This window comes from Mobula birostris, chromosome 28 (genome assembly GCF_030028105.1).
Source record: "Mobula birostris isolate sMobBir1 chromosome 28, sMobBir1.hap1, whole genome shotgun sequence".
NCBI lineage: Eukaryota > Metazoa > Chordata > Chondrichthyes > Myliobatiformes > Myliobatidae > Mobula > Mobula birostris.
In genome coordinates this window covers 36,701,269-36,764,360 of record NC_092397.1, presented here as the reverse complement: position 1 = coordinate 36,764,360, position 63,092 = coordinate 36,701,269, and the positions used below count along the sequence as shown (strand labels likewise).

General features: G+C 45.4%; 4 protein-coding genes, 1 long non-coding RNA gene and 1 other non-coding gene across 6 annotated transcripts; 4 read left to right on the top strand and 2 right to left on the bottom strand.

Moving 5' to 3' along the window:
* The first annotated feature begins 2,863 nt into the window (after positions 1–2,863).
* Positions 2,864–3,243, top strand: LOC140188950 (histone H2B-like). The gene has a single exon (XM_072245606.1). It carries the CDS (start codon positions 2,869–2,871, stop codon positions 3,241–3,243), a length of 375 nt encoding a protein of 124 aa, XP_072101707.1. The 5' UTR covers positions 2,864–2,868.
* Positions 3,244–3,326: 83 nt separating this feature from the next.
* LOC140189220 (histone H2B 1/2-like) lies at positions 3,327–12,754 on the top strand. The gene is made up of 2 exons (XM_072245909.1): positions 3,327–3,347; positions 12,288–12,754. Exons 1-2 carry the CDS (start codon positions 3,327–3,329, stop codon positions 12,741–12,743), a joined length of 477 nt encoding a protein of 158 aa, XP_072102010.1. The 3' UTR covers positions 12,744–12,754.
* An 808-nt stretch (positions 12,755–13,562) lies between these two features.
* On the top strand, positions 13,563–13,967 carry LOC140189219 (histone H2AX-like). The gene has a single exon (XM_072245908.1). It carries the CDS (start codon positions 13,584–13,586, stop codon positions 13,965–13,967), a length of 384 nt encoding a protein of 127 aa, XP_072102009.1. The 5' UTR covers positions 13,563–13,583.
* A 10,022-nt stretch (positions 13,968–23,989) lies between these two features.
* On the top strand, positions 23,990–24,671 carry LOC140189218 (histone H1-like). The gene has a single exon (XM_072245907.1). The coding sequence runs from the start codon at positions 24,021–24,023 to the stop codon at positions 24,669–24,671; it is 651 nt and encodes a 216-aa protein (XP_072102008.1). The 5' UTR covers positions 23,990–24,020.
* A 1,100-nt stretch (positions 24,672–25,771) lies between these two features.
* Positions 25,772–45,235, bottom strand: LOC140189058 (uncharacterized). The gene is made up of 3 exons (XR_011883438.1): positions 45,124–45,235; positions 32,088–32,187; positions 25,772–26,013 (listed from the first exon to the last, which is right to left on the bottom strand). It is a non-coding gene; the product is annotated as an uncharacterized lncRNA (long non-coding RNA).
* Positions 45,236–59,958: 14,723 nt separating this feature from the next.
* trnam-cau (transfer RNA methionine (anticodon CAU)) lies at positions 59,959–60,030 on the bottom strand. Its single transcript has one exon. It is a non-coding gene; the product is annotated as a tRNA-Met (tRNA).
* Positions 60,031–63,092: the final 3,062 nt, after the last annotated feature.

The following is a 63,092-nucleotide window of genomic DNA, read 5'->3' as shown; positions in this document are numbered from 1 at the left end:
CGGTTGAGGATGTGGCAGATGGAACAGAATGTGGGGAAATGTGTGATCACCCATTCCCAGGAACAAACTGTAAGAGTCATTTCCACACAGGGATGTTCAGAGGGACCTGGGCGTCCTTGTAAACAAATCACTTGAGTTAACATGCAGATACAACAAGTAATGAGAGTGCCTGTACTGTGCTGTACTATTCTATGTTCTATGTTCAAACAGTATTTTGTCCTGTGATCCATGGGGATTGTACAAGGGGGTACAGAGGTCTCACTGGGATTATACATGGCCCTGGTGAGAACACACCTTGAGTATCGTGTCCAGGTTTGGTCACACTTCCTCAGGAAGGATATCCCTGCAATAGAGGGAGTGCAGTGACTGTTCCCCACACTGACTGGGTTGGTTCCGGGGATGGAAGGTTGGTTATATGAGAGGAGAGTGAGTGGGCTGGGTCTGTATTCCCTGCTGTTCATGAGAAAACGAGGAAATCTGTTAGATTCTTTCAGGATATGACAGGCAATAGGCAAGGGGGATCTTTCCCCTGAATGAGAACTCCATAACTGAGGAAAATACCCTCAGAATGAGGCATAAATCACAAACACGAGAGAATCTGCTGATGCTGGAAATCAAACGCAACACACACAAAATGCTGGAAGAACTCAGCAGGACAGGCAGCCTCTATGAAAAAGAGTAAACAGTCGACACTTCGGGCCGAGACACTTCATCAGATCTCAGGGTGAAGATTCTCAGCCCGAAGCATCGACTCGTTACTCTTTCCCATAGGTGCTGCCTGGCCTGCTGACTTCCTCCAGCATTTTGTGTCTGTTGCTCAGAATGAGGTGACAAGCATTCAGGATGGAAATGAGATATTTTGTTAATCAGAGAACAAAGAACTTCTGTATTCCTTATATAAGTAATGTGGAGCCTCAGTTGCTGGGTTGAGTCAAAGCTGAGATCAACAGTCTCTGGGAGAGATTTAGTCACTAAGTGAGTCCATAAGACCATAAGATACGGGAGCAGAATTCGGCCATTTTGCCTGTTGAGCCTTCTCTGGCATTTCATCATCACTGATCAATTTTTCCTCTCAGCCCCAATCTCCTGCCTTCCATTGTATCCCTTCATGCCCTGACCAATCAAGAATCTATCAATCTCTGCCTATACCCAGTGATTTGGCCTCCACAGCTGCCTGCAGCAAAAAAATTCACAGATTCACCACTCTCTGGCTGAAGAAATTCCTCCTCATTTCCATTCTAAAAGGATGACCCTCTATTGTGAAGCTGTGTGGTCCAGTTTTAGACACACCCATCACAAGAAAAATCCTCTCCACATTCACTCAATCAAGTCCTTTCATTATTTGATAGGTTTCAATTTGGTAACCCTTCTTTCTTCGAAGTTCCAATGAATAGAGGCCCAGAGCCGTGAAACTCTCTTCATTAGGCAAGCCATTTAATCCTGAGTAAAATTCTCCATTTGTGATGTCATGTCAGCACAAAAAAATCTGGATTTCAGAGATGTTTGCATTTTGGAATTATGGACCAATCTGCACAGCCCTAATCACTAATTTGTACTGCAGTGAACACTGTTAATTTAACCCATGCAATCCCAGGCATACAGATGCAAAATAAAGACAATTCTAAACTGAAAGTAGGAAAGTTGAACCTTACTTGGAGGTAAAGCCTGATTACTAGGCCTCAGAACATTCTACTCCCCAAATGGTCAAAATAAAGCCAAGTAACAAGGTCTAAAATACCCACAACGTGCAGAGTTACATGCCTCTCATTACCTTGATCCATGGGATAAACACAAGCGGGCCTGATTAACCCTGGCTGGGTTGTCTGGGTGAGGATGTCTCATGATTAAAGACCCAAAACACTCAATGACCCCAGGTTGCATTACTGACGATGTGTCCCTTTGCAACACCCGGTTCATTAAGGCAAGTGGTGTCAGGCCACATTAATGAAGGGAATGGGCCAGATTGAAGTGGCTACACTACACTACCCTATCCACCATAGCCCCACCTATCTCTCCATACTAAACCCCCAGCATTATCTCTCCCAGCCCCACATATACATCCACCAGCCCTACCCTCAAACCTAATCCTGAGGTCCAAGGGGGCACACACCCCCACTAACCCTGGGCACACCCCCACAAACCCGATGACCAGTGTAAGGAGAAGGAAGATGCAATAAAGGCAAGTGTTGGACTTGGTTGATGAAGGCATGGGCCAGATCAAAGTGGCAGCGTTGTGTGACACTGAATCTAGAGTGACGAGATGAAGAAGCACAAGAGGGATGATTCTCCCACTGCCGGCTTAATCTGTTTGTTAATTTGATTTTGTTCTGATAGTCTTCTGTCTGTTTGAATATTTTGGTATAATTCATACTTAATTTCAGTGTTTCTTGTCAGTGTTGTGTCTCTGATGCAATGTGTCTGTGATGCTGCTACAAATACTTTGATCCTTTCACCTGTGCATAAATAAACTCGATTTAAACTTTACACTGAAATGTCCAAATCTCTCCTTCACTCTCCTGCAGCCCTATGTCATGAACTAAATGTCCTAGTGTTTAATTTTACAATATTTCATCTGATTTTATTTTCATTCGGCTTTTGAAATTTGCCTTTCCCTTTTCAATTTCAGCCCGCAGCCCGGCCTGTCTCTGCCCTTCAGTACTTCCTCCCGCATTAAACGACAGCGGTAAACCCCGCCCATTGGCGCCGCTTCCCATCCCCCAGCATTCCGATTGGTGATTTATTTCTCCAAACAGCCAATAGAAATGCTCAGCATTCCCATCCTCATTAACATACCGCTTTGGGCGCTGCCTATTTAATCCGCGCTCCGGACAGCTTCTGCTTATTATTGTGTTTGAAACCGACAAGGAAATGCCGGATCCAGCGAAACCCGCTCCCAAGAAGGGCGCCAAGAAAGCTTTGTCCAAACCAGCGAGCAAGACTGGCAAGAAGCGCAAGAGGTCGAGAAAGGAGACTTACGCCATCTACATCTACAAAGTGATGAAGCAGGTTCACCCCGACACCGGCATCTCCTCCAAGGCCATGAGCATCATGAATTCATTCGTCAACGATATTTTTGAGCGCATCGCGGGCGAGGCTTCCCGCCTGGCCCATTACAACAAGCGGTCAACCATCAGCTCCCGGGAGATCCAGACCGCCGTGCGCCTGCTGCTGCCCGGGGAGCTGGCCAAGCACGCCGTGTCCGAAGGGACAAAGGCGGTGACCAAGTACACCAGCTCCAAGTGAAGACAAGTTCACTGACAAAACAAACCGGAAAATCAAAGGCTCTTTTAAGAGCCACTCAACAGTTTCATTAAAAGAGTTACACGATGTTGAGACATGGAATTGAGGTAAATTTGGAATTTTTTGTTGAAATGCTCATTCAGAATCTTATCCCCGTTAATCAGAACTTGCTGTCCGCTGCTTAGTATAATCCCAATTTCTCTGTTAATTCCTGCCAACTGCCCAGACACGGAATCGTTACACACCCCTTTCCCTGTCGCTTCCTCTCGGTCATCAGATTTCTCTGACATGGACGCTAATATTTCTGGTTTAATTACCGTGGGTTCATTGAGCTTTGTCCCATTTTCGATACTTCTCTTAACCCCATTCCGACGCGAGAGCTGAACATTGTCACGGGTCGTTCCGAGTATTTGTTAAAGCTCCACTTTCTGACGGGCAACCCGTTGCTAAACTGACTTGAGTTTACACAATGACCGACCGCGAACAGCAGCTGAGAACCGGTTTTATTCCAATCGTTTATCAATTGAAAGATATCGGTGAACTAATTTCTCAGACACCATCGCAATATTAACTACGCTTTGTTTAAGTGTGTCGGACTCCAGTGACGGGGGTAAAGAGCCGACAAACAAGCCTGTTGCGGTTTAATTTCAGCAACAAAGGCTTTTTTGGCGGTGTATTGCAAATTTCAGTTTATTTCGGCGGTTAGACGGTATTTTCCGCGCTTCTACAGTTGCTGTCTCTTGATTGGTGAATAAGGCAGCTCTGTGATTGGAATATTTGCTCTTTCCAATCAGATCAGGCACTGGTTCACCAATCAGAAACGCCCCACTACATTCCGCACCCCCCCCGCCCCGCCTGCATCAGAAGGGCGATTTCCAGAAGCCTGATTTCTAATGGTCAAAACTTCAAGTTTATTTCTGATTTATCAAATCTATGTGATGTTATATGTATTCAGGAAACCTGATTGCTATCGCATTTAAATTCTTCCTTCCAGTGTTATATTGTAATTAAGCGTGATAGATTAGTTGGTAGAGGAGGTGGTGTTGCAAGTATTTTTTAAAGAGAGGGAGAGGGCATAAAGTTGTGGATGTAAATGGAATGTATGAGGCATTTGAAGACACATTTGATTCCACAGGTAGGGGCAATAAAGTGGTATATTATTATAACATCGACTGTACCTCTTCCTAGAGGTGCTGCCTGGCCTGCTGCGTTCACCAGCAACTTTTATGCGTGTTGCTTGAAATTCCAGCATCTGCAGATTTCCTCGTGTTTGTGTATTATTATAACCATTGTGGAAAGCTTCCGATTGATTTGTTGGAGAGCATACGTAGCTCTAGCTCACTATGGGTTGTATGATGTGGGGATTTTAACACATAGTTAGTTCACTGTGGGGTTGTTCTCAGATTGGTGATATTTTGTTTATAGAAGAGTTTCAGATATTTCATATCCTGTTAGTCTTTATGGTGGGAGAGGTACGAGATTTAATGTTCATAATAGTTCTGAAAATGCTGTAAATTTAACTTTAGTTTTGAATATTGGAGTGAGTAGTGCGATGTCATGGGAGATGAGGCATTGGGGAGTGATCATTTTCCTATGTTTATAAGCTTGAGTTTGGATTTACATAGGGGGCATGAGGCCACTTTTAGGAGGTGGAGCTCTGGTAAAGCAAATTGGGAGAAGTTTGAATGTTTTATGTGCTGAGCGTCTGTCTGGGCTGAATGGTGAGGATGATGTGGATTTCTGCAAAGAAACGTTGTCACATTATTCATCAAATAGTGGTGGAAGAGATTCAATTTAAAAAGTGCATTAGTGGGAGAAAAGCTGTACCGTGGTGGACGGAGGAGTGTGCAGAGGCAGTTACTGAGAGAAACGTGGCATTTCCGAAAGTTAAGTATCACTCTCCGCGTGATCATATTAAGTGTAACAGGTCACAGGCCGTGCTGAGGAAAGTAATGAAGCTTGTGAAAAAGATTTACTGGAGGTCACATTGTGAAAGTATTGGAAGGACTATTAAACTTGAAGATGTTTGGGGAATGACTAAGAAAATGGGGGTGTGGGATTCATAGGGTTCTGAATATTGATTAAAGAAGGTAATACAATTGTTCCTGAAGGAGAGACGGTTGAGTCCTAGCTCGGTCATTTGCTGCAATTCATAATCAAAATAGGTGGAGAGACTAAACAATGTAGCGATAAGGTTCTACAAGAATACCTTAATGTGTTGGAAACCAGCTGTAGCAATGATAGTATTAGTGATGTAGAGTTTCTTTGTGTGAATTTAAGAAAGCTATTTATAGTACAGGTCAGACGGCTCCAGGAAAGGATGATACATGTTATTGCATGTTTAAACATATGGTCAACAACTCTCTTGAGATAATATGACATTTTTAAAATCATAATTGAAGTTCAGGCCATCTTCCCTCCTCATGGAAAATGGCAATTGTAGTGTCTATTCTAAAACCTGGGAAACCCCTGATGGATCCTCCTAGTTATAGACCAATATCACTGACGTCCCATTTGTGTAAACTTACGGAATGGATGGTGATAGTGTGGTTGAATTATATTTTGGAAAAGGGAGGTGATGTGCTGTTGTTAACAGACTGGATTAATTTGAGGGGCAAGTGCTGGTTCCACGCCACATGTTTCAAAAGCAGTCAATGATTTTATGCAGAAAACTCCGCAGCTACTTGAACACAGCAAGCTTCCACAAACAATATACTCAATGGAGACGTCAATCCATGGCCTCGTATACTGTCGCAATGAGGCCACACTCAGATAGGAGGAACAACACTTTGTATTCTGTCTGGGCAGCCTCCAATCTGATGGCATGAACATCGACTTCTTGATCTTCCAGTCATGCCTCCCCTCGCTCATCATTCCCCATCCCCCTTTCCCTCTCATTGCCTGCCCATCGCCTCCCTCTGGTGTTCCTCCCCCCTTTTCTTTCATCCACGGCCTTCTGTTCTCTCCTGTCAGACTCCCCCTTCTCCAGCCCTGTATCTCTTTCACCAAACAACTTCCCAGCTCTTTACTTCATCCCTCCCTCTCCCAGTTCCATCTGTCACTTTGTGTTTCTCTCTCCCCTCCCCCACCTTTAAAATTTACTCCTCATTGTTTTTTCTCCAGTCCTGCTGAAGAATCTCGGCCCAAAACGTCAGCTGTACTTTTATCCACAGATGCTGCCTGGTCTGCAGAGTTTCTCCAGCATGTTGTGTGTGTTCCTTGGATTTCCAGCATCTGCAGATTTTCTCCTGTTTATTACTCAATGTCAACAAGCATTTTATATGACAACTGTCACAGTCCCACTCATTTAGAAATGCAGATATGAAACTCAAGGTTCAGCAGATGCTGGGAATAAACTCTGAAGTGACACACACAAAGTACTGCGGGAACTCAGCAGGTCAGGCAGCAGCTAAACAGAGGAATAAACAGTCTAGATAGGATGAAGTGTCTTGGCCCATAATATCAACTATTTATTTGTCTGCACAGATGCTGCTGGGGGGCACTGAGTCCCTCCAGTATTTTGCAAACATAAACCTCTTTTTTTCAGTCAATCAGTTTCCAAATGTTGCTGAACTTTCATTTGCAGCCTCATCCTCCTGGTCTGATTCCCTCCTTCTACTCTACGTAAACTCAAGCCTCCATCACATCTGGAGCTCCAAAGCCCTCATTTGTGCTGACCCCTCTTCTTTCTGCTCCACCATTCTGCTGTCGTACTTTAGAGGAGAGTGTTGTATTGCAACAGCCCGGCAATGTGAGGCATAGACCTTCAAAATCAGTGAAAATGACACAAAGCAATGAACAGAGCGGGACAGGAAGATTTTAACAACACAAGACTTCAGCCTTGGTCCAGAGCTGTGAGGGATGAGGAATATTTGGGAGAAAACCACAGTAAATTAATCCTCTGCAGTTTACAGAAAGTCGTGGAGTGAATTCAAGGTAAACCTCTTCATCCCCAGACCGGTGACCAGTTACATCCTGAACATTATAGGGTGAGTTAGTGGTGAACGGCAGGGATGAGTTTGAAAGCTCTGGTGTGCAATAGGAACACAAGCAGGTACCAGCTGGACTGGGTGGCCTCTCGACTGTTCATTGTCAGTGTGACAGGGAGGAAGCACCTGAGACACAGGATTTGAAATGGAATTGATCTATTTGTCTATGACAGATCCACAATATTAAACACCAGTGTATTTTAAGATGGTGGGATGAACCCCCTCAATGCTCAGTGACCAGGGTTCAGTCCTGGGTCTGATGACCAGCCACAATATCTGTGGAATCTGACATTAACAGTCCCATATACAGCTTATTATAACTTCCTCCCTGATGTGAAGTTGCTGGTGTTTCAGCAGGTGGGATGACTTGAGTAAATTTCTTTGCTGACTCAGGGCAGAAGTGTGTCCTCTATGAATTGTAAACTCACTGGAGCCTCACACGGTGGGTGAACTGATGAATCTCCTCCCACACTCGGAACAGGTGTGAAGCTTTACTGAGAGACAGAGACAACAGAGCCAAGTCTGGCTGCTCACCAGTGTGAACTGGCTGGTGTTTTAATAGCTCATGTGACTGAATGAATCCCGTCTGCCATGGAGCAGGTGAATGGCCTCTCCCCGTGTGAACTTGCTGGTGTATCTGCAGGTGCAGTGGCCTGGTGAATCCCTTCCAAAATGAGAGGCGGTGAACGCCAACTCACTGGTATCAACTCTATGGCCATTTATCAGGTCAGTCCATGGACAAGTCCACGTATTGGGACTCTGGTGTGCTGTCTTCTCAACCATCTCCCCCTTCATATTCAGTGACTGGTAGCATTCAAATGCTGGGGAACCGACAGACACAGCAGAAGTGACACGCTGTTGCATTTGAGATTCTCAGACAGAAATTCTTTGCCTTTTCTGCCTGTAAAATGTTTGCAAAGATGATCAACAGGTGAAAGAGAATATATCTCAGCTGAGATTATTTTGGTTTTCATGTTGATGTCTGATGTCACACTGTTACAGTGAGGCTGAACACTGTGCGGAGGAACAACACTTCTAACTGGGCATAGTTCAGGCATAAGGACACAACATCAAATTCTCTGTTTTCCTCTCTGCCCATCAAGCTGTGACTTGGCTCAGTGTGTCTCTCTCCATTACTATAGCTTCACATTCTGGGTATCTCCCACAGACCTACTAAGCACACAATACAAACAGAGCTGCTTTGTGAGAGTTTCTGCTGATCGTGACCCTGCTGGCATTTGACTGTAGTAAACTCAGAGTCAGCAATGCCATTAACCCTCAAGAGAATGTGATCAGGTTTTCTTGGTGCAGATTGACACTGCGGTATTCTTGCAGTGTGAAGACTTTTACAAATAAAATGGCATGAGGCATTTTCTGTTTCAGGAAAACCATAACAACTCATTTATTGTCCTCCAAATACAGAAACATAAAGCACAGTTTAAAAAAAAACTTCACATACTTACATCATAACAGCAGTCCAGCTTCTAAAAGAGAAACACAACAGAATGTCAGTGGTCATTAATTACACACATTTCCAGCCATGACATTACCCTACGGCGACCCCACCCCCCACTGAATCCTCTTACTGCTCCCCCTCTGTGATCTTTAGAGCAGTTTACTTCCTTTCAGTGACACTTGCAAGATAATACAGAGAAACACATCAAGTTCTCTCGTGTATTAGTGCTCCTAAGGGTGCTGCCATTTACTGTGGAGTTTCTTACGACATTTTACCTGTAAAACTCCTCACACTTGTCCAAATTAAAATCCATTTCCCCCATTTCTCCATCCATGATTCCAATTGATCTATATCCACTTCTGTCCATTTGACAACCTTCCTCGCCACCCACAACTATACCAACATTCGTGTCATCAGCGATCTGATCCGCCCATGTGTGTTTTAATCTGATCAAACAAAGGTCCCATCACTGATCACTGTGGACACACTGGTTACATATCTACAGTCAAAATCATTCTCAATCCTATCAGTTCAAATTTTGCGACACGATACACACCATTCAAACCCTCCCACACCGAGACTCGAGGAAAGTTACACATTTATCACAAGACCAGAGTTGGGTTGAATGGTCTGGGCTTGTTACTCTGGATGCTCTGCTCCAAAGTCCATTCAGATTAGTACAAGGTAACCAGATACATCATCACTGAGACACTGATGTACAGCATTGTGTCACAAACAGGAGAAAATCTACAGTTGCTGGAAATCCAAGCCACACACACAAATGCTGAACAAACTCAGCGGGTCAGGCAGCATCTATAGAAAAAAAACACAGCCACTGTTTTGGGACAAAACCCTTCGGCAGGACTTAGGAGAAAATCTGAGGAGTAGATTTAAAAGGTGGGGAAGGGGAGAGAGAAAATAAGGTGAGTGTGAAACCTGTAGGGGGCTGGGAAGTTGATTAGTGAAAGAGACAGGAGGCCATGGAAGAAAGAAAAGGGGAGAGGAGCACCAGAGGGAGATGGTGGGTGGGCAAGATGATGGGAAATGGTGAAGGGGGGGGTGTGGGAGGCATTACCAGAAATGCGATAGTTCGATGTTCATGCCGTCAGGTTGGAAGCCACCCATAAGGTGTTGTTCCTCCAACAAATGTGTGGCCACATCGCATTGTGTGATATTGTTTAAAAAGCCAAAAAGAATTCAAGTGTGAGGATGAATCTGAAAGAAGTTTCTACATTTACATTGCATGAGAGACTGGGAGACACAGTGCCAAGTACCAACTCCCACACTGTACCGGAAACTGACAGGTACAGAATGAACCCCACACTCTCACACTGTACCAGAGACTGACGGGTACAGAATGAACCCCACACTCTCACACTGTACCAGAGACTGACAGGTACAGAATGAACTCCACACTCTCACACTGTACCAGAGGCTGACGGGTACAGAATGAACCCCACACTCTCACACTGTACCAGAGACTGACGGGTACAGAATGAACCCTGTACATAATGTACAGACATTACGTACTTTAACAAACCCGAACAACGCTCCTCCCCAACTCAAGACAGCACCACTTTGATCAATTTATACTGCAGTGGACTGTCTTGAGACTCGTTCAAATTCTCTGCAACACACATCAAAGTTGCTGGTGAACGCAGCAGGCCAGGCAGCATCTCTAGGAAAGAGGTACAGTCGACATTTTGGGCCGAGAACCTTCGGCAGGACTAACTGCTAATTCTCTTCTCTTTTTACAATTCTGTACAGCAGTTTAGTTCTTGTGAGCACTGTATCGTGGATACTATGTGTTTATGATGCTGCTGCAGTAAATTTATCTTTCACCTGGTCCATTTGACCTTCGGTCTCCTGCTGTCCTGTTTCATTACATAAACGTTTCATATTATAGAAACATAGAAAATAGGTGCAGGAGAAGGCCATTCGGCCCTTTGAGCCTGCACCGCCATTTATTATGATCATGGCTGATCATCCAACTCAGAACACCGCCCCGGCCTTCCCTCCATACCCCCTGACCCCCGTAGCCACAAGGGCCATATCTAACTCCCTCTTAAATATAGCCAATGAACTGGCCTCAACAGTTTCCTATGGCAGAGAATTCCACAGATTCACCACTCTCTGTGTGAAGAAGTTTTTCCTAATCTCGGTCCTAAAAGGCTTCCCCTCTATCCTCAAACTGTGACCCCTTGTTCTGGACTTCCCCAACATCGGGAACAATCTTCCTGCATCTAGCCTGTCCAATCCCTTTAGGATCTTATACGTTTCAATCAGATCCCCCCTCAATCTTCTAAATTCCAACGAGTACAAGCCCAGTTCATCCATTCTTTCTTCATATGAAAGTCCTGCCATCCCAGGAATCAATCTGGTGAACCTTCTCTGTACTCCCTCTATGGTAAGGATGTCTTTCCTCAGATTAGGGGACCAAAACTGCACACAATACTCCAGGTGTGGTCTCACCAAGGCCTTGTACAACTGCAGTAGTACCTCCCTGCTCCTGTACTCAAATCCTCTCGCTATAAATGCCAGCATACCATTCGCCTTTTTCACCGTCTGCTGTACCTGCATGCCCACTTTCAATGACTGGTGTATAATGACACCCAGGTCACGTTGCACCTCCCCTTTTCCTAATCGGCCACCATTCAGATAATAATCTGTTTTCCTATTTTTGCCACCAAAGTGGATAACTTCACATTTATCCACATTAAATTGCATCTGCCATGAATTTGCCCACTCACCCAACCTATCCAAGTCACCCTGCATCCTCTTAGCGTCCTCCTCACAGCTAACACTGCCACCTAGCTTCGTGTCATCCGCAAACTTGGAGATGCTGCATTTAATTCCCTCATCCAAGTCATTAATATATATTGTAAACAACTGGGGTCCCAGCACTGAGCCTTGCGGTACCCCACTAGTCACCGCCTGCCATTCTGAAAAGGTCCCGTTTAATCCCACTCTTTGCTTCCTGTCTGCTAACCAACTCTCCACTCACACCAATACCTTACCCCCAATACCGTGTGCTTTAAGTTTGCACACTAATCTCCTGTGTGGGACCTTGTCAAAAGCCTTCTGAAAATCCAAATATACCACATCCACTGGTTCTCCCCTATCCACTCTACCAGTTACATCCTCAAAAAATTCTATGAGATTCGTCAGACATGATTTTCTTTTCACAAATCCATGCTGACTTTGTCCGATCATTTCACCGCTTTCCAAATGTGCTGTTATCACATCCTTGATAACTGACTCCAGCAGTTTCCCCACCACCGACGTTAGGCTATTAACTGTGTGTTTTCCTCATTCCATCTGCTTTTCTAGCAGATACGACGGGCCGAATGACCGAATACTGCCGCTGTAGTTGGTCCATTTTGTATTTTAGATTTCCTTCCTGCGGAATTAACCGGCAGCAGCAACTCACCACATCGGCGACAGTTCCAGTCCACGGCGTTACCCAAAACGAACACTGGGTAGCGCAGAACGAGTTCTGATTGGTTGAACGAATTCCTTTAGCTATCCAATCAAATTTTCTTACTGCATGAACGTTACTTCAAATAGCCATTGAGAAACATAGGCATCCCATCCCTCATTAGCATACACCTCTGGGCGCTGCCTATTTAATTCGTGCTCCGAGCCCGTTTTGCTTATTTGTGGTTCTGAAGCGGTCAGCTGAAATGCCTGAGACAGCGAAACCCGCTCCGAAGAAGGGCGCCAAGAAAACTCTGCCCAAACCAGCGGGTAAGGCAGGGAAGAAGCGCAAGAGGCTGAGGAAGGAGAGTTACTCCATCTACATCTACAAAGTGATGAAGCAGGTTCACCCCGATACTGGCATCTCCTCCAAGGCCATGAGCATCATGAATTCATTCGTCAACGACATCTTCGAGCGCATCGGGGGCGAGGCTTCCCGCCTGGCCCATTACAACAAGCGGTCAACCATCACCTCACGGGAGATCCAGACCGCCGTGCGCCTGCTGCTGCCCGGGGAGCTGGCCAAGCACGCCGTTTCCGAAGGAACAAAGGCGGTGACCAAGTACACCAGCTCCAAGTAAAGCTCCCCAGTGAGATGATCGGAAACACAACGGCTCTTTTAAGAGCCACTCACGATTTCACTGAGAGAGTTGTACTAGCATTTAGGCAATACATGGCGCACGTTTTATGTGTGGTGACTTTTACAGGAGCTAAAGAGCGGTTGGAATATCCGCTTCATCTTCCCTCAATAATCCTGGTGTTTAACATTCCTCCCACTCCCGTTGCTGTTTTAGCTGTGGGTTCAGGAGTTTATTAGTTGGAGTTGGGTAAATTCTCTGAATCTCATTTTAATTCGAGGCCGGAACGACTTCACGGTTCTTTCATACAACAGTTTTTAAAAAAAAAAATTGCAGACTAGCCGCTGGTCACAGTTTGTCCATAACCTGCTAACGTTTACACAATGACTGGCACCGGGCAGAAGCTGAGTGTCAGATTTACTCGGTTCCTTTACGAGTTGAAAGAAATTTGAGTGCCCAGACACTCCATTATGAACTACACTTACATTAAATGTGCCCGGTTTCAGTAACAGGGGGAAATACGAAGACCCAGTCCTCAAACAGATCAGCAATGATTTAATTTCAGATTAAATTTGAACAATGAGTTTTTTTGGCGGGCTTTTTCCAATTTTCAGAGTACTTTGGGGAGGAGATGGTTACACTGCGCGCTTCTACCTTTACGGGCTCTTGATTGGTGATTAAGGCAGTTCGTCGATTGGGCCATTTCTTTTCACCAATGAAAACAAGCAGCATTAAACCAATCACAAGCATTAGTTTGCATTCTCAAAGAAGGTATAAAAATGCGAGTTGGGGCGGGGTGAACATTCCCTCACTGTCGTTGGAGCAGTTACTGTGACTTTGAAAATGTCTGGACGTGGAAAAAGCGGCGCCGGCAAAGTTCGGTCCAAGGCCAAATCTCGCTCATCTCGGGCTGGACTGCAGTTCCCGGTCGGCCGAGTTCATCGACTCCTAAGAAAGGGCAACTATGCTGAGCGGGTGGGTGCCGGAGCCCCTGTTTATCTGGCTGCTGTGCTCGAGTATCTGACAGCTGAAATCCTCGAATTGGCCGGCAATGCAGCCCGGGACAATAAGAAGACCCGCATCATCCCCCGACACCTGCAGCTGGCCGTCCGCAACGACGAGGAGCTGAACAAGCTGCTAGGAGGGGTGACTATCGCTCAGGGCGGTGTGTTACCCAATATCCAGGCTGTGCTGTTGCCCAAGAAAACCGGCGGTGCCAGTAAGTGAGGCGACGTAAACTGAACCTATTTACCCAAAGGCTCTTTTCAGAGCCACTCACAGTGTCTGTGGAAGGGCTGAATAGCGGGTGATTACCGTTCGGAGTAACTCGGCTGTGTATCTGACACGGCCCCGATCGGAGGCATCCCTGGTAACGTTTTCTCTCCTTCCGTCGTGTTTCTTCCGCGAATTAAATCGGTATAAGTCTGCAGAGTACGCGGTCCGCTTCGCCCTGACTCATTTCCCGTCTCTGCTGGCTGAATGGAGCTCTCTCCCCTTGCGGGGCGGGGAAATTAACTTTCAGAGTCAGCCCCCGGAGGGTGAATTTAATCTCCGATCATTGAACGATTCCGGTCTTCATGACCTGAAACCGCGTTGTCTGGGTTTGACATTGCGGGTTGACCCTGGACCGTTCCGCTGATCGCTTCATGAGCAATTCCCACCGCCTCACAGAACAATATTGATTTGCAGCTTTACATTTATCTACAAAAGTACATTTACCATATGGAACTGACAGTATTTACTGAAAATCTCGTCCGCCTGGGTCTCTGAAATATAAATGAACATTTGCAAAGTCGGGGTCAGTTTGGTCAGATCTCCCGAGACACGGCTCCCTCTGTGAGGCGGTGGGTCGCTCTGATACAGACTTTTGTTTGTGCCAGGAAGAAAAGGGAGGGGGTGGGTGGATCGACAAGGAGGTTCAGTTCTGTCCTGTCTCTAGTAGGAACTTCTAAATACTGATTGATAAAACTGGACGCACAGAATAAATTCTGCGCCACCAACCCTTTTGCAGTGCGGCGGTCCCAGTATACATGATGCGGCAATCCCCAGGGATGTCTTCTCTAAGTACCACTGAGATGTTCTCTCTGGTCAAACACATCTCTCCCCTCCACTCCATCGTACCTGTAGCATTTGTATTGTGAAACTGATCTGCCGGTCCTGCCCCTCCGACAATCATTTTTCTGTTGGGGATATAATATCCCAGTCTCCTGCACGGATCCATGCCCAGGGGCCATCTGCTGTTCAGAACAAAGGACAGTACAGGAGTGGCCCTTTGGCCCTTCTCTACATATTCTTGTGACTGTCTAAATTTCCTTAAATACTCCTGTGCTCTCTGCCTCTGCCACCACCCCTGACAGTGCATTCCATGTCTCCATCAATCTGTTGTCTTCACTTTCTTCCTCTGACCTTAAATACATGCCTTCTGTGAAAAATATTACTGGCTGTCTACACCAACTATGACCACAAAATTCCACAGGTTTCTATCAAATCTCTCCTGAGCCGACGCCACTCCAGAAGAAAAAAGTTTCAGCATGTCGAGCCTCTCCTCAGCGCACACCTCCTCCAGACATCCTGCTCCAAACCCTCCACATGCCTCCTATAATGAGGTGATCAGAACTGAACACGATACTCTCAGTGTGGCCTCACCAGCATTTTATAAACCTGTAACATCATGTCCTGGGGCTTGAACTCAATGCCTTGCCTGATGAAGGTAAACATGCCATACACCGACTTCACCTCCCTGTCAACCTGTGCTCCCAGTTTTAGGGAACTGATGTCTCTGAACCTCAACATCCTTCTCTTTGTCAATACTGTTAATGTTCCTGCCATTAACTGTGTACACACCCTTGATGTTGGATCTCCCAAAGTGCAGCCCTAGGTATCCTTTTCACCACAACGAATGTATGGAATGCAATGGGATTATCTTCAATCCTACTTGCCAGAGATTTTTCATCAGTGTTTCCAGCTCTCCAAACATTCTTGAGTTCCCCTGTTTTTTAAATATAGTCCTCAAACACCCTGTTTGATTACAGATTCCTAAGCCTTACTTATGCTTCTTCCTCCTCCTTGATTAAATTAACTTCCTGTCACATCATCCAAGGTTCCTGAACCTTGCCATCCTTGACCCTCCCTCTTACTGGAAAAAACTGGCCCTGAAACACTGCACTGGTCTTTCAACAAACTCCAGGTCAGATGTGGATTTGCCTCAAAATCCATCGTTACATATTGCTGTGCCTGGCATCTAACTCAGCTTCAATCTCTCCATTCAGTGACTGGTGTTCTGTTTCACATCCCCCTGTCAATCTCGTTTCAACCCTCATAGGGAGCAGCAATGAACCTCATGATCCTGACCGCCCTCCAGTAAAACTGCAAACCATCCCTCTTGTAAATGTCACCACAACACCAGAAGAGGTTCCAATGTTCTGTAATCCTGAAACCCTGTCCCTGTATCAGCTCCTTAGCCACACATTCATCAGCTCTCACTTTCTGTTTGTATCCCTACCACCACAGGGCACTAGGAGTAAACTGGAGGTTACAACATTTCAGGTTCTGCTCCATAACTTCTTCCCTAACTCTCTGTGGGACATCATCCCTTTTCTACCTGTCCATTGGTACCGATGTGAATCACCATCTCTGGCTGAATGAACACCATCCCCCTGTTCTGTATCTGCTCCGAGATGTCCCTGACTCTCAGAGTATTTACAACTTTTGAAACCAACAAAAAGCAACAAAAAAAGTCATAAAGAGAGGAAAAAGTTAGAATACGAAGGTAAGCTAGCCACTGGTATTAAAGAGTATACCAAAAGTTTCTTCAGATATACAAAGTGTAAAAGAGAGGCAAAAGTAGATATTAGTTCATTGGAAGATGTTACTGGAGAGGTAGTAATGGGGTACAGGAAAATGGCAGACAATCTGAATAAGTATTGTGCATCAGTCTTCACTGGGGACGATATTAGCAGTCTGCTGGAAATTCAAGAGAATCAGCGGGAAGAAATGAGTGATTTTGCCTTTACTAGGGAGATGGTCCTTGGGAATCTGAAAGGTCTGAAGGTAGAGAATTCACTTGGACCAGATTATCTACACCAGTGCTATGAAAGATGTGGCTGAAGAGATTGTGGCAGTTTTAGTAATAATCTTTCCATAATCTCTGGATTCTGGTGTGGTTCCAGAGAACAGGAAAATTGCAAAGGTCATCCACTCTTAAAGAAGAGGGAGAAGCAGAAGAAAGCAAATCATAGGCCAGCTAGTCCGATCTCAGTGGTTGGGAAGATGATGGAGTCAATTGTCAAGGATGTATTTTTGGGTACTTGGCAACACATGAAAAAATAGGCCAAAGTCAGCATGGTTTCCTTTAATCAGTCCTTACCAAAGACTTGTGTATCTGCAACACTTCTTCCCAACTCTTGTACTCAGTGACATGAATGATGAAGGCCGGCAGATCAAACCCCATCTTCACCACCGTACCTAGCTGAGACGTCACTTTCAGTGAATTACACATTCACATGGACATTATTTATATAAATTACAAACAACAAAGGTCCTGTCACCCAGTGGCACACCACTAGACAGACAGCTCCAGTCTGAGGGACAACCCTCAACCATCAGCCTCTGCCTCCTGTCACCGAGGCAATTATGGAATCGATCAACTATCTCCCCAGATTCCAGTTTCTAGATCTAACCTTCCAGACTATAGTCAAAGGCCTGGCTAATGTCCATATAGACAACATCCACAACCCTAACCTCATCTACACCCTTGTGAAACCCCTCAAAGGGCTGCAAGAAATTACCAGACATAATTTTCCTTGCACAAAACTGTGCTGACTGTCTTGAATCAAACCAAATTTTGGTGGATCCTGTTCTTCAGAAACTCCTCCAACAAATTACAGACTGATGGGCCTGTAGTTTCCACTACCCTTTTTGAACAATGGCAGCGCATAAACCATCAGTCCTGAAGTCACAGGAGCAGGATTAGGCCTTTTGGCCCATTCAGTCTGTTCTGCCATTCCATCATATATCCCTCTCAACCCCATTCTCCTGCCTTCTACCCATAAACTTTGATACCCTTAATAATAATTAAAAATCTACTAACCTCTGCTTTAAAAAAAAAACACTGACTGCCTTTATGGCTGCCTGTGGAAATGAAATCCATTGATTCATCACCTTCTGACTAAAGAAATTACTCATCTCTATTCTAGAGGGGCATCTTTTATTGAGGGTGTGGTTTGGTTCTAGATTCCTCCATTATTGGAAACATCCTCTCACATCAACGCTATCTAGGCCGTTCAATATTCAATGTGTTTCTATAAGATTCTCCCTCATTCTTCTGGACTCCAGTGACTGCAGGCCCAGATCATCAAATGATTATTACATCCTAACTCTTTCAGTCCTGGGATCATTCTCGTGAATTTCCACTACAGCCTCTGCAATGCCAGCACATCCTTTCTTAGAAAAGTTACCCAAGCCTGCTCATGATACTCCAAACGAGGTCTGACCAAAGCCTCAGCATTAGATCCTTGTTTTACTTTCTAGTTCTCTTGAAATGCATGCAAGTATTACATTTGCCTTCCTCACTACCAACTCAATGTGTGCATTAACCTTTAGGGAATCATGCACTAAGACCCTGCACACAACTGATTTCTGTTCTCTCCCTGTTTAGAAAGAGCCTAGGGTGTTATTCCTCCTACCAGAGTACATGACCACACACTTCATTACACTGTATTTCATCTGGCACTTCCTTGTCCATTCTCCAAATCTGTCCAAGTGCTACTGCAGACTCCCTGCTTCCTCAACACAGCCTGCCTCTTCATATCATCCACAGTCTTGGCCTCAAAACTATCAATTCCACATTAGTCACCCTGTCCAATCATGTGCAACCTCAACTGGTGCCTGAGATGAAGCAAAATAATCTCTCCCCTGGCCTCCACAGTGTATTCTCCAGCTTCCCACAAAGTACGAGAATGTACCTGATAAAGCCCTGGAGATTTAACAACCTTAAAGAATTTTTGCAATGGTGAAATAACTGTCAGAAATATTCATGGAAAGCCTCTCCTATTTCATTTGCCTCCACACACAGATGGCCATGTTCACCTCCAAGGGTGATTCTGTGTCTAACTTAACTTTTCCTATGAATATACCAAGAGAATCTCTTGGATTTTGCTCACTTTGCCTTCTGAATCATGATATCCTCCTTTTACCCTCCTAACTTTTATTAGAGATCCTATCCCTAATAATATTCTCGAATAATTTCCCGAACATTGATCCAAGACTCACCAATCTGTAATTTGTCTCCATTGCCTGAGGAACAACATGCCCTGGAATATCAACATTCCCTTCTCTGATCTCACTATCCTCCATGACCACATTGATGAATACTGATGAGAAGTACAGGTTTAGTCCTTCGCACACTTCAGACATAAATTCTCTCCTCTGTGCTTGTGTTGTCGTACCCTCTCCGCAGTGCCCCTTCTCACCAAAGTTATTTCTTCTTCCCGTTTCACACTTCTGATTCTCTCTCTAACTTCTCTCTTACTTGTTTCATGTTGCCAGAGGCTTTCTCCAATTTCTACTTCTGAAATATTCCTTATCCTTCATTTTCTTTCAGTCTGAATTCATAACATCTCTCACTATGCCCCTCTGCCAGACTTTACCATCCTTGTGTTTCCTCCTCATAGAAACAGTTCTGTCTGAATTCTGACCCGATTGCTTTTAAACATCATTTACATGTTCAATGTAGACAGTTGCAATTAACTGTACCCCAAATGACCATATTACCACCGGGTCCAGTCTTGTCCCTATTTACTGTTCCGAAAATGAAACTTCTATCAATGGCCAGGCTCATTTCCCAATACAATGTTTTCTATGACATTTGTAGCGAGAGGATTCGAGTACAGGAGCAGGGAGGTACTACTGCAGTTGTACAAGGCCTTGGTGAGACCACACCTGGAGTATTGTGTGCAGTTTTGGTCCCCTAATCTGAGGAAAGACATCCTTGCTATAGAGGGAGTACAAAGAAGGTTCACCAGATTGATTCCTGGGATGGCAGGACTTTCATATGAAGAAAGACTGGATGAACTGGGCTTGTACTCGTTGGAATTTAGAAGATTGAGGGGGGATCTGATTGAAACGTATAAGATCCTAAAGGGATTGGACAGGCTAGATGCAGGAAGATTGTTCCCGATGTTGGGGAAGTCCAGAACGAGGGGCCACAGTTTGAGGATAGAGGGGAAGCCTTTTAGGACCGAGATTAGGAAAAACTTCTTCACACAGAGAGTGGTGAATCTGTGGAATTCTCTGCCACAGGAAACAGTTGAGGCCAGTTCATTGGCTATATTTAAGAGGGAGTTAGATATGGCCCTTGTGGCTATGGGGGTCAGGGGGTATGGAGGGAAGGCTGGGGCGGGGTTCTGAGTTGGATGATCAGCCATGATCATAATAAATGGCGGTGCAGGCTCGAAGGGCCGAATGGCCTGCTCCTGCACCTATTTTCTATGTTTCTATGTTTCTATGGCTCCCTTCCCGGGTTAGACTATCCACTTAAATGTTAAGTAACATCCCAGTATTCTTCTAACATATTCGGTGATATCTAAGCCCCTGACTCTAAGGGAGTCCCAGTCAACATTGGGGAAATTAGTCACCCACTGCAACTACCCTGTTGCTTTTACATCTTTCATTACCTGCTACATTTCTGTTCCTTTATCTCCTGCTGGCATTTGGGAGGCCTGTGGTATAACCCCATCAGTGAATGCACCTCTCTTATCCTGAGCTCCATCCACATTGTCCCACTGGATGAACCCTCCAGTGTGTCCTCTCTTAGTCCCTCACCCACAATTCCATATAAAGTCTGATCTGCCATCAGCCTTCCTTGTATGTCAATCCCACTTCCCTGATTTTACAAAACATTTATCTTCCTTCTCTTTGAATCTTTTCAGTTATCCAGCCTCCCCATTCATCTCAGTTGGGGAATTCCAGTGTTTGTTATACAGTGTTTTTTTAATCATTTGTGGCCTTGTAGAACAGTGCAGGCATGTACTCTGGTTTCCTGTAGTCCACAGTTTTGAGTGCCACAGTCCCACACAGTCATCAGATTATGTAAAAGGAGAGGGAGTTTGATGAAGTGAACCTGGGCAGTTGGCACATTTTGCATGTCACAGCTCCCGAGGAAATGTTTGATTGCCCATAATTCGGAACGTGGCAAGATCCAATAAAAAGAAGTTAGACTTAACCAGAGCGGTCATTGTATGAGTGGGCCAGAATTGGAGTGGGGAGTTCAGGTTTCGTCCCTTCTGAGAGATGTAGGCCACAGGTAGATATATTTTGATTTAATCTTTATTTCTTTTGTATTACACATTTAGAGCAGAGGGGATGCCAGACAAGATACTTGTCTTGATGGAAGGAGACAGAGGGTGGTCATGGCAGCTTGTTATTCAGGTTGGAGGCCTCTGACCAGTGACAGTCACAGGGATCGGTGCTGGTACTGTCAATTGTCATCTACATTAACAATTTTCTGACATTGTAGTGACAGTGAGTTTGCAGATGACAGCAATGTTGGTGGTAGTGTGGACTGTGAAGATTGTGTGAGAGTACAATAGGATGGAGATTAACTGGGGAAGTCGGCCAAAAAATGGCAGAAGGATATTGATGTGGACAAGTTTCAGGTGTTGCATTATGAGAAGTTCAACCAGGGAAGGATCTGCACAGTAAATTCTTGTCCCTTGGAGAGTATTACAGAAGAGGGCCATGAAATACAGAAACATCATTCACTGAAAGAGACAACACAGATAGTCAGGATGGTGAAGGTGGTGTTTGGCCTATTTGTCTTCATTGATCAGGGAACTGAGTAGAGAATTTGGGATGCCGTATGACAGCTGTAAAAGTCAAAGTGAGACCAGACTGTATTTTGCACAGTTCTGGTCATCCAGTTGCAGGAAAGATGTCATGAAGCTGGCAAGTGTGGAGGGAAGTTTGATGAGAATGTTACTGACACTGGAGGACTTTAATTATCAGCAGAAGCTGGACAGACTGGGACTCTCTTTCTCTCTCCTGAGAGAGTAAGGAGCTGTCTGGTGACCGTCCAGAGGTTTACAAAATCAGTAGGTGAGCACTCTTTTTGTAGGGTAGGGAAGCCTAAATTTACAGGGTAATGGTTTAAGATGAAGGGGAAACATTTAAAAGCTACCTTATGGGTGGGGGATGTTGCATCTTTGAATAAGGAGACCAACACTTCACTGATAAGAGGGGTTTTGATGAGGTCTTGTAAGTATAGGTTTTAAATAAAATGATGAATGATGATTTTGATGGGATTAATCTGCCGGCCTCCCAATCGGCTCAGATATTGTGCAGCAGACATATTAGTAAATCACACAGAGGGGTAATGGGAACAAGTTTACAGCAGTTGGGCATTTCAACTTTCCCAGATTACCTTGTATGAAAAGTTTCAGTCTCCAGGAGAAATTTGCAGAAACAGTATTTAAAAGGGAGGATGAGGCAACCATCACTAACAACAGAAGACAAAGGCAGCATAAAAGAACATGAGAGGGCAAAGAATATCACCAAAATTAATGGGAAGCTAAAGGAATGGGAAACTTAAAAAAAACAGAACAACTATAATAACAATATGCAGAAGTCAGATGAATTATGAAAGTAACTGGCCAATAATAGAAACAAGATACAAAAAAGATTTATTTTCAGATATATGAAGAGTAAAAGAGGCAAGAATGGACAAGGTTTTAGGTTTCCTATTCTCATCTTCAGACTCACACCCCTCCCTGATCCTCTTTTTACACGATTTAGTTTATTCTGTATTTCTTATTTTAATTGTTTTTTTTAAGAAATTGCTCTGTACTGCTGTAGCAAAACAACAAAGTTAATGACATATGTCCGTGATAATGAACATGATTTTGAATTTGATACTAATCACCTTCACTGATCAATGCCAGTGCACAAAAGTTTTATTAATGAGTTGGAGTAACTTCCCTCAACTTTACTTAGAAGGATGTCGCGGATTACAGGGTGCTCATGATCACTTAGGGAAGAGGGTCAAGTGTGGCAAATGCATTTCAATACAGATAAGTGTGAGGCGGTGCATATTGGAAAGTCAAACCAGTGTAGAACTTACACTATGAAAGATCGGTCATTGGGGACTGGAATGGGCCGGAGAGATTTAGGGGTAAAGTGAACACAATTCATTGAAAGTTGTGTCACTTGCAGACAGGGTGGTGAAGAACGGGGTTTAACATGCTGGTCTTCATTAGTCAGGGGATAGAGTATATCAGTTGTGACATTATGTCACAGTTGTGTAAATGACTGGAGGACACACTTGCCGATTTGTATACAGCTCTTGTCACCATTATAGGAAACGTGGTTAAACTGGGGAAAGTGTGGAAAAGATTTCCAAGGTATATTTCCCGGACCCGAGGTTCTCAGTTACATAGTCAGTTTGGCCAGACAATGTCCTTTGTCCTTTATTCCTTGGAATCAGAATCAGATTTATCACCGTGTTATATGACGAGGAACCTGTCGTTTTGTTCTGACAGCAGTACAGGCCTCTGAAGGTGCAGATGTGAACATTGTGTCAGCATAACGCCAAGAGATTCTGGGAATGGCGAACAACGCGGCCAAAATGCTGGAGGAACCCAGCAAGTCAGGCAGCATCTCCCACCAGAGTCCTGATGAAGGGTCTCGGCCCGAAATGTCGACTGTTCATTCTCAGCATTGACGCTGCCTAACTTGCTGATTCAGAGAGAGTGTTTTAAAGCGGCGGGCGGATTAGACGAGTATCACTGTGTTTGTGGGTCCGAACACATCGCCGGATTTCCCAGCGCCTCCTGTACAAAATGAAAAGATTTCTCTGTTATGGGATCGCCTCACTCCCCAGCTCAGTCCCGAAGCGGGAATTAACCGCAAAGTTTTAGTTAGTTTCAAAATTTCAGCCGAAAAGCAGAGAACAGGTCAACAAAATGGAGAGAGATCGCGGGCAGTGCAGTAATCAAACGGGTTAAAATAGAAAGTGCTGCCTTTAATCCCGATTAAACTCTCTTTCCGGCGAACTTTGCGGCCTCAGTGACGGACAAGGACCAGTCTGAGTCTCTGGAGTGTCCGATTTTAATTGGAATCGGAGAGTTTTTGAGGAGAGAGAAACACAGAAAAATGAAGTCTCCGGGAGCTGACAGCAGGATGTCTCCGCCCCGTCCGCTCGCTGTCTTTAAATTGCTCTGGGCCGCCGCCTTTCGCTTCAGTTCTCATTCAGTCTGATTGTGAGAAGCATTTTCCAGAGTCGCCGACATGACCGAGACAGCACCCGCCGAAACGGCTCCTCCAGCCGCACCCGCCGCCGCAAAGAAGACTCCCAAGAAGAAGGCGGCCGGCCGGAGCAAACCAGCCGGTCCCAAACTGGGCGAACAAATCGATAAGATTGTGGCGGATTGTCGCGATAGGAAGGGAATGTCCGCTGTGGCCATCATGAAGGCTCTGACCAGCAGCGGTGTCGATGTGGGGAAACGTCGCGCCCAGATCAGGATGTGCATCAAGAAGAGAGTGGAAAGCGGCTCCTTGGTTCAGACCAAGGGCGCGGGTCTTTCGGGATCCTTTAAATCCGGTCAAGGAAAAAGTGCTGTGAAAGCGGTGAAGAAAGCGAACAAGCCATCGGTAAAGAAATCTGCCATCAAGAAATCTCCCAGCAAGAAGTCTGGCGCCAAGAACCCAGCGGCTAAGAAAGCGGTAGCTAAGAAACCAGCGGCTAAAAAAGCGGCAGCTAAGAAACCAGCGGCTAAAAAAGCGGCAGCTAAGAAACCAGCGGCTAAAAAAGCGGCAGCTAAGAAACCAGCGGCTAAAAAAACGGCAGCTAAGAAACCAGCGGCGTCGAAGCCAAAGAGCCCCAAGAAACTCGCAGCCCCGAAGAAGAAGGCGGCCAAGAAGACAGCAGTTAAAAAGTGAATTGAGATATACCGTTTGTAAGTGTTTGAACCCAACGGCTCTTCTCAGAGCCACCCACATCTCAGAAAAGAGCTGATCGTGAATATTGTGATTCCCGCTGTGGGTCCGACTGAGTTTTGCGGGGGAACTTACCGCATAAAACCCGATTTTCCCGGTACCTCTCTGACATTCAGAGCGGCCCTGACGTCCCAGATTTGAAGTGAAACACTGCGTTTCACTCGGGCTGTGTGTGTGAGTGAGAGAGTGAGACCGGTGGGGTGGTCTGCAGGCCCAGTTCCTTCTCCCGCTCCAGGACAGCGTGACTGAGATTCCGCGCCTCGCATCCCAAAGCCCGATTCAGCTGAGTTGATTGGGAACTGCTGAAACCCATGTGAGAGGGGAGGGGGCGTCTTGAGAGAGGGATCTGTCTCTGGGGATGGACTGCAGGGGGAAGATATATGATAACCTACCCGGCGACTTTGCCGACTGACCTTCAATCAGGTACCAGCTACAAAAGTTTATTTACACAACATTTACAAGAATAAAATCAAAAATATATAATTACCGCTCTCGGAAATCTCCCACTGTACCCATTGCGACCGCATGCTCCCACTCCAAGGACAGCCGGGCATGTCGAAAGCAAACAAAACGGTAACAGCCGCAGCAGCTGTACATGCCAGGTTTGTGGGAGAAGTGAAGGGCCAGATGAGACCCTGACAGGGAGGGAGCGCGTTCATCTCCTGTCTCTCGCTGAATTAACCTGTCGGCACAGAATAGCTGATGATTGCGGTCAGTTAATGCAAAACCGAACAACCCCATCAGGAAGGCAGATCGTCACTACAATAATCAGCAAGCGACAGCCCTTTCCTTTGCTGTGGTAGTGGCTCTTAAAAGAGCCTTTTCTTGTGCTTGTTGTGGAGGCTGGGTTCAGGCGCGCTCCCCGCGGATGCGGCGGGCCAACTGGATGTCCTTGGGCATGATGGTGACTCGCTTGGCGTGGATGGCGCACAGGTTAGTGTCCTCAAACAGCCCGACCAGGTAAGCCTCGCTAGCCTCCTGCAGGGCCATGACGGCCGAGCTCTGGAAGCGCAGATCGGTTTTGAAGTCCTGAGCGATCTCCCGCACCAGGCGCTGGAAGGGAAGTTTGCGGATGAGCAGCTCGGTGGATTTCTGGTAGCGCCGGATCTCCCGCAGAGCCACGGTGCCCGGCCGGTAGCGATGAGGTTTCTTCACTCCGCCGGTGGCTGGAGCGCTCTTCCGCGCCGCTTTGGTCGCCAACTGTTTGCGAGGAGCTTTCCCTCCGGTCGATTTACGCGCTGTCTGCTTGGTACGGGCCATTCTCCTTCAGAACCGACAACACAGGCTGAAATACAGGAACAAGATAGACGAAACGTGCTTCAGGACAGGATTTTATACTTTTGGAAAGGGTCTGCCCATCACCTCTGATTGGCTGAACCAGGTGTCTATTAAGGTTCCTTACTGCGATTGGTTGATTCCTTTCCTGTAGGCTGGCGGCGAATAAAAATTTACGACAAATAAAAATTTGCCGAGCGGTCGGACTTCATTGATGCAGAGTGATTGGCGCCGGATTAATTTAAAATCGCCTGGCAATTGAAGACCACCCAGCAACGGTGCTTGATTACATTTTATTTACAATTAATTGTATGACGAATTATACAAATTCAGTTTCGTTTAATAAATTTAATATCTAATTTCCTCAGTTAAGATTTAAATTCACAACTGCAGAATCGTTCTCTAAACGAGTGAACTGATTTCTGTTCGAAACTGATAGAGGATTAAAATCGATCCTAATGCAGGTTTTGCGGTAATCACTGACTGGAAAGGCAGAATTGCAGTATGTTTCAAGCGGAATCGATCAATCTGTTTCAAATGCAACCCAACTGAATGTATCGATAAAAAATAATTAAAAGTCTGCGGATACGGCTCCGTTTGTGAGGCGGTGGGTGGCTCTTAGAAGAGCCTTTGTTTTGTGCTCAGAAGGAGGTGGGAGTTTTTCAGCCGCCGAAGCCATAGAGAGTGCGGCCCTGGCGTTTCAGAGCGTACACCACATCCATGGCAGTCACCGTCTTGCGTTTGGCGTGTTCAGTGTAGGTGACCGCATCCCGGATCACATTCTCCAGGAAAACCTTCAGCACCCCGCGGGTCTCCTCGTAGATCAGACCCGAGATCCGCTTTACACCACCACGGCGAGCCAGACGGCGGATGGCCGGTTTGGTGATGCCCTGGATGTTATCACGGAGCACTTTACGGTGCCGCTTGGCTCCGCCTTTGCCCAGTCCTTTGCCTCCTTTCCCTCTGCCAGACATGATGCTGCTTCACTCAGGTCGCTGCTCACTGACAAACTGCCTGCTGCTGTCTCCTTTTATACACAGCGCCCCGACCTGCCCGAGAAACGCGCAGAGAGACAGAGGCGGGGAGGGGAGGAGACAGAGTCAGAGTGACGGACAGAGCCGAGAGCGGCCTCTCATCGTCCAGCTCCGCCTTCACTTTACCACAACCGCCAATTTCCAACGATTCATCCGACACGAAGCGCTCCAGCGAAAAACAAAACTCCCTCACACACCACGTACATACTATGGGTTTTCTGGGAATTTGCCGATTCTCCTGCTTTAAATTAAAGGAAGTGCTTTTCCATTCTACAAATCCCCGAGGACCTCGGTCTGTCCCTCCCGGCCCCATGACCAGTGTCAGCGCCCTCACACACAGCAGTTGGTGGGAGAGGGTGCAGTCACTTCCAGTGATGAGGGGGTTGATTCATTAGAACAATTGTTCCTCTGGGTCGTCAGGGAAATGAAAGACTGGTCACATACAAGAACAGGATACATAACCAGATATATAGACCGCGCTTCTGGCGCCTTCTAAAGCCCAGGTAAAGGGGTGGCTGAGGAGCTGGTGCGAGGTGGGTGGTTCTTCAGGTACAAGGATCTTTGGGTCTCAAGGGAAACGAGAGACGGGTCCAAGGAGGAGGGGAGCCAATATGTTTCCGGGGAGCCTTCTTCGTGCTGCACGGAAGGGTTTAAACGAGCAGGGATGTTAAGTCCTACACACTGGTTTTAGAGAACTAGGTTAAAAAAAAGCAGGACTTCCAGGATTGTAATCGCGGAATTGTGACCAAAACCATGCGCTAGTGTGGTGGGAAATCGATATTTCGCGCAGTTTAATATGTTGCTGAGGAACTGATGCAGGAGGGAGGTTTTCAGATTCATGGATTCATGGGTGGTCCAGGCAGCTGGGAGACCGGGACAAACAAGACCATTTGCATTTGACCCGGACGGGAACCAATATCTTCACCAGGAGGTTTGATGGTGTCACTTGGCAGAGTTTGAACTGGAGTAGCAAGTGGGAGAATGTATGTCTGACAAGACAGTCTGAAAAGAACGAGCGCCAATGTCAGGCTAATAAACATGGTGGGATTGCTGGGCTGAAATGAGTTTATTTCAACATTAGGAGTTTTATGTTGTCGGACGGACAGGGCTGGCAGCTCAACATTCCTGGGTTTGATTGTTTTACATGTGAGTGGGGGTGGGAGGGGGGGGGTTAAAAGATGCAGAGGTTACCCCACTGGGAATGTCACTGCAAACTGGAAGGTTCATTTACAGAGGCAATCTGCAGTTACACTGTTGGGATGTTTGCACTGGCCCCACAATAACCAGTGGGGGGACTTTATCTTCCCTAGAATTGACTGGAATTTGCTCAATACTAAGAAGCGCAAGATTTCTTCAGTGAATCTGAGGAAAGTTTGAAACATTATGTCGAGCCCAACCAGAGTTGAGAACATGTGGGAATTAGTTTTGGGAAATGAACCAGACCAGGAGACAGCCAAGACTCAGTGAAAATTTTGGGATCTTATATTTTTCTTAGTTATGAGTAAGAATAAAATTAGATCTTGTAAGAAGGTACTAAATTGCAGGAGGGCAAGTTAGGACGTAGTAAGACAGAAGCCAAGGGGCATTGATTGGGAGCAGCCACATGTGGGAGTTGTTTAAAGACCACCAGGTCAGAGTTAAATATTGAGGTACAGGATTTATGCACATTTGCAAAGGCATGGCCTGCTTAGGGACAATCAGCATGGTTTTGTGTGGGCAGATCATGCTTGACAAAGTTGCTCGAGGTTTGTGAGGTGATGACAGAGACTAAGGTATAGGAGTAGAATTAGACCATTTGGCCCATCGAGTCTGCTCTGACATTTCATTGTGGCTGATCCATTTTTCCTCTCAGCCCCAATCTCCTGCCTTCTCCATGTGTCCCTTCATGCTCTGACCAATCAAGAATCTATCGATCTCTACCTTAAATATACCTTGGCCTCCACAGCTGCTGCCTGTGACAACGAATTCCACAGATTCACCACTCTCTCTAAAGAAATTCCTCCTCATCTCCATTCTAAAAGGATGCTCCTCTATTCTGCGGCTGTGTCCTCTGGTCTTACACTCCCATCCTCTCCACATCAACTTTATCACAGTGATAGGTTTCAATTAGTCATCCCTCATTGTTCTCAATTCCAGTGAATAAAAGGCCCAGAGCCATGAAATGTTCTTCATATGACAAGCTGTTTGATCCTGGAATCATTTCAGAGAATCTCGTTTGAAACCCATCCAGTTTCAGCTCACCCTTCCATACAGGGCCCAAAACTGCTCCCAATACTCCAAGTGAGACTTTGCCAGTACTTCATAAAGTCTCAACATTACAGTCTTGTTTTTATATTCCAGTCCTCTTGAAATGAATGCTGACATCACAGTTGCCTTTCTCAGCAGAGACCCAACCTGCAAATTAGCCTTTAGAGAATCCTGCACAATGACTCCCAAATCCCTTTGTACCTCAATTTTTTGTATCTTCTCTCCATTTAGAAAATAATCAACCCTACTATTTCTTCAACCAAAGTGCATGACCATACACTTCCCAATTCTGTATTCCATCTGCCACTTCTTTGCCCATTCTCTTCATCTGTCTGTCCTTCCCTATTTCCTCAAAAATACCTGCACCTCCACCTGTCTCTTCATATCATCTGCAAATTTTGCAATAAATTCATGAATTCCATCATCCAAATCATTGACATATAATGTGAAAAGAATGAGACCCAACATCTTGGTGCTTGATGAGGGCAAGGCTGTGGACATGATCCACATAAACCTCAGTACGGCATTTGAAAAAGAGCAGTGGGATTCAATATAAATTGCAATTTCAATTCAGAAATGGCTTTCTCATAGAAGGCTAAGTAGGGCTGGAAGTCTGTGAGCAGTGGTGATCCACAAGGATTGATGCTGGGAATTATGTTGTTTCTGATATATATCGATGTTTGGATGAAAATGTTGATGGGCGGTTTACAAGTCTACAGGTGACAGCAAGATAGGTGGAATTGTGGACAGTGTAGATATTGATCAATGCACACAGTGGGATACAGATCACAAACAGATATGCAGAGTAGCTGCAGAAGGAATTTAATCTGGGAGGGAATGTGGCGTTGCAGTTTGGGAGGTCAAATGAAAGAAGAAAGTATAATGTTAATGTCTGACCCCTTCACAGCATTGGTGTAAAGAGTGATCTTGGGATCCAGGCACATAGTTCACTGAATGTGGCTACACAGCGGGATAAGGTGTGCAGAATGCTGGTTTCCACTGGTCAGGGTGTTAAGCATAAGAGTAAGGGTGTCATGTAATATAACGTACAGGGAATGGACCCTGTGCAGGTAGGTGTATTCACCTCCTTCAAGTCAGTATTTAGTCGATGGACCGTTGGCAGCAATTACAACCATGAGTCTATGTGGATAGGTCACTATCAGCTTTGCACATCTGGACACTGCAATTTTTCCCATTCTTCCTTACAAAACTGCTCAAGGTCTGTCAGAATGCACAGAGTTTATGAGTGAACAGCCCTTTTCAAGTCCAGCCACAGACTGAGGCCTGGACTCTGACTTGGCCACACCAGGACATGAACTGTGTTGTCTTAAGGCATTCCTGCGCAGCTTTGGTTTTAAGCTCGCAGTCATTGTCTTGCTGGAAAACAAATCTTTTCTGAAGTCTCAGTTCTCTTGCAGATTGCATTAGGTACAGCTCATCCTTAGGGAACGTGTGGTTTGTGGAGGGATGATGATCTGAGGAGCTGGGTGACAGGCAGAAAAGGCAAAGCGATGAAGAGAAAGGAATCCAATAGGAGAGAACTTTGGACCATGGGATGACACGAAGGAGGTGGAGAACCAGGCAGAGTTGATGGCCAGGTCATGAGGGTGTGTGAAGAGAGGTGAAGGGGTTAAATGGTATCAGAATGGGGGAAAAGAAGTGGGGGTGAGGGAAACAGAGTGTAGTGATATCCGGAATTGGTAGAAATCAATGTTCATTCTATCAAGATTGGAGGCTGCACAGTCAGAATATGAGGTGTTGTTTGGCTAGCCTGTACTTGGCTTCGTCGTAGCAGTAGAGGAGGCCACATGCAAACATGTTGGTGATGGCTCTCCGCTGGTCAGGGTCGACCATGGATATTGCGCCCTAGCTGTGGAAATCGATATGCAAGTCGGGGAAGTACGATACGTAAAGCAAGTCGGGGAAGTACGATACGTAAAGCAAGTCGGGGACGTACGAAACGTAAAGCAAGTCGGGGACGTACGAAACGTAAAGCAAGTCGGGGACGTACGAAACGTAAAGCAAGTCGGGGACGTACGAAACGTAAAGCAAGTCGGGGACGTACGATACGTAAAGCAAGTCGGGGAAGTACGATACGTAAAGCAAGTCGGGGACGTACGATACGTAAAGCAAGTCGGGGACGTACGATACGTAAAGCAAGTCGGGGACGTACGATACGTAAAGCAAGTCGGGGACGTACAAAACGTAAAGCAAGTCGGGGACGTACGAAACGTAAAGCAAGTCGGGGACGTACGAAACGTAAAGCAAGTCGGGGACGTACGAAACGTAAAGCAAGTCGGGGACGTACGATACGTAAAGCAAGTCGGGGACGTACGAAACGTAAAGCAAGTCGGGGACGTACGAAACGTAAAGCAAGTCGGGGACGTACGAAACGTAAAGCAAGTCGGGGACGTACGAAACGTAAAGCAAGTCAGGGACGTACGATATGTAAAGCAAGTCAGGGACGTACGATACGTAAAGCAAGCAGTCGCCCATGCAGGAGCTGATGAATCCAGAGCAACAGCGGAGACCGATGGAGTCAAGCACCAGCGGTGTCGCAGGATTGCCAGTCTGCACTGAACATCAGACCATCAGACCGACAAGGAGTTAGTGTTCACAGTGGGGACACAGAAAACATCCCACAGATATCTGATGGTGACATTTCAATATTGTGCCATAATGTGTAACAACCGCCGTCTCCAGGGAGAAACTAATGGGACTAAAAGCAAACATTACCAGGTCCCAACGACCTGCACTAAAGTCTGGAGAGAAAGGAGAGACATTGAAGTCTGTCAAAACTCACTGTTACAGAAAGGTCCCAGTTAGTTGAAAACCATTGTTGAAGAATGGTGGAAGGTAACTGTAGTCCTGTTAACTTCACTTCAGGTACTTGAGTCGATAATCTATCAAGAAATAGCAAATCATTTCGAAAAGTTTAATGTCATTGAACTAAGTCAACAGGGTTTACAGTCAGATTCACACAGCACAGAAACAAGACCTTCAGCTCAAATTGTCCACGATGACCAAAGTTTCCATCTGAGCTCGTGGTCTGTAACCCCCTCACCACCACCAACTGGAAAAGTTGCCCTTCAGGTTCCTATTAAATCTCATCTTAAACCAATGCCCTCCAGTTCTTGATTCCCCAACACTGGCAAAATGATTGTTATCTTTGACCCAACTCAGGCCCCTTATTATTTTTTTACACCTCTACAATATCATTACTCATTCTCCAACATTCCAGGGAAAATTGACCAAAACGCTTTCCACAAATCAGTCCTTCAAGATCCAGCAACATCCTCGTAAACCTCCTCTGCTCTCTTCCCAGCTTAATGGTGTCTGTCAGACAGCAGGGTCACTAAAACTAAACACTATTTGCGAAATGCGGCCAAACCAACGTGTTGGACAACTGCGACATTTCATCCCAGCTTCTATATTCGGTGCCCTGACTGAAGGCCAGTGTTCCAAAAGCCTCTTCACCACCCTGTCCATCTGGAACCTGGTCTTAGACCCTGTAACCTGGGTTGCTGAATGTTCAGTCATGTTTGACAAACATACCAGAGATTTGAGACTTTACAGGGGAAGTTGGAGAAGTGGTGTTTTTGGATTTTCGGGAGCCATTTGCCAAGGTGCCACATGTAAGGCTGGTGCACAAGACCAGAGCTCAGTACTGGGAAGGAAGTGTGTTAATACTGACTGAAGACTGGTTACCATACTGAGACAGAATAACAGGTCTGTTTCAGACTGGGATGATATAACTAGTGGAGTTTCCCAGTGACCAGTTCTGGATCGACAATGATTTATTATTGATATTAATGACCCAGAGGAGGGAGGTCAATGACAGGGAATGTGGTGGGGGACATGATGTGATTGGACATTTCATCTCTCCAACAGGATAAGAAGAAGCTGGTGAGTAGAATACTTGGTAAATGGAGTTTAATGTGGTGAAGTGTGATGGCATGTAGAATGGTAGGAGGAATCAAAAGTCAGACTGCGATTTATGTGGAGATAAATTGTAAACGAGAGAAATAGAGAGGGGTCAAGGTGCTGAACTACACAACAAAATAGAGACGGGAGCAGTGAGTGGTTCATAAAACCATATATGACCAAGGTTCAGAGGTGAATGGTCCATTGACATTTACTGATGGGTTGTTGGTGCAGAGAAACAGAGAAGTGTTGTTACTGTGACAGACAAGTGCACAATGATGGATTTTGGGAAGTTAAAGCAAGTCAGGATGTACCCATTGAATGCAGGGTCCTGAGGAGTGTTGATGAAAGAGAAACCTGGGGCACAGATGCATAATTCCCTGAAAGTGCCAACACAGGTAGACACGGTGGTGAAGAAGGAACACAACATGCTTGTCTTCATCGGCAAAGGCTATGAGAGGAGTTGGGTCATCACATTACAGTTGTACATATCAATAATGACACCACACCAGGAGTACCCTGTGCAGTTCTGGTCACATGAGAGGAAGGATGTGATTAAGCTGGAAAGGTGCAGAAACAATTCACAGGAATGTTACCTGGACTGCGGGGCTTGAGTTACAAGGAAAGATCAGACCAACTGGGACTGTCTTCCCTGGAGTGAAGGAGACTGAGGGGAGACCTGACAGAAGTTTATAAAACTATGAGAGGTGTAGACAAGGTAAACAGGCAGAATCATTTTGCCAGGGTAGAAATATCAAATATGAGAAGGTGCAGCTTTAAAATGCCAGGGTGAAAATTTAAAGGTGGACGTTAGGGCAGGTAAGATTTCTGTTTTTGTACAGAGAGTGGTGAGGGCCGGGTATGGGCTGCCTTGGGGAGTGGTGGAAGCAGATATGATAATGACATTTAACAGGGTTTTAGAAAAGTCCATGAATATTCAGAGAATTTAAGCACATGAATTATAAGCAGGCAGAAGAGATTTAGTTTCATTTGGCATCGTGTTCAGCACAGACATCATGGGAAGAAGGGTCTGTTCCTGTGCTGTACTGTTCTGTGTTCTCGGTGAGCCTCAGTGACAGGGGAGTCTTTAGCCGGGGTCACAGACAGGTGTATCTGTGGTAAGGAGACAGACTGCAGGATGATGCATTACCTCCCTGGTACCAGGGTCGAGGATGGAACTGAAAAAGTACAGGCCATTCTGAAAGGGCAGGGTGAGCAGCCAGAGGTCGTGGTCCATATTGGCTCTAACAAAAGAGACAAGTCCTGCAAAAAGAACTTAGGGAGTTGAGGAAAAGTTAAGTAGAAACTCTGTGGTGGGGGTGGGGATAATCCCAGTGCCACCTGCTAGCGAGGAAATAAATAAAAAAGGTATTACAGTTCCGGCCCAAAACGGTGACTTTTCGTTTTGACCCCAGCATCTGCAGAGTATTTTGTGTTTACAGAGATCCAGCTGAGAGAAGGGCAAGACTGGTAGTGAAACATTCCAGGATTCAGATGATTCAGACAGTCCAGAGGGAGGTGAATGAGGTTGGGGATCTGTACGGCTGATCAGGCAGAATGTCACAAGGTCGAGGTCACCCTGGAGGCTCCTCCAGTCAGACAATGTGGGTAGAGTTCAGGAATAAGAAAGGAGCAATCCCCGTGCTAGGATTATACTGGAAGCCTCACAACAGCCAGTAAGAGAGGAACAGATATGTTGGCAGGTTATGGACTGATGTAAAAACTACAGAGTAGATTTGGTGAGTGAATAACCTCCCCAGAGTAACTGGGACTCCCTTGCACCCTGAGGCTTGGATGGAGCATTATTTGTGTTCAGGAAGGTTTCCTGAAACAATATGTCGTCCACCAGGGAGAGGGACATTCTTGACTTCACCTTGAGAAATATGGGACTCAGCAGAGTGGTGGCAGGAACAACCAGTGTTCTGAGAGGAATTAGACAAGTCCTTCAGGGGAAATGACCTGCAGAGCTGTGGGTACAGTGGGGAATGGGATTGTGGAAATGTTGTAGCAGGAGTTGGTATAAATTTGATGGGTCAAATAGTCTCGACGATCACAGAATGATTCTCCGCCCAATAATAGTCTGAAAAAAATCACTCTGGTCGCCAGTGAATCTACCAAACTCCAGGATGGACAAGATCAATTGTCTAATAAGGACACACTTCTGTGGAAACACTGACACTATATACCAAGTACACTGAGCTGCCAGAGCACAACACCGGCCAGTGAGGACACAGACCAGTACAACACCTGGCTCTCTACTACAAAGTTCAAAGCTGAAAGTAAATGTATTATCAAAATACATTTCTGTCACCATATACAACCCTGAGATTAGTTTTCTTGTGGGCATACTGCTGGTTTGTTAGAGCGGTTGGGGAGGGTTTAAACTAATTTGGCAGGGGCGTGGGAACAGGCGTGAAAGGACTCAGGGTAGGACAGATGGTAAAAAAACAAAGATCGCATGCAGTCACACTGTCAGGAAGGGCAGGCAGATGACAGGACATAACTGCAGCCAGCAGGGTGAGTATCAATGCATGAGGAATGCAGAATCAATAAGGGTAGCAAATGCAGAACTCAAACTGTTATATCTCAATACACGGAGTGTAAGAAATAAGGTGGATAATCTTATTGCCCTATTACGGATTGTCATGTTTAATGTTGTGACCATCACTAAATCACGGCTGAAGGATGTTTCTAGTTCGGAGCTAAATGCCCCAGGTTAAACGTATCAGAGGGACAGGAAGGTAGACAATGGAGATGGCATGGCTCTGCTGGTAAAGAATGGTAACAAATCAGTAGAAAGATGTGACACAGGATCGGAAGATGTTGAATCATTGTGAGTTGAATTTAAAAACTGCAAGTGTAAAAAAGACGTTGATGGTAGTTGTTTACAGGCCTCCCAACAGTTGCTGGTATGTGGACCACAGATTACAACAGGAAATAGAAAAGGCAGGTCAAAAGGGCAATGTTGTGGGAGATTTCATCAGAGTCATGGGAGATTTTAACATGCAGGTCGATTGGGAAAATCAGGTTGGAAATAGATCTGAAGAGAGTGAGTTTGCTGAATGCTGAACAGATGGCTTTTTAGAGCAGTTTGTCATTGGGCTACTAGGGGAACAGCTATACTGGATTGTGTGTTATTGAATAAACTGCAGGTGATTAGGGAGCTGAAGGTAAAAGAACCCTTAGGAGGCAGTGATCTCAGTATCATTGAGTTCAGCTTGAAATTGGACAGGGAGAAAGTACAGTCTGACACAGCAGTGTTTCAGTGGAGTAAAGGCAGTTACAGTGGTTTGAGAGAAGAGTTGGCGAAAATAAATTGGAAGGAGATGCTGGCAGGGATGGCAGCAGAGAAGTAACAGTTTCTGGGGAGAATGAGGGAGGTGCAGGATGAATGTATTCCAAAAACAAATAAATACTCAAATGGCAAAATAGTACCACCGCGGCTGACAAGGAAATCAAAGCTAATGTAAAACCAAAAGGGAAGGCGTATAACAAAGCAAGGCAGCAGAAAGCGAAATATAGACCAGTTAGACTGACCTCAGTGGTTGGGAAGATACCGGAGTCAATTATTGAAGAGTATTGGAAACACAGGACAAGAAAGGACAAAGTCAGCACGGTTTCCTTAAGGGAAAGTCTTGCCTGATGAACCTGTTGGAATACTTTGAGGAGATTACATGCAGGATGGATAAAGGGGATGCACTGATGTCATATATTTGGACTTCCAAAAGGCTTTCTTTGACAAGGTGCCACAAATGATCCTGGCAATAAAAGGATTAATGCATGAGGGTGACCACTAGAAGTGGGAATGGTGCTGGAGATGGACAGACCCAGGGTTTCCAGGATGCTGAGACCAGAGATTCAGTGGGTTGGTCAAACCTGAGGTCAGGCTGCAAATAGTTTGGTGACTACCACAACTGGAAAGGGGAAGAGACAGACAGTGCAATGTCTCCCTGTGGCTGTGACCCTCAGCAACAAGTACACTCCTTTGGATACCCCTGGGAGGATGACAAACCAGAGAACAGCAGCCTGTCACGTCAGTGATACTGACACCCCGGTCCGATGCTCCGCGGGAGGAAAGGTCAATCACAGCAGTGATGACAACAGACTCACAGTACAGGGGATGTGCAGGAGATTCTGTGGCAGCAAGAGAGATGCCACGGCGGGGTGTCCCCTCCCGGGTACTGGGGTCAGGCACGTCTCCGATGTGCAGGATTTCCTAATGATAAACTTGCCAGTTGATTTGGTGGTAAGGAAATCAAATGCAACGTCAGCATTCATTTCAAGAAGACTACAACACAAAAGCGAGGATGTAATGCTCAGAGTTTATAAGGCATTGGTCCAATCACACTTGGTATTGTGAACTGTTTTGGGCCCCTTCTCTAAAAAGGTACGTGTTCACATAGGAGAGGGTCCAGAGGAGGTTCACAAGAATGATCCTGGCAATAAAAGGGTTAATGCTCGAGGATTGTTTGCTGGCTCTCGGCCTGTACTTGCTAGACTTTAGAAGAATGAGGGAATCTCATTGAAACTTATCAAAAATAGAAAGACCTACAATGGAGTGGGGAGGATGTTTCCGATAGCCGGGCAGTCTGGGATCACAGGGCACAGCCTCAGAATACTAGGACATCCTGTTAGAACAAAGATCAGGTAAAACTTCCATACCAAGGGGTAGCGCATCTGCACAGCCGGTGCCAGGATGTTTTCACTGACTATAGCTCAGTGTTTAATATCATCAATCCCACAGTCCTGATTAATAAGCTGCAGAACCTGGTCTCTCTGCAACTTGATCCTTGACTTCCTAACCGGGACACCACAATCTGTGCAGATTAATGGAGACGGGCTAACCCCTATTGACATCAGTGGATCTGGGGTTGAGACGGTAAACAGTTTTAAGTTCCTCAGCATCAGCATACCCGAGGATCTCACGCAGTCCGCACACACCAGCTGAGTGGTGAAAAAGGCACAACAGTGCCGCTTTCACCTCAGACGGGTGAGGAAGTTTGCTAGGAACCCCCAAATCCTTACAACTTTCTACAGGGGCAAAATTGAGAACATCCTGAATGGCTGCATCACTGCCTGGTATGGGAACTGCATCTCCGTTAATCGCAGGACTCTACAGAGAGTGGTGCAGACAGCCCAGTGTATCTGTAGTTGTGAACTTCCCATGACTGAGGACACTTACAACAAAAGGTGTGAGAAAAGGGCCTGAAGGATCACTGGGGACCTGAGTCACCCCAACCACGATGCATTCCAGCTGCAACCATCCGGGAAACAGGACCGCAGCATAAAAGCCAGGACACACAGGCTCCGGGACAGCTTCTTCCACCAGGCCATCAGACTGATTAACTCACACTGATTTGAGTGTATTTCTATGTTACACTGGCTGTTCTATTTATTATAAATTAATATAAATTACTGTGATTGTACATTGCACATTTAGACGGAGATGTAACAAAGATTTTTACTCCTCATGTACATGAAGGACACAAGAAATAAAGTCAATTCAAATTCAAATTAATATCTCCTCCTTGCTGACGATCAACACTGACACTGGTGCACCTCAGGGATTGTGCTTAGCCGACTGCTCCACTCCCCCTCTACCCATGACTGTGTGACTAAGCGTAGCTCAAAAGCCATCCATAAATATGCTGGATACAACCGTTGCTGGTACAATCTCAGATGGAGAGGAGAGGACTTACAGGAGCAAGATATACCAGCTAGTTGAGTGGTGTCGCAGCAACAACCTTGTGCTTAATGTCGGTGCGACAAAAGAGCTGATTGAAGGAAAGGTAAGATGAGGGAACACAAACCAATCCTCATAGAAGGATCAGAAGTGGAGAGAGTGAACAATTTCAAGTTCCTGGATATCAATATCTCCGAGGATCTAACCTGGTCCCAACATATCGATGCAGCTACAGTAAAAAGAAGGCATGACAGCAGATAAGTTTCATAAGGAGTTTGAAGACATTTGATTTCTCAATTTAAAACAGACAAAACTGCTTTAGATGTATTCTATATATGTTATTTCTGTTTTTGCACTGTTTTCATTCTACAAAATAAACATATCCATGCACACACACATACTGTAATTTATTTATTCTTTCTATATTATCATGTACTGCATTGAACTGCTGTTGCTACATTAACAAATTTCATGACACACGCCGGTGGTAATAAACCTGATTCTGGTTCTGACTCTGAATTCATCCCCACAGACGGCTGTGGCCAATTCACTGGGTATATCTAATGTGGATGTTCTTGATTCTGGGAGGGGGGTTTGAGAGGGATAAGGATCAGTGATGGTCTCCTGAATGACCTGCCAGAGGAGGTGGTGGAGGCAGAAACGCACAAAGTCTCTGTTCATGAACACTTCTCAGGAACCTGTCATTCACTGTGTATATCCTGCCCTGGTTAAACCTCCCATTGCTGGGTCCATTGCTGTTTTCCATCTGTATTAACGATCTGGATGAGAATGTGGTAAACTGGATCAGCAAGTTTGCAGATAACACCAAGATTAGGGGTGCAGTGGACAGCAAGAAAGGCTAGCAAATATTGCCATGGGACGTTGTCCAGCTGTTACAATGGCAGATGGAATTTAATGCAGACAATTATGAGGTGTGTGCAACAAAAGTTTAACGAGAGAAATGTGTGGTTTAAAGAGGATGAGGAAAAGCAAGAAGGCTGCGAGTGGAACGGCTCAGGATTTCCAGACCGAAGGTATTTTACTACTCGGAGTAAAGAGAGGCAAGACTGCACAGGCGCGTGACATCAGCCAGTAGAGCGGGAAAAGGTTAAAAAGAAGAGCGCCATATCCAGCGGGCAGCAGAGTGAGAGGGCTTTGGCTCAACTGGCTTAGGTGATAATGAGGCGAGGTAGGTTTATCTGCGTTAATTGCGGAAAGGAAGTATGTGTGTGACACCGGTGTTCTGTGCTCGGTGTCAGATGTGGAAAGTTCTGGAGTCTCCCAGCCTCGTGGACGGGAATATCCACACCCGGTGTGTTGAGCTGCTGCTCCTAAGGGACCGCGTTAGGGAACGGGAGTTGCAGCTCGTTAACCTTTGTCTGGTCAGGGACAGTGACGAGGTGATAGAAGGGTGATCACACCGGGACCACAGGAGACAGACAAGTGGTTAAGAGTCAGGAGAGGGAAGGGGAAGAGTCAGGTACCAGAGAGTAGCCCTGTGGCTGTCCCCCTGAACAATAAGTACTCCTGTTTGAGAACTGTTGGGGGGGCAGGGTGGGACAGTCTACCTGGGGGAAGCAACAGCAGCCGAGCCACTGGCACAGAGCCCGGCCCTGTGGCTCAGAAGGGTAGGGAAAGGAAGAGAAAGGCCGTAGTGATAGGGGACTCTTTAGTTAGGCACTCTGTGAATGTAGGAAAGAAACACGGATGGTAGTTTGCCTCCCAGATGCCAGGGTCCGGGAAGTTTCAGGTCGCGTCCAAAATATCCTGCAGTGGAATAGAGAACAGCCAGACGTCATGGTACATATTGGTACCACTGACAAAGGTAGGAAAAGGGTGGAGGTCCTGAACACAGTCTACAGGGAGTTAGGAAGGAAGTTAAGAAGCAGGAGAGCAAAGGTAGTAATCTTGGGATTACTGCCTGTGCCACGGGACAGTGAGTATAGGAATAGAATGAGCTGGAGGATAAATGAGTGGCTGAGGGCTTGAAGCAGGGGGCAGGGATTAAGATTTCTGGATCATTGGGACCTCTTTTGGGGCAGGTGTGACCTGTACAAAAAGGATGAGTTGCACTTGATTCCCACGGGGACCAATATCTTGGCAGGGAGGTTTGCTACTGGGGAGAGTTTAAACTAGAACTATTGGGGGGTGGGGACCGAACTGAAGAGACTGGGGAAGAGGCGGTTGGCTTACAAATAGAGAAAGCTTGGAGATGGTGTGTGAGGGAGGACAGGCAAGTGATAGAGAAGGTACGTGCTCAGACCAACGGTTTGAGATGTGTCTATTTTAACGCAGGGAGTATTGTGAACAAAGCGGATGAGCTTAGAGCATGTATCACTACTTGGAGCTATGATGTGGTGGCCATTACAAAGACTTGGATGGCTCAGGGACAGGAATGGTTACTTCAAGTGCCAGGTTTTAGATGTTTCAGGAAGGACAGAGAGGAAGGCAAAAGAGGTGGGGCGTGGTACTGTTGATCAGAGATAGTGTCATGCCTGCAGAAAAGGAGGACCTCATGGGAGGATTGTCTACAGAGTCGCTGTGGGTGGAGGTTAGGAACAGGAAGGGGTCAATTACACTACTGTGTGTTTTTCATAGGCCACCCAATAGTAACAGGGATATCGAGGAGCAGATAGGGAAACAGATCCTGGAAACGAGTAATAACAACAGAGTTGTCGCGGTAGGAGATTTTAATTTCCCAAATATTGATTGGCATCTTCCCCGAGCAAAGGGTTTAGATAGGGTGGAGTTTGTTAGGTGTGTTCAGGAAGGTTTCTTGACACAATGTGTAGATAAGCCTACAAGAGGAGAGACTGTACTTGATTTGGTATTGGGAAATGAACCTGGTCAGGTGTCAGTCCTCTCAGCAGGACAGCATTTTAGAGATAGTGATCATAATTCTATTTCCTTTACAATAGCATTGGGAGAGATAGGAACAGACAAGTTAGAAAAGTGTTTAATTGGAGTAAGGAGAATTATGAGGCTATCAGGCAGAAACTTGGAAGCTTAAATTGGGAACAGATGTTCTCAGGGAAAGGTACGGAAGAAATGTGGCAAACATTCAGGGGATATTCGTGTGAAGTTCTGCATAGGTACGTTCCAATGAGACAGGGAAGTTATGGTAGGGTACAGGAACCGTGGTGTACAGAGGTTGTAGTAAATCTAGTCAAGAAGAAAAGAAAAGCTTACATAAGGTTAAGAGAGCTAGGTACTGTTAGAGATCTAGAAGATTGTCAGGCTAACAGGAAGGAGCTTAAGAAGGAAATTAGGAGAGCCAGAAGGGGCCATGACAAGGCCTTGGCAGGCAGGATTAAGGAAAACCCCAAGGCACTCTACAAGTATGTGAAGAGCAAGAGGATAAGACCTGAAAGAATAGGACCTATCAAGTGTGACAGTGGGAAAGTGTGTATGGAACCGGCGGAAATAGCAGAGGTACTTAGTGAATACATTACTTCAATATTCACTACAGAAAAGGATCTCGATGATTGTAGGGATGACTTGCAGCGGATTGAAAAGCTTGAGCATGTAGATATTAAGAAAGTGGATATGCTGGAGCTTTTGGAAAGCATCAGGTTGGATAAGAGGCCGGGACCAGATGATATGTTGGATACTGCGGGAGGTGAGGGAGGAGATTGCTGAGCCTCTGGCGATGATCTTTGCATCATCAATGGGGACAGGAGAGGTTCTGGAGGACTGAGGATGTTGTTCCCTCATTCAAGAAAGGGAGTAGAGATAGCCCAGGAAATTATTGGCCAGTGAGTCTTACTTCAGTGGTTGGTAAGCTGATGAAGAAGATCGTGAGAGGCAGGATTAATGAACATTTGGAGAGGTATAATATGATTAGGAATAGTCAGCATGGTTTTGTCAAAGGCAGGTTGTGCCTTACGAGCCTGATTGAATTTTTTGAGGATGTGACTGAACACATTGATGAAGGGAGAGCAGTAGATATAGTGCATATGGATTTCAGCAAGGCATTTGATAAGGTACCCCATGCAAGGCTTATTGAGAAAGTAAGGAGGCATGGGATCAAAGGGGACAATGTTTTGCGGATCCAGAACTGGCTTGCCCACAGAAGGCAAAGAGTGGTTGTAAACGGGTCATATTCTGCACGGAGATCGGTGACCAGTGGTGTGCCTCAGGGATCTGTTCTGGGACCCTCACTTTTTCTGATTTTTATAAATGACCTGGATGAGGAAGTGGAGGGATGGGTTAGTAAGTTTGCTGATGACACAAAGGTTGGGGGTGTTGTGAATAGTGTGGAGGGCTGTCAGAGGTTACAGCGGAACATTGATAGGATGCAAAACTGGGCTGAGAAGTGGCAGATAGAGTTCAACCCAGATAAGTGTGAAGTGGTTCATTTTGGAAGGTCAAATATGATGACAGCATATAGTATTAATGGTAAGACCAAGGCAGTGTAGAGGACCAGAGGGATCTTGGGGTCAGAGTCCATAGGACGTTCAAAGCAGCTGCGCAGGTTGACTATGTGGTAAAGAAGGCATACGCTTCATTGGCCTTCATCAATCGTGGAATTGAACTGAGGAGCTGAGAGGTAATGTTGCAGCTCGATAGGACCTTGGTCAGACCCACTTGGAGCACTGTGCTCAGTTCTGGTCACCTCACTACAGGAAGGATGTGGAAACCACAGAAAGGTGCAGAGGAGAATTACAAGGATGATACCTGGATTGGGGAGCATGCCTTATGAGAATAGGTAGAATGAGCTCGGCCTTTTCTCCTTGGAGTGACAGAGGATGAGAGGTGACCTGATAGAGGTGTATAAGATGATGGGAGGCATTGACTGTGTGGATAGTCAGAGGCTTTTTCCCAGGGCTGAATTGGCTGCCACAAGAGGGCACAGGTTTAAGGTGCTTGGGAGTAGGTACAGAGGAGATGTCAGGTTAAGTTGTTTTTTTTTCTTTATTTTAAATGCAGAGAGTGGTGAGTGTATGGAATAGGCTGCCAGCAATGGTGGTGGAGGCTGATACGATAGGGTCTTTTAAGAGACGTTTGGATAGATACACGGAGCTTAGAAAGACAGAGGGCTATGGGTAACCCTAGTAATTTCAAAGGTAGCTACATGTTTGGCACAACTTTGTGGGCCGAAGCGCCTGCATTGTGCTGTAGGTTTTCTATGTTTCCTTTCTCCCCAGAGGGAGGTTACAATCTGGAACACAGTCTGAAGGGGTGATGCAGGCTGGTATTTAAGGAGCATCTGGATGAGCATTTGAATCACCAAGGCAGGGTAGAAGACAGACCAAGTTCTGAGTTAGTGGAGAGAGATTCTCGATGGTCAGTATGGACATGCAGAAACCACTGACAGTGAAAGTGCAATGGGAACCTGAAACACAGAACTTCAGGATGGTCATACCTAAAACATTCAGTACCCAGTATGATGGGATTGTTGTTGTACAAAGGAATTAATGGTCAAATACTGAACCAACCCCCTCAAAAGGCTACCAAAATGCTGTCATTCCCTATGCACCAGTAACAATAGTTTTATATAGGAATTTGGTGAAGTACTCTGGGTGATATTAGGAGAGATGGCTGACAGGTTGGTCATAGTGGGAGGGTGCAAATGTCTTCTCAGAGGATAAGGGGTTCAGTGGAACAAGCCCACAGCTGAGAATAAAGGTGACAAACCCCACTGCAGTGGAGGACTGCTGTGGTCAGGGTTGTACAGGATAGAAACTGACCCTCTGGCCCATCACATTTATGCTCCCCATCATGCACAGCTATACTAATCCCACTTTCCTGCATTAGTTTCATATCCCTCTGGGCCTTGCTCACTGAAGCCCCTGTGCATGTGCCTCTAATATTGTTACACAGTTCCCTGTATGTGGCATCACAGGCAGACAGGGTTGTGTGTTCTACTTGCCTTGTCAGCCAAAGAACTGCCTCTCATTACAGCAGGACAAAACTGTTTAAAGAGAGATTTAAAGGGGATCTGAGGGGTAAATATTTCACACAGGGAATAACTGGTATCTAAATCAGTACCAGAAGAGGTGTGGGGGAGGGGGGCAGAAACTTCTCAGGAATCTGTGTGCATCCTGCCATGATTTAACCTCGCAAAATAGAGTCACTGGTTTATACAGAACTGAAACAGTCCCTTCGGTACAACTCATCCACGCCCACCAAGTTGTCGACCTGAACTCGTCCCGTCTGCCTGCATTAGGCCCGTATCCCTCTCAACCTTTCCCATCCATGTAACTGTACAAATATGTTTTAAATATTGTACCTGAGGCAGAGAGCCGGTGCAGTGAGGCGCTGACAGACACTCACTGTTCCGCGGGCAGGAAGAGGAGAGGCCGAAACCCCAACAAGTGGAGACCGACTCCACCACCCCGGACTTACCGTTCCCCGGGAAACGACGTCGCTGAAGGTGGGGCTTTGTGACGTCAGCTCGTTCCGGGTCATCAATCACATGGAGTCACGTGACAGTGACCCGGCAGCCGGGGAGGCGGGGCAGAGGGAGCTGTCAATCAGCAGAGCGGCTGAAAAACTTGCGACCATTGTAAACAGAATGGAGAGAGTGGGAGATTTCCAGGGACGTGACCCACTCCCCCATTCCCTGGAATTGAGTGTGTTATACACAGTAATATTCATATTGTAATTTAGCTCTTCGATCTTATAAATATGTCATGTTTGTATTTTGTACATTTTTGTGTGGATAATCTTTTTATAATTTTGGATAAAATATGTTGGAACTAGATTATGAAAAAAGAGCGTCACGGAAAAATATTGTCAAAGCCAAAATTTTATCCAAAGTAAGTTGTTATCACACTGCGCATATGTCACCATATTGTTCAAAGTTCAAATTCAAATGTATTCTCACAGTACATACGTGTCACCACAGACAACCCCAAGAATCTTGTTCCGCGGGCAATCTTAACAAATCTATAGAACAGTAACTGTGAACTGTAAATATGAGGAACTATAAACTGTAAACAAATTGTGTAAATGCAGAGAAATAAATAGCAATAAATAACAAGCATGAAATAACGATATAACAGTGGTGACATGAGTGTTTTGTTCAAGACACTGATGGTTGAGGGGTAGTAACTGTTCTTGAACCTGGTGGGGCGAGTCCTGAGGTACCTGTACCTTCTACCTGATGGTAACAGTGAGAAAAGATCATTACATAGATGGTGAGGATCTTTGCTGATGGACGCTGCTTTCCTACGGCAATGTTTCATGTAGATGTGCTCAGTGGTTGTGAGGGTTTTACCTGTGATATACTGGGCCGACTCCACGACCCTTTGCAGGATTTCCCACTCAAAGGCATTGGTGTTCCTATACCAGGCTGTAATGCAGCCAGCCAGCACACCTTCCACCACACATTTATATAAGTTTGCCAAGGTTTTCAATGACATGCTGAACCTCCGCAGAATCCTGAGGAAGTAGAATGCTGTTGTGCTTTCTTCACAATTATATTTATGCGATGGGTCCAGGACAGGTCCTCTGGGTGAGTGACACACAGGAATTTAAAGTTACTGACTCTCTCCACCTCTGATCATCCTTTGATTACTAGCTCATGGACCTTTGGTTTTTCCCTCCTAAAGTGTACAATCCGTCCCTTAGTCTTACTGACATTGAGTGAGGGGTTGTTGTTATTACACCACTCAGCAAGGTTTTCAATCTCTCTCCTGTTTGCTGATTCATCACCACCTTTGATTGTGGTGTGATCAGCAAACTTGTATATGGTGTTGGAGCTGTACTCAGCTACACAGTCATAGGTGTAAAGTGAGTAGAGCTGGGGGCTAAGCACACTTCCTTGTGGTGCTCCTGTGCTGATAGAGATTGTGGAGTAGATGTTTTTGCCAATCTGAACTGACTTGGATCTGCACCTGAGGAAATCCAGGATCCAATTGCACAAGGGGGTATTGAGGCCCAGGTCTGGGAGTTTACTGATCAGTTTTGAGGGGATGACATTGTTAAATGCTGAACTGTAATCAATAAAGGGCATCCACATGTTTGCATCTTTGCTGTCCAGATGTTCCAGAGTTGTGTGAAGAGACAACGAGACAGCATCTGCTGTTGCTTCGGTCGGTGAATTGCAGAGGATCCAAGTCACCATTCAGACAAGAGCTGATATGCTTCAACACCAGCCTCTCAAAACACTTCATCACTGTGGATGCGAGTGCCATTGGGTAATAGTCATTTAAACAGGTTACCACGCTCCTGTTGGACACCGTAATAATTGAAGCTTCCTTGAAGTAGGTGGGTACCACACACTGCCAGATCGAGAGGTTGAAGATATCCGTGAATACACCAGCCAGCTGGTCAGCACAGGTCTTCAGTACTCGGCCAGGTACTCCATCCAGACTGGATGCTTTCCTTGGATTCACTCCCTTGAAGGCAGCCTGCACGTCATCTTCAGATACTGAGACCAAATGACCATCGGGAGACACGGGGGTGCTCCCTCTTCTGGTGGACAAAGTGAGCATAGGAGGCACTGAGCTCATCTGGAAGCGAAGCTGTGCTGTCCCCTTTTATCACAAGATTTACCTTTGCAGGAGGTTCTGGCATTCAAACCCTGACACAGCTATCAAGCATCTCTCTTTTATTCCAGTCTAGCCTGGAATCTCCACTTTGCCCGAGAGATGGTTTCCGGAGATCATACCTGCACCTCTTGTAGCATTCCTGATCTCCAGACTTGAATGCCTCTGACCTGGCACTCAGCAGGTTCCGGATCTCATTGCTCATCCAGGCCTACTGATTTGGGAAAGCCTGAATGATTTTGTGGGGACACACGACTCCACAGCTGTTTTAGTAAAGTCTGTAGTGACCCCGGTGTCATCCTTCAGGTCCTGAGATGAGTTCACGAACATGGCTCAGCCTGCTGACTCAAGGCAATCCTGTAACCGTTCCTCTGCCTCCCAACACCACCCCTCGGTTATCTTGATCTCTGAAGCCTTGTTCCTTAGGCTCTGTCTGTGTGCAGGTAGGAGGAGTACAGCCAAATGATCCCACTGAACAAAATGTGGTCTTGGGAGCAAACAATAGACATTCCTTATCGTAGTGTAGCAGTGATCTCCTGTGTTGGGACCTCTGACGCAACAGGTTACTACTTTCAGATTCATTTTCTTTCAGGTATTTACAGGGAAATGAAGACAGTGGAATTTAGGAAAACTATAAACAGTAAAGACTGACAGACAACCAATGTGCAAAAGAAGACATGTCATGCAAATACTGAAACATAAATATTACTGTACAATTCAGTTGTAGAGTACTAGAAAATGAGTTTGCAGGTTATGGAATCAGTTCAGTGAAGATGCCTACACCATTTCAAGAGCATGACTGGTGCAGGGTAACAACTCTTCCTGAACCTGGTGATGTGGGACCTAAGGCTCCTGTACGTCCTTCCCGATGGCAGCAGTGGAAGAGAGCATGAGGTGGCTGAAGGATGTTGTTGATGATGGATGCAGCTTTCTTGTAGAAGTGCTGCTTGTAAATGTACTGAATGATGGGGAGGGCTTTGCCTGTGATGTACTGGGATGCATCCACCAGTTAGAAACATGGAAAACCTGCAGCACAATACAGGCCCTTCGGCCCACGATGCCGTGCCAAACCTCTACCTATTTTACAAATTACCTGGCATTACCCTGAGCCCTTTGTTTTTCTAAGCTCCAAGTACCTATCCAGGAGTCTGTGAAAATACTCTATTGTATCCGCCTCCACTACCTTTGCCGGTAGCCTATTCCACGCACTCACCACACTCTGGTAAAAATAAAACTAACACCTGACATCTCCACAAATTTCTTGCAGACATTTTCCTTTCCATTCCTGATCATTGTGTTTCCATATCAGGCCATGATGAAACCAGTCAGGTTACTCTCCGCTCTGCATCTATATCTGTCAAAGTTTGAGATGTCACGCTGATTACACGCAGGCAGAGTCACTGCCCTGCCTGCTTTATAGTGACACTTACTGCTAGTCCCAGGACAGACCCTCTGAAATGATAATGCTCAGAAATTTAATGTTACTGACTGTCTCCACCTCCAGTCCCCTGATGATGACTGGCTCATGGACGTCCGGTTTCCTGTCCCTGTGGTCAGTGATCTGCTGATATTGAGTGAGAGGTTGTCGTTGTGGCACCATTCAACCAGATCACACATCTCCCTCCTGAGGGCAAATTTGTCACCACCTTTGATTCATCCAACAACAGTGGTGTCATCTGCAAACTTAAATATGTCACTGGGGTTGTACTTAGCCACATAATCACAGGTATAAAGTGAGTAGAGTCGTGGGCCAAGCACAACCTTGTGGTGCACCAGTGCTGATGGTGATTGTGGAGGAGATGTTGTTGACTTTGAATGCAAAGTCTTCATCGTGAAGGGAAATAGAAATTACAACTGAGGAAGAAGATTACATTAAAACCAGCAAAATATAAGAATGAAAATTAGTTACTTTTCTCACAGAAATGTGAAAATAGGGGCCTACTTGTCCATGCTGACATTTGTCAGTCTGCAAGGAGTATTGTGAGCAATGCTGGGCCCTTCATCCAAGGATTGATGTGTTTGCATTGGAGAGGGTCCAGAGCAGGTTGACGAGAATGACCCTGGGAATGAAAAGGTTAACACATTAGGAGCATTTGATGGCTCTGGGCCTGTACTTGCTGGAGTTCATAAGAATGAGAAGAGAGTGACATTATAACCACTTGAGTGAACGTGGAGTGGATGTTTCCTGTAGTGGGTTAGTCCAGCACCAGATGGCACACACTCAGAATAGAAGAATGTCTCTTCAGGAAAGAGATAAGAAGACATTTCTTTAGCCAGAGGGTCAGGTACAAGTTCACACCCTCCCTCCCCCACAATATCCGAGCTGTCAGACCTGTGTCCATTCACGTCACCTGTATCTACCCCTTTGTAGACTCCTCACCGCTCTTCACAACTCAGTTCCCATCAGTGTTTGTGATCAGCAAGTTCAGAAATCACGGTCAGCTCTCATTTTCCCCAACCCCCTGTGATAGAGCGGCTTATCAAACGTGTCCTGGACATCTCGGTTCAGTGCGTCCCCAGGACCCTTTATCCACAGTTGGTGTTACTGCTCCAACCACTCAAATGTGTTTGTTAAACATGGAGTCACTTTCACCAGACTCTGCTGACTTTGCCTGATGGTTTTGTAAGTTGGCAAAAAATTCCTGCTTTGTTACAGCTCCAAATGTTTCCCTGGTACAAGTGGAGAACACTCAGGTCTGCAGTTTCCTGTTTTCTGCTTTTGCTTTTCAGACTACGGAATCTGCAGTTTTTATTGTAATTTTTATTTCTTCTCTATTTACTTATTTTTTTCTCCAATTTGGAGCAAAGGAGTTACTCAAAGTGCTCTTTCCGACAGACACAGACTGGTTTTGAACCCTGTCATTGTTTCCGTCTCCTATCGTGTCTGGATTTTAGTCTCTGATACTCCAGCACTTGGGTCCTGACCATCCTCACCCAGGTCTGCCGTCACTGACGAAGTTTATTGATACGGTTCATATGGGCCTCAGTCAGGCCATTTGGCAAATTGGATCAAGAATTGGCTTTGCAATAGGAGACAGAGTGATGGCAGAGAGTCGTTTTGTGATCAGATGCTGGTGACAAGTGTTGTTCCACATGGATCTGTTCTGAGACCCTTGCTGTTTGTGATACAACTGAGTGATTTGGGCGTGGATGTAGAAACCGTGAGCAGTAAGTTCACACTGACTGTGAGATGATGGAGTTATTGCTGGTGTGGATGGTCATCTTTGGCTAAAGTGTGACATCAATGTGTTGATGAAATGAGCTGAGACCAAAACAAGTAGATCAGTTGGTGTGAGAATTGGGATTTCCCATCAAACAACCCCAAAACTCCCATGGGGGAGATCAGTGTGTCAACACCACAACAGTGTAATGAAGAGAAAGCGACAACCCTTTCCTCTTCCAGGTTAGTGGCTTTTAAAAGAGCCTTTTGTTGTGCTTGCTGCCGAGGCCAGGCTGAGGCTCGCTTCCGGCGGATGCGGCGAGCCAACTGAATTTCTTTGGGCACAAGGGTGACTCGCTTGGTGTGGATGGTGCAAAGAGCCCGACCAGGTAAGCCTCGTTATTCTCCTCCAGGCCTTTGATGGTCGAGCTCTGGAAGCATAGATCGGTTTTGAAGTCCTGCCTGATCTTCTGCACCAGATGCTGGAAGGGAAGTTTACGGATGAGCAGCTCGGTGGATTTCTAGTAGCATTGGTTCCCTGTCAGAGTCACGGTGATGGGCCGATAGCTCCCCAAGAATACCCACACAGATACCCAGGGATATTCAGTGCTCCTTTACACTTATCAATTATTTACAGAGTCACAGTGATGGGCCAGTAGTGCCCCAACAATATGTACACAAACACCCAAGAATATTCGGTGCTACTTTACATTTATCAATTATTTTACCTATTTGGTGCTTCCATGTCGGCTTATAATCCAGCCACATGTCATAAAATCTTACCACTGACACTTATTCAAGAGTTTGAACATATAATTTCAGATCAATTGCTATTGAGGATGTTATGGATCAATAAAGAGGTATATTGATCATCTTAGTAAAACACAAAATGTATTTTAGCTACTGAAAGCTTAAAACCCCATCTATATTCCCACTGTTTGACTTTATTAATCACTAATCACATTCTATATACAATTCAATTGAATTTTCTACCTCTGATCCATAAATCTGCATCATCTGCAAAAAGTCATTTCCCCACCCCAGTACCTATCTCAGAAAAAAAATCACTAATCATAATATTAAACAATAAAGGGCTACAAATACTGTCTTATGGGGTCCCATTCTCCAGCATATAGAATCCCAAATATACCTTACATATCCTTAACTGCCTGGAGCATACAAATAAAAAACTCAGAAAAAAATAATGTAGCCTTCTTCTCACTCCACATTTCTATAATTTAATCCTTTCATAACATACGATACGTTTTTTCAGTACAAAAATACTGCAATTACAACTTCTTTATTTACAAGTGCTTTCCCAATATCATCTTCCAAAGATAAAACTGAATCCAATGTCATTCTACAGTTCCAAAATCCACGCTGATGAAATGCTCCATCACCTCTCTTTTCCAAATTATAATTCAACAACTCTATTACCATATGTTCTGTAAGTTTACCGAAATGAGATGGGATGTTAATGATATTGGTCTATAACTAGAAGGATCCTGTGGGGATTTCCAGGTTTCGGAACAGGTACTACCATTTTCTATAAGGAGGAAATATGGTCTAAACTCCAAATATGATTCCAAATTGTTAATATTATCTCAAGAGTTGTAAGCTATATGTTTAAACATACAATAACATATATCATCCTTTCCTACAGCCATCTGACTTGCACTGTTAATAGCTTTCTTACATTCACACAAATAAACTCTACGTAACTAATACTATCATTGTTACAGCTGGCTTTCAACACATCAGTGTATTCACTTAAAACCTCATCTTGACATCATTTAGGCTCTTCACTTAAATTATCTTGATTGTGACTTGCAGCAAATGACCAAGCCAGTAACTCAACCTTCTCTATTTCAGTAGAGGGAGTACATTCAGATTGGAGGATCGTGACTAGTGGTGTCCCACAAGGATCTGTTCTGGGACCTCTGCTTTTCCTGATTTTCATTGACGACCTGGATGTGGGGGTAGAAGGGTGGGTTGGCAAGTTTGCAGATGACACAAATGTTGGTGGTGTAGTAGATAGTGTAGAGGATTGTCAAAGATTGCAGAGAGACATTGGTAGGATGCAAAAGTGGGCTGAGAAGTGGCAGATGGAGTTCAAGCCTGAGAAGTGGGAGGTGGTACACTTGGGAAGGACAAACTCCAAGGCAGAGTACAAAGTAAATGCCAGGATGCTTGGTAGCATGGAGGGGCAGAGGGATCTGGGGTTACATGTCCACAGATTCCCTGAAAGTTGCCTCACAGGTGGATAGGGTAGTTAAGAAAGCATATGGGGTGTTAGTTTTCATAAGTCGAGGGATAGAGTTTAAGAGTCACGATGTAATGATGCAGCTCTATATAACACTGCTTAGGCCACACTTGGAGTACTGTGTCCAGTTCTGGTTGCCTCACTATAGGAAGGATGCGGAAGCATTGGAAAGGGTACAGAGGAGATTTACCAGGATGCTGCCTGGTTTAGAGAGTATGCATTATGATCAGAGATTAAGGGAGCTAGGGCTTTACTCTTTGGAGAGAAGGAGGATGACAGGAGACATGATGGAGGTGTACAAGATAATAAGAGGAATAGATTGAGTGGATAGCCAGCGCCACTTCCCCAGGGCACCACTGCTCAATACAAGAGGACATGGCTTTAAGGTGAGGGGTGGGAAGTTCAAGGGGGATATTAGAGGAAGGTTTTTTACTCAGAGAGTGGTTGGTGCATGGAATGCACTGCCTGAGTCAGTGGTGGAGGCAGATACACTAGTGAGGTTTAAGGGACTACTAGACAGGTATATGGAGGAATTTAAGGTGGGGAGTTAAATAGAAGGCAGGGTTTGAAGGTCGGCACAACATTGTGGGCCGAAGGGCCCGTACTGTGCTGTACTGTTCTATGTTCTAACAATTACCTTCTTGAATCAATACTGGAATGTTATTAACTCGATGAACCCCACACCCTGATTTTCTGAATCATTCCCCAAACACCTCCAAGTTTAGTATCCTGTTCAATACTATCACAAGATGACCTCCAGTAAATCTCTTTCACAACCTTCACCACTTTCCTCACCACAGCTTGTACCCTTTCATACTTAATAAGGTCACTCAGAGAGTGATAATTCTCAACTCTCCCAAACACCTTATTTCTCTCCCTAATTCCCTCTGCACACTCCCCCATCCACCAAGGTGCAGTCTTCCTCCTATTAATGTCATTTTTAACAGGCATCACTTCCACCGCAGTTTGATGAATAATGTGACATAACCATTCATTGCAGAAACCCCTATCATCCTCAACATTCTCCCAGTTTGCTTCATCAAAATTCCACCTCCTAAAAACAGTCTCCTGCCCCCTATATAACTCCAAACCTAAGCTTATAAATATAGGAAAATAATCACTCCCCATTGTCTCCTCACCCATAACATCTCATTCAGTCACTCCAGCCAGAATGTTTGAAACAGGAGTTAAATTTACAGCAGTTTTCAGATGATTAGAAACATTACATTTCATACCCCTCCCATCATTAAAGCACACAAGATTGGAAATACCTAAACATTCTTCTACAATCAAACAGTTCCATGAATGACCCCACAGTGAACTGTGCACAAAATTCCCCAACCATACAACCCTTAGTGATCTAGAGTGACATATGCTTTCCAACAAATCAATCAAAAGCTCTCCACAAGAGTTTTACCACTTTAGTACCCCTACCTGTTGAATCAAATGCTTCTGCTACAAACACCTCATATACTTCATTCACATCCACAACTCTGTGTCCTGCCCCTTCCCATATTAAACATGCAACAACACCCCCTCTATCACCTAACCTCTCATGCCATTTTACAATATAATTTCCTGTAGAGGAAATGCCGTAACAGCCCGGTTTCATATTGGGCCGATGTGATGAATCAGAAATAAACTTCCTAATGTCTTGACCATCAAATTTCTCTCATTCCACTGCAATATTCTTAATCCCATTCTGTACCTGCACAAAGAGACTGAAATACAGATACCCCACCCATCAGAGCTTCTTTTACAGTTTCCCATGAAACACCAGTTATACCTAGATACCTTTCAGCAGCTTTCACAATAATTTTAATTTTCTTAGTATGTCTAGATGACTGAACAGTACAATTCACCACATCTTTTATAAACATCACAAACTTCATTTCATTGACTAGTAAAGTATCTTTATTAATGGACCTGTGATGTGACACACAGCCGCAGACTTCATATTCTATCTGACTGGTTATACTTGATCAACATTTGGTTTAACTGTGTTGCAAGGCCTCTGTTTAAGACACACCTAACTGTACTTTAACCTGTTCAACCAGCTGCTTTCTTAAGTACTGTACTTCACATCCTTGTAACATGGTGTGAGCTGAATTATCTGCCGCTTAATGTGAAAAAGACAAAGGAGCTGGTGGTAGACCTGAGGAGAGCTAAGGTACCGGTGACCCCTGTTTCCATCCAGGGGGTCAGTGTGGACATGGTGGAGGATTACAAATACCTAGGGATACGAATTGACAATAAACTGGACTGGTCAAAGAACACTGAGGCTGTCTACAAGAAGGGACAGAGCCATCTCTATTTCCTGAGAAGACTGAGGTTGTTTAACATCTGCCAGATGATGCTGAGGATGTTCTACAAGTCTGTGGTGGCCAGTGCTATCATGTTTGCTGTTGTGTGCTGGGGCAGCAGGCTGAGGGTAGCAGACACCAACAGAATCAACAAACTCATTTGTAACACCAGTGATGTTGTGGGGATGGAACTGGACTCTCTCACGGTGGTGTCTGAAAGGAGGATGCTGTCTAAGTTGCATGCCATCTTGGACAATGTCTCCCATCCACTACATAATGTACTGGGTGGGCACAGGAGTACATTCAGCCAGAGACTCATTCCACCGAGATGCAACACTGAGCATCATAGGAAGTAATTCCTGCCTGTGGCCATCAAACTTTACAACTCCTCCCATGGAGGGTCAGACACCCTGAGCCAATAGGCTGGTCCTGGACTTATTTCATAACTTACTGGCATAATTTACATATTACTATTAAACTATTTATGGTTCTATTACTATTTATTATTTATGGTGCAACTGTAATGAAAACCAATTTCCCTCGGGATCAATAAAGTATGACTATGACTATGACTAGACTGCACTATGTTCTCCTCTACAATTACACCAGTCAAACTTTACACCTTCATAATCTTCATATTAAGTTTCCCACAACACTAACTACACCTTAGTTTCCCAGGAGGTACTGCCACAACATGCCCAAATCTCTGACATTGTGACATCTAAGCGGAGGTGGAATATGCGCTCGTGCATTATAACTAACATACCCCAGACTAACTTTACTTGAAAGCTTCACCTCATCAAAATATATCAATGCAGTTAAACTGTCCATGTTTTCTCCATTTCAAACTACTTGTAATCTCCGCAACACGCACAAAAAATGCTGGTGAACGCAGCAGGCCAGGCAGCATCTATAGGAAGGGGTACAGTCGACGTTTCGGGCGAGTCCTGACGAAGGGTCTCGGTCCGAAACGTCGACTGTAACTCTTTCTATAGACGCTGCCTGACCTGCTGCGTTCACCAGCACTTTTGTGTGTGTGTTGCTTGAATTTGCAGTATCTGCAGATATCCTCGCGTTTGCACTTGTAATCTATTTACATTCTTAATCTCTTTATCGAAATCTCCACCAGAACACCTGTCCTAACACCCCGATACCTGTATTTTCATTAGGCAACACAGATACCAAATAAAGTCTTCAAATGTAATGCCTTCTCACAGTTTCTTATCTTAACGATTAGCACATCACCTCCCCTTAAGGTGTGAGCACAATCTATATTCCCTAAAATAGTTACCAAATTTAGTTAATTTCAAATGAGAAAACGTGCAGATGCTGGAAATCCAAGCTACACAAATGAAATGCCGGAGGAACTGAGGACTGATGAATGGTCTCGGTCTGAAATGTCGACTGAACTCTTTTCTATAGATGCTGTTGAATTCCTCCAGCATTTTGTGTATTGCTGCAGTTAATTTAATGGGATTGGTAAAATAAATCTGTTTCGGGTAAAATTTAAACAGTACCTCGAAGTCTTCTTTCCTTTTTTCAGTATCCTCTCAAATCTCTTGAAATGATTGCAATATTGTTTTCCTTTTTCTGTTTTACAGATCCAGATCCAACTTCATTCCAACCTCTTACCGCACTCACCCGGACCCTTTATTTCCGGTTCCTTTTCCAGACACTCTTCGCCCCCACCCCCAACCTGAACTTACTTTATTTCCCATCATCCCCGCACATTCACAGCCAGCGCCACCAACGCTACTGAGCCAATCAGCAACTCGCACCGTTTTCAGGTATTTTGCTGTCAATCAGGTCTAGGGGCGGAGCAACGAAACGAATGGTCACGTGTTGTAATGACGTCACAAACTCAATCGTACCTTCCCCGCCCCCAAGTTCATTTTCTGAGCGTCTGTTCAGAGGGTCCAGTGTTGCGGGAGGGGCAGGGTGGCTTTAAACCTGGCGTTACACATTCCATGGCATCGTTCTCTCCAAAGTGTTTCAGCTGTTCCTTTGCCTGTCTTCTCCACACAGTCAACCAGACAAACTGAGAGAGTGCGGGAGTTCATATCTCACGGCAGCAGTCTCTGTATAATGTTTCGGAGTGACGGATTCGGTCATTGAGTGTAACGTCAAACGGCCTTGAGATACAGACATCATGAGGGAAAAGTGAAAACAAAATGATGAATGTCCCTTGTTCTCGGGAAACACTCCAGTTTTGGGCTATTTGCACACTAGATTGTCCCATATTATAATCCCGTCTTCATTTGAAGCAGGAAAACGGTCTCCTCGTTGGCGAAATGAACCTTGGTCTCCCGCGTGACAGGCGGGGATACTAACCACTGAACTAACGAGGAATAAACAAGAGTATGGAACCTATCACACGGATGTCAGTGTATAGGAGAACTCATAGAATCACTCTGATGTTCGTTTGCTGAGTGTAGAGCTGGTGCATTTTACCCATCCGCTCCTCACTTTGTGACTGGACGGGTCTCAGGATTTATTAGCGATTCAGTCACTTACTGTGTTCAAGGACTGGGCAAAGGAGGGGATCCCTTTAACGTCTAACTGCGTGTTGTTTGAACGGATACTTATAATCAGGATTTGTTTCCCTTTTACTGATACGTGAAGCAGGAAACCATTTGTAGCCCTTCGAATCTCTCGGGTCGATTCTCCCTTCAGTTGGATCCCAGGTGCTGTGTTTCTCCGGTCTGTCGGAACGTCGCGACATCCACTGGTCGGAATAGGAACTGCAACAGAGTGAGGAACGATCCTTCAGAAAACAGCTCAGACACTGAGAATCGAGTAACAGTATCTGATAGCACCAGAGACCATTCAGTAACCGAATCTGGTTTGCATCATGGGGAGATGGTGGTATAGCTGCTTCCCAAGCAGTTGACACGGTTTCCATTCCCGGCCATTGCAGGTTGTACACTTTCAGGCTAAAAAAAATCCCTCGCCAAGCACCATGAACGCAGAACTCTAATTCCTGAGCAATTTGTTCTGACTGAAATTCACTCTAATGGATCTGATGAATTCCTCATGTACGATGGTAGTGGTCCCTCATGTAGTATGATCGAGGACCCCAAACTGAATGAGAAAAACAGCATTAGACCAGGGAAGTCGGTTAGTTCCACGGACTCCGCTGTAGGAAACACACACTTTCTGGTCAAATCGAACATACATTTTCCTAACCAAAGACATGACCTGCTCCAGATATTCTCTCGTTCCCTCTTTCATCCGGCAGAAAGTACAAAAGCTTGAAAGCACGCGTCACAGTCTCAGGGATAGTTTCAGTCCCACTGTTGTGTCTATTGAATGGTTTCCCATAAGGTAGGATGGACGTTTGACCTCACAATCCACCTCGGTACGAAGCTGCACCTTATTATTTACCTGCGCCGTGCTTTCTCTGTCGCTGTTACACTTTATTCTGCATTTTGTTATTGCTTCACCTTGTTCTCTTCCAATACACTGTGTAATGGTCTGATCTCTCTGAACAGTGAGAGTGAGAAGCTTTTAACTGTATTACGGTACAGTATGTGACTGAAACTCGTAGAACAGATTCAATTCCCCCTGAGCCCGTTGCGGCAGCAGTAGCGAGCGCCGGCCTCCGGGCAGCGCAGAGTTTCCCAGCTGGTAATGAAACACAGCAGAAAAACAAGAGCTGAGATCACAGAGGGGGAGCAGTGAGAGAGGGTTTCACTAACTCGCGTCGAAGGGAAGATTCAAACTCCTTCAGAGTACGCAGCCCTATTGACATCAATGGATCTGGGGTTGAGAGGTTGAAAGGTTCTCGGCATACACATCAGCGAGGATCTCACGAGTCTGTGAATACCGGCTGCGTGGTGAAAAAGGCACAGCAGCGCCTCTTTCACCCCAGACGGTTGAAGAAATTTGGTATGGGTCCCCAAATCCGAAGGACTTTCTGCAGGCACAGAATTGAGAGCACCCTGACTGGCTGCATCACTGCCTGGTATGGGAACTGTACCTCCCTCAATCGCAGGACTCTGCAGAGAGTGGTGCGGACAGCCCAGCGCATCTGTAGATGTGAACCTCCCACTATTCAGGACATTTACAGAGACAGGTTTGTAAAAATGGTCCGAAGGATTGTTGAGGATCCGAGTGACCCGAATCTCAAACTGTTTCTGCTGCTACCATCCGGGAAACAGTACCGCAGCATAAAAGCCAGGACCAACAGGCTCCGGGACAGCTTCTTCCACCAGGCCATCAGACTGATTAATTCAAGCTGATAGAATCGTATTTCTGTCATATTGACTGTAATAAATATAGTAATATCTATTACATATTTACTATAAATTGCACATTGCACATTTAAACGGAGACGTAACGTAAATATTTTTACTCCTCATGTATGTGAAGGACGTAATTACTAAAGTCAATTCAATCCAATCCAATTCCATGGAAGAGATTTCGTCGTGCACTAGTCGAATCACAAACGAGAAAATGTGCAGCAGATGCTGGAAATCCAAGCAACACACACGAAAGGCTGGAGGAACTCAGCAGGCTAGGCTGCTTCATGATCTTGAAGAAGGGTTTCGGCCTGAAACACCGACTGTGTACTTTATTCCATAGATGCTGCTGAACATTTTCTCGGTTACAAGAGAGAGAGAAAAAAACTTACCGGAATACTAGCGTCCCTGGATGGGCTCGAACCACCAACCTTTCGGTTAACAGCCGAACGTGCTCACCGATTGCGCCACAGAGACAAGAATTAAACAAGTACGAATAAATGAAGAATTTCAATTGAAATGCGGTTTCCTCTCTAGATGTATGATGTGAAACATTGGTGTTTCAAAACATGAGGATGAATATCTGCTGCCGCCAACAGAGAATATAGCAGAGGATGGTTTCGATCCATCGACCTCTGGGTTATGGGCCCAGCACGCTTCCGCTGCGCCACTCTGCTACAGGGAATACTAAAAAATGTTGAACTGTGAATGTTGCGCGATGTTTTGTGTGAATGTGTATATGTGTTTATGCCTGTGTCTGTAAATGTCTGGGTCTGGTTCTCTGTCTGTATATGCCTGTGTCTGTACATGTCATGGTCTGGGTCTGTGCCAGTATATGTCTGGCTCCATTCCGTCTCTTTCTCGTATACAAACTCAAACGTACTTCATTTCTTTTGTTCATTCCTGTTTTTCCTCTTTCTCTTTTTCTCCACCTTTCTTTCTTGTTTCCCCACTTTCTGGCCCACCCGGTTATTATCTCCGTGCCTTTTGTGTTCTATCCCGTCTTGCACCTCGTTCCCGATATTTCACCCGCGAAATGTGTTTTACTTCACTTAATTGTCTAGACGGACAATTCATCCAACTGGTAAGCTCATTTTTAATAAATAGGACGTTTTCACCCGAGGTGCCATTAACTTCCTAATCCTGTCCTGATGATTGAATGAATGTCGGAGTTGCTTCAGTGTTGAACCCGCAGTTCACCTTGTGAGCGGAACTCGCGACGTTGATGTACTGCAAGCACTCACCTCAAACGCAGCAACTCCTCCACCGGGATTACCTGTTGGTGTCATGTTCAGACCATCACGGCCGGACCAGTGAGTGACAGATGGGGAGATGTGGAGTATCGCTGATGCTTCGCACCTCCCTGCCACGCGGGGCGGGTTTTCCATTTCACCACCACAGCTTTGTAACTGAAACAGTAAGGGTCGGGTTTTAACTCTCCACGTGGGACGGTGTGAAGACAGGCAGGCAATTGCTTATCCCCTGGCCTGCTGAGTTACTCCGGCATTTTGTGTGTGTTGCTCGGAATTTCAACATCTGGGATTTCCCACCGATTTTTTTTAATTCACAGTCACCAACCTGGAGATGCCGGGGGTTGAATTCCTTGCCTGCCCATCACCTCCCTCTGGTGCTCCTCCTCCGTTTGCTTTCTCCAATGGCCTTCTGTCCTCTCCTATCAGACTCCCTCTTTTCCAGTCCTGTATCTCTTTCCCAAAACAACTTCCCAACTGTTTGCTCCGCCCAGCCCCTCCCGGTTTCACCACTCACTTGGCTTCATCCTTTCCTTTCCCCACATTTTAATTCTACCACTCATCTTTTTATTGCTCCAGTCCTGCTGAAGGATCTCGGCCTGAAACGTCGACTGTTCTCTTTTCCATAGATGCTGCCTGTTCCTCCAGCATTTTGTGTGTGTTGATCCGTGTCTTCTGTCTCACTTGGCAAACCGCTGAATCTGCTTCCTCATAACGTCTCCCCAAATCTTTGATTAGATTAGATTATGAGGATACTCCGTCCTTGTTTATTGTCATTTAGTAATGCCTGCATTCAGAAATGATACAATGTTCCTCCAGTATGATATCACAGAAATACAAGACAGACCAAGACCAAAACTGACAAAAAGACGCATAATTATAACATACATGTATAGTTACAACAGTGCAAAGCAATACAGTAATTTGATACAGAGCAGGCCATGGGCACGGTAAAAAAAAATGTCTCAGAGTCCCGATAGCCCCATCATGTCACGCAGATGGTAGAAGGATGAAAATCTCTACCTGCCATGAACCTCCAGCGCCGCAATCTTGCCGATGCAGCATCCTGGAAGCATTCGATTACAGCCGATTCTGAGTCCGTCCAAAAACTTCGAGCCTCCGACACCGAGCACCGGGCACCATCTCTGCCGAGAGCTTCGACGCTGGCCCCAGCCGCCAAGCAACAGGCAACGCTGAGGATTCGGGGCCTTCCCCTCTGGAGATTCTGGATCGCACAGTCGAGCGGCAGCTAAACAGACATGTCAGAAGTTTCACCAGATGTTCCTCTGTGTTTCTCACGTCCGCCTCCATCAAATCAGAATTGTGCACGGCACCCTACTTGACAGATTACAGATATTCATTCCGGAGTGGCCACTGCGTGCTGCGTCGTGCAGCCATCTTCTCTGCTTTTTAAGTAGATATTCTGAGAAATGTTCTTATGTTGTAAAAATAAAATTCGGATTGATTAATTCAATAAAAGCTATTAACACATACCAAAACCAGCCACAGAAAATGTAATTAAAGTATCTTTTTTGATTTACGAAACTGACCCTTTCCCTCCCAGAGGCAGACTCTTGATATGAGTTGTTTCTCTGGTCTGGGAATGAGTTCCCAAATATTAAATTGAAATTATATCTGCTGGTGAATCTCACACCCACACAAACAACACACACAGAGACAAACACACACACACACGCACGCACATTTACGCTGGAAAACTGAAAGTCTAAATGTGACAAAACAGAGGGATATAAAATAAAAACAGGTCTGGAAATACCTCAGAGGACCTGTCTAAATATTCGTTGCATGCGGACATCAATAAATACGCGACGGTCATAACCTCCTGGCAGCGTGTTATGCCTTTGAAGACACGGTGCTGCGGAAGACAACAACGTAAGAAGCAGTGGAACTTTTTTTAGGTAGTTGAGCTGTCACTGAAGCAGCGTTATAGGAGTGAGTTGACAAACTCAGCTCACGAAATTAAATGAAAGAAGTGAGAAGGGAATCTATGCCAAAAGCCAAGTGAGAGCGCAATGCGGATGGTGAGGGACGAGGGAGCAGCAGCGAGGGAAGGATGAAGGGGGAAATATAACTTCCTCAGTGTTATCATTTCAGATTCTCTCTCCTGGGCCCGGCACATACCTCCTGTTACAAAGAAGGCACGGCAGTGCTCTGCATGTCATCTAAACATTTGACAGACTTCAACAGATGTGTGGCGGAGAGTATATTGACTGGTGGCAAGAGGACCTGACATGGAACCGCCAGTGTCCTTGTATGGAAAAGCCCAGAAAGCGTAATGGGTAGAGCCCAGTCCAGCACAGTTATGCCCCTCCCCACCGCTGAGCGCATCTACACGGAACAGAGGGCCGCGGCCATGCAGATCATACTCTCTTCACACAGCTCCACCAGGAAGGAGGTAACACATCAACAGATCCATCACCCCGCAACCATCAGACTCCTGAAGAAGAATGGATAGCTTCATCCACCCA

Bases quoted from the DNA above. Each gene is read 5' to 3' on its own strand.
- LOC140188950 (XM_072245606.1), top strand. From the start codon at position 2,869: ATGCCGGATCCAGCGAAACCCGCTCCCAAGAAGGGCGCCAAGAAAGCT.
- LOC140189220 (XM_072245909.1), top strand. From the start codon at position 3,327: ATGTTGAGACATGGAATTGAG. The intron at 3,348-12,287 runs GTAAATTTGGAA...ATCCCTCATTAG, and splicing joins TGTTGAGACATGGAATTGAG to CATACACCTCTGGGCGCTGC.
- LOC140189219 (XM_072245908.1), top strand. From the start codon at position 13,584: ATGTCTGGACGTGGAAAAAGCGGCGCCGGCAAAGTTCGGTCCAAGGCC.
- LOC140189218 (XM_072245907.1), top strand. From the start codon at position 24,021: ATGACCGAGACAGCACCCGCCGAAACGGCTCCTCCAGCCGCACCCGCC.